The following is a 72,089-nucleotide window of genomic DNA, read 5'->3' as shown; positions in this document are numbered from 1 at the left end:
TGCATTGTTGAATGTGGGGATGGGACTGGGGTAGGGAGTGATGGATAGTAGGTTAGAGTAGATTAAGGCTAGCCCACCCCCTTTTCTATTTAAGTGGTCATGTCTCAGGGATTGGAATCCAGGAGGGAGGATTTCAGAGTCACAAATATGGGGTTTTAACCAGGTTTCACAGATGGCTACAATGTCAGGTAGGTTATGGTTAAGCCAGGCATGAAAGTGGGTTACTTTGTTTCTTAGACTTTGGGCATTCATGGTGAAGAATTTGAGGTATTTGTGGTTGGTTTTATTGCTTGTAACAGGGGGATTGGGACTAGATGAAGTATTTGGTCCGGGATTTGGATGTATGTCCTCTGCTAAACAGAGGTAGTTGAAGAAGGGTAGTGACATTTTTGATTTGGTCTTTAATAATTGTGGACAGTAAGGAATTAGTTTAGGTTTGTAGTATGTAGTTGGGATGGGGACGAGCTTTAATTTGAAGTAGTGGAAGAGGTTGGGTTGAACTAGGGAGGCGGATATGTTGTGGAAATGATTTATAGTTTGGTGAGGAAGAGGGTTTGGATTTTGTATTAAAAGTTCTATGTTTTTACTACAGTCTGGTGGCCCGTGAACTTTTTTTCACAGTTATTGAAGCAGAGGAGCTTGTAAAGGATAGTGTCAGGGATTAAAATGGCTTAGACTAGAGCAGGTAATATTTTGGTCTTCGATAGGGTGACATGCAGTACTCAAGTTTGCATGTGAAACTTGTAAATTAACATTATGTAGGAAGATTTCTAACTTCCTCATGCTTTGGGATTTGCTAAACTAGTGTGCAATATAATTTAGTACTAATGGTAAAGTATGGTAGACATTTTTGGTGTATCTGGTAACTAGTACCGATGTAGCTGGTGAGTGTTCATTTTGGATTAGAAGCTTCAGACTGCTTTGTTTACATGCTATTTTGGTGAGTCAGTGGCCAGTCCATTAACCTGAGGATTTACAAAGTGTGATGTGCTCAAAGTAGAGAGAGAATGAAATGCAGACTTTGAAACCTATTTGTATGTGTTACTAGGAGCATCATTATTTATGTTGATGGTGAGATTTAAGTTGGTGAAACAGTTGGTGATGCCATATTCTGAGTTAAAGATTTAGATACGTTGCCACTGAGACTGTCAGGATGCTATATGATTAGCTAGCTCATCTGTGTAAAGAAGATAATTTTCAGTGAGCGTGCTGTTGACAGTATCCAAGTATAAAATAATTTATGTTCTAGACAGAGGCCATGGTGATGCATATATTTTAAACAGATTACTACTTTTTCATAGTAGTAATGCACTTCCTTCACAAGAACAAGTGGTGATGTTAGATGATTTGGATTTTCTTCAGATGAATTCTGCTTTCGGCTTTTTCCCAGTTAGGGGTCGCCACAGTGGAACTCCGGTACGCTAATGATTAGCAGTAGATTTTTACGGTGCCAAGGTGCCAGCTCGATGCCCAACTTTCAACGAAGGCACGCCCATTCTACACATGTCTTTTGAACGCCACTCGACCACGGGGTGGACATGCAGACTCCACACAGAAGGCGCTCCAGCCGAGAATCGAACGGGAGAACCTCTTGCTGTGAGGTGACAACGCTACTGCTGCACCACCACGGCTACATTTTCTTCAGATGAGAACTGTGCAAATTAAAACATAGGCAAGTAAAAATCTAATCATGCCAGAAGTTCAGCAATATCTTATGGGAGGTTTTCCAGATTAAAAAAAAAAACATGTACTCACATCCTTGATATCCATTGGAATCTGTGTACAAATTGGTTGTATCTGGCAAGGAGCCAAAATCATAATCCCACCATAAATTAGACGAATGATAGTTTCTCAGTTATGTGCCATATCCTGGTATCCGTTATAAGAAAGATGTAAGAAGCTGCATGTGATGACCAAATATAGATTTTGAGACTGAGGAGGCAGTGACCAGCTACCCATCATGTCACCTACACAGGAAATTTCCCGTCACTGCAACATTAATATGTAGAGATACCATTATAAAGACTACTCACACATCACTCCAAGCTTGTCTAACCTTTAGCCCACAGACTGCAGTCCAACACACCAGAAGCTTCCCTATGCTCTACCAAGCTCTTAAAAAAATAATGTGCAATAAATAAAATTAAATCTTGGTGAAACCAACAGACAACTTATGCCCACTGTTGTGAAGGAATTTTGATTGCAGAATGACTGAAATACAATTCAAAATGTTGCTGATAGTTTTATAATGATATTACTTTTGAAATTATTCTTGTTGGTGTGCTTGGTAAATGTAAGCCACAGTGCTTCTAGAAATTGTGCCATCACATGGGTTATCTTGTTGACATGGTATGGGAACAGGTAGTGTTTTCTTCTTAAATTTACACCACTTTAACTACACAACATCTGTACTCAGCCTGAAAGCAGTAGTAGCAATTCTTGAAATGGAAGGGAGTAGTATTGTTACCCTGCAGGTAGACATGGGGAACTTTCAGGTATATTTTTTGCTGGTGTAATTCCTTGCAGGCCACTAGATATTATTTGTGGGCAGTTACATCATTATAAACAACTTACAGCATCATTTTATTCATGTTTTCTTTAATTTATTATAGTGAACATAGTGGTGGTAATGAAGGTGGGGAGTGGCATCAAGCTGAAATACAATTACTGTGGCCATTTTGTTTACTTTCCTGGTAATCTACCATCAGAGGAGTACAAAGAAATTCACTGCCTTTTTGGAGGTGGTGGGGAGGCAGTCCGTGTAAAAAATGCAGGGCAGTTTCAAAATGACTGCTGAAATATTGAATTCGTTCTTTCACTTTCCTTGCAATCAAACTTCAGAAGTGTTCACTGATGGGGCCATATTTTGGTTACTTGCTCCTTTTTTGATCAGCAGCACCACAGACATTCAAGTGATACTAAATCCAGCTCCTGGTGCAAAAAGGTTGGATGTGCCATCAAGTCTATTGCTTGTGAAGAGCATCTGGTAATTGTTGATACAAACTGGGTGGATACATACCCTGGAGCACGACTGACTTTTGGTGTAATTATTGAAGATTTATGTTTCTGTACTCACAAAACATTATTAATAGCAATTCTGGACAATGCATCATATTTTATTTTTTTATAAGTGAAAACTCTTCATTGTTCAAAAGGAAGAATGGAATTATTAAGCAATAATCCATAACTGTGTGTGGGTATATCAGGATTTCCCCACGGTCAGTGTGGTTTGATCACAAGAGTGAAGCCCGAGTGATTAAACAAAGCTAACATTGGGTAAATCCTGATATACTCACAAACAGGAGTGGATTATTTCTGTTATATAATCACTTTATTTAAGAATTTATTATTACTACTTTTTAACATGTCAAGCAGAGCGCCTCTTTGGCCCTCTTCAAAAGGAACCTTGATGATTGGATGGGAGATAGGAAATTCAGCCCGGGGATCACATCAGTCGCCCTGCTAGACAGGGGTCCAGGGAAGTAAATATTGTGGGAAGAAACAGCCAGGGGATTGTTATGGCTAGGCTTGTATAGGCCCTAGGGTCGATAGCCTAGTACCAACCTATGAACCTATGAAGAAATTACTTAATCTTTCTAAAATAATGTGATTGTATAACAGCACTTCTGTCTTCTTCTGCATTGTCTTTGCTATACTGATGCACTGTGTATGCATATGTGATGTTCCCACACTTGTGCAGTACATTAGTGCAAGAGACGTGAGGGAGAAAACAGAATCTCCATTGCTGTTTATTTATTCTTTAAAGTGTTACAAAAAAAGACACAGGAAGAGTACAAAAATATGAGGAAAATCAGGTACATTTCTGTTTCGGTTTTGCAGAAAGTACATGATTTTTCTCATATTTTGGTGGGTTGTCAGTAGCATATGACAATATAAAAGTCTGGCCACTCAATGGTACTGCAGCAGACGGACTTTTTGCCTACTGGCATATGCTTGATTTACAACTGGCACTTTGGTTAGGCTGCCCAATCTGCTTGCTCACTTTTGAATGGCAATGATCTGTTACTGTATAATTTACAGCAATTCGGCTCCATAACATTTGTTATTGAATTGATTAATAGAACAAGCACCTGTAGAAAATCAAAATAACTTTTACCTTTTGACAGACATTTGGTGAGACTATTCCTGGATTACTACTTACTGTTCTATAAATCACCTTCAGAAAACACACACTGACATAATTAAGGCAGTGCATATAGGACAACAAAAGGATACAGGAGCTGTAGAAAAAATACTTAAAGAGTTACAAAAAGAACAGTGCATACACATTGATCTAAAGGGTTAGGGAAGTAGGAAGCATTGCTGACACACACAAGTATCTAAGGAAAATAAAAATCCAAGGGAACAGCACCCTTCACAGGTAATGGAAAAAATCAATGCATACAGGAAACAGAAGGATGGCAACTCACAGATGACATTGAGAAGTATTTTTTATTTCACAGAAAGTAATGTAAACGGATAGTCACATGAGGAAGCAAAAACAGTCATGAAAATTATGATTGGATTATGTAGACAAAAGGCAGTCCTAATAGAATGTAGGAAGAAATAAGGTGCCAAATGGCAAAGAACTGAAGCTTGCCCATTAGAATCACTGATTTACTTACAACTTGTATGTTTAAATCTTACTGTAAATCCAAGAGGCAAAATGACTAGTTCTTTCTGCATTAATAAACTTGATCAGTAGATGGTAGCAGTGTTCTGTTTAAGTAACCCAGATGCTCTTGTTTCTTCCTCCAGAAAAGTGGCTGCTGTTCAGCTTCAACAGAATGGTTAAAAATGCAGATGGTTTATTTGGAGAGATGATAAAGATTGTGATACTTTATCTTAGCAATGTGCAAAATCCAGATTTTTCTTCATGGTGGCAATATTTTCCAATACAATCTGGACAATATCCAGATTTTTACCTCATGTTTTTTGTCTGATCCTCATAAAATTTTTGATTTTCTGGAAAATCATCGAGGATTGAAGTTACTAAACAATGACAGAAATTTGAGTTTCAGACTTCACATACTTTAGAAAATGCATATTAACACAAATCCCGTTATTCTAGCAACTTTTCAAGTTCATAAGAGTAATATTTAAAATCTGTTCCTGTTTTGGGGCCTTTGTCCCTAATAATTTTAGGTTTTGTCCAGATTTCTTGAACCAAGAGGTTGAGAGTTATGTATGGGAGTCCTTTGGGTCTCGGTTCTATGAAGGCAGCACTAAAGAAGTAACAACACTTCCATCCAGCCAGTATTCCTCGTGAGATGGTATTACTTTGCAGAACAGCATGTCAAATACGAAATACTGAAATTAGTAAATCAGTTTATGATGACAACAGAGACTCAGCAGGCACACTGCTAAGTCCATGCAGTCAGACTTTTAACAGAATTTACATTTTGCAGAAACCCACCCTTTTAGCAGCTCTGATATCATAAATGATCAATAGACTTTATACGTAACCCAATAAGAACACATCACTGAAAAGGGAATGATGTCATCGCTCAAACTGGTGCCCTTTGGGTCTAGTAATACAGTCCTAACCCAGGACTGACACTGGGACAGGTGGTGCCTCTTGAGGGCATATGAAGTCACCTTGAGTGGAGGAGATACTGACTTCCTTATTACAGGTGCTCATTGTATGATGGCATTAAAGCACATGAATGCAATGTCAGACATGGACTGGCATATCTACGTCATTCAGACCTCTGACACTGCATTTGTGCCGCAGGATGAAAGAAAGAAACTGATATGACACAGATGTGTACGAGGAGTCACTAATTGTGGGTAAGTATAAACAAGTCACACCCTTACCTCTTAAACTGTAAATGAATTTTCAGCCCCCCATTTTGCCTAGAGTTCTACTTTGCCTTTCCTAAAGTTTGTGATTTGCAGCCAGTAACTGACAAACTGTCAAAACAGATACAGTTTTCTCATTTCACTAAAATCTGATATTGAAATATTTTATTCTACAAATATTCTAAGTGAACAATACTGGTGGGTGTGCAGAACACTCCAGTTTTGAACTTGTTAGTCATTTGAACTGCCAAGAATGGAAATATTGTGTATGTATGGGAGAGTATGATGGAAGTCCAAACCCTCTAATACTCTACAAAAAACAGATTTTATCATGGAGGGATAACAATACCCAAACCGAGATGTCTGTTTTAGGTGGCTCTATTATCCCTTTGACAGATCCATATCAAACTCTGTAAATGACTGTAAGAATCTAGGCTTCTTTCATACAACTACTAGCAAAAATGACTAACACTAAAATAGCCAATGTACTGTAGTGGTTAGGGATTACGTACCCATATCAGGGATAACATCACATCCTCTGAGTAATGATTCCTCAATTTTTTACTAATGGCCATTTTGCAATGTCATCCGTGCTAACCTGACACTGTAAACGTTAGAAGCTTAAAATACTCTTCTTCTGAAGACGTAAAACATATTACAAATGACACACCAAATCTTCCCAAAAGATCAGAAGATTTGGTGTGTCGTTTGGTATTTGTTTTATGCTTTTATGTTTGGAGTGTGCATGTGTTTCTTCTCTTGAAGGCACCTGGCTCTGAACTTAACAAGGCATTTTGGTACTCATTAATATACATTCCTAAGCTACATATGCAATGAAATACCTCAACAATGTATTTTTGAGAAGGCTTACCCACTGTGCCTCACAAATACAAACTCAAATGATATCAAAATTCCTCATCTTGAATGAAGGCCTCAAAGTATTTATTTGTTTATTTTATTTATTATTTGTTAACCAGGTAAGTGAACTGGACTGAAGATGCATTTCAGCCACAAAACTGACCATGAGGGCAAGGACAATTACATATAGCGACAAAATTACAATTACAAAGAACAGTGCTTGAGGGAGAAGCAAATACTTGATAAGACTTTATAGAGTAATTCAAAATATTTTACAGTCAAGGATGAGAACGTGTATCAGAGCAGAAAAGATATAAGCACATTTAGTAGTGAAAATTTTTGTAGTGTAGGTAGGTCAAAAAATGAAAGACAGGAACAGAACAGCAGTCTATAAACTGAACATCAATTGAACAATGCCTCAAAGGATAGCTAGGGACAAGAGACAACCTAGTATATAGAGAATTTGATGCAAAAAGCCTTAAGAACTAACTTAATGGATCTCTGGCAATAAATGCAAGAGTCTGTGAACAGGTTAACAGAGGTGTATTAAAATACATCCGTGTAAACCATTGTGATCTACAAGGCACCTAACAGTTGTAAGAGCAGTACGTAATGCTGCCTCCTGCCATTGGAGACAGACTTTCAGTTGCAGTTAGTTTGTTGTGATCTTCATAGACATAATGTCATGGCCCCTCATTATTAAGGCACTACAGAAAAAGTAGAAAGTGTAGAATATTGATGCAAGAGAATTAAAACACAAAGCATGGAAATGTTATTAGCAGAGTGTGAAATACATGACTTACACAGATCAGAAGCCTTAGGAAGAAATTTGGGGAAGGGGGGTGGTTAAAAAAGGAACATCTCACTTTCAGAGGTTTACACTATCAGAACTGAAGAAACTATGGAAATGTATTAAAACCTTGTTTATCAGCAATGATGGAGTGCTTATAAATGCTTCATGCAATGTAGTTGTATATAAGCAGCCCAGAAATGTAATGCCCTCTTTCCAACCGTTTCAGCAGGATTTTTATGAGACTGCTGTCCCCTTACCTTTCACAATCTCTGGAGCAACTAACTACCCCTTTAGGTTTGTTTATTTCAGCATTTTTGAGTAAAACATGGGCAAACTGCATCTTATAGCAACAAACCTGAACAGACACTAATAAACTAAGTCTTATTAAATGAAAGGCATTAGGTATATTGAAGGACAGTATCATCCTGTCTAGTCCCTATGCCGATATCAACGATACAGAATGATCTGCTAATTCATCTAGCCAATCTCTCAGAGAAAGTCGTTCATCTTTAGGTAACCAGATACCACCAACAGCAATATATTCTGTTAGCCACCTAACACTGATTCAGTTACGACCACTAAGATTTTATCAACTCTACTGAATCAGGACGTAGCTGAATGGACAAAGGAGGCAGATAAAGAAGACCCACATTCTTAGACCTTCTTAAGATATTTCCCACAGTACACTACAGATTACTCCATTTCAATGGAAAAGGCTTGGGGCAGAATGTATTACCTGATTCACAAACTACCTAAGAAGTAGGGAAGAAACAGTGTGCTGTTTATCTGACAGCAATGACTGTCAGAGTCCCCCAAGGCTGTATCTGTGGACTTCGATACTGGCTTTGTTAATAAACAGAATTTCATGGCACAACAGAGAAACATACATTTCATCCTGCTGTCTTACTGGGACTTCCTAAACTCTGTGCAGACAGACAGCAGAGAAGCTTTGATTTCATAGAGATTAGGCAAACAGACAACAGACTTGCCCTGAACCCTGACACTTCTAAGGCAGCAAAGTATGTCACTGACAGAGCAAAGGTCCAATCCATTATGTATGACAGTTAGTTTAGTCAAAATCACTGGACATGGCGTAGCAACTTAAGAACCTAGGCTGTGTGTTAGCACAATTACTGATCATCAGTCCACTAACTACCTCTCTCACAAGAAGGGGCGTTACTAACCTGGCGAATTGTACAGGTTCACAAGCTACATTTCAAGTGAGACTGAAATCCAAGTACCAAATGCTATGTTACTCCAAAATATACCTTACAAATGATATCAAGATCTGCTCAAATGTTTTGGAGAAGCTGACCACTCTACAGAACAGAGTGGCTAGACTTACAGCCGATTCCTTACCTACTGTCCTCCACTGCTAGTGCAAGATACTAAGGCACATGTATCTCTATCTTGTCTTTCAGAAGTCATAAAATTAGTGCAAATGATGTCTGAATTCTGAGTTATATAACAAAATCAGTGAATGCACCTTATTAACTTTCTCTCATTGTTTAACCAAAAAAATCCACAATAGCCCTCAGACTCCTCCTTCCAGCCCCCTAAATATTTAGCAAAGGTGTTGATAAAACATTCAGCAACAATGTATCGCATTTATGGAATTTACCAGTAGCAATAAGACATCATAATGCCTCAGGCAGTTCCAAAATAATCCTCAAGGCACAACTATCATGTACAACACTCTACCTTTAACTACTTCAGCGCTTGTAAGTCTCATATGTCTGTGGTAAGAGCATACAGATTCCAAAGACAAACCCGTAATTAGTAATTAAAGGATTTATTCTTGTAAATACTTCATATAAAATTTTAATAATTTTAGTCTGTATGCATTGTATACACTACATCTTATTAACACATCCAAACTGGTTATCACAATATCTTGGAAATAATATCTTGCTAATGACAGACTAAGTATGCATAGTCTCATAACACATATAGTCAGGCTTGTTATATTATGAACAAATGATGCGCTTGCCCATGGAAAAATACTTTCTTATGTGTCATTTGCTTTTAATATGGCAAGCTTTAATACATGCATTACATAAATACACACACACACACACACATATATATATATATATATATATATATATATATATATATGTATTTATATACACACACACACACACACACACACACACACACACACACACACACACACACACACACACACACACACACACACACACACACACACACACATATACATACAGTGGATATAAAAAGTTTACAAACTCTGTTAAAATGCCAGGTTTTTATGATATAAAAAATGAGACCACAATGAATCATCTCAAAACTTTTCCCACCTTTAATGTAACCTATGACCTGTACAATTCAATTGAAAAACAAGCAAATCTGTTAAGGGAAAAAATATAAAAAAATAAAAAACATACAATACGCTGGTTGCTTAAGTATGCATGCCCTTACACTAATACTTTGTTGTGTGTGCACACCCTTAAACTAATACTTTGTTGAAGCACATTTTGATTTAATTACAACATTCAGTCTTCTTGGGTACACACCTGCCATCAATTAAAGAGACTCTGATTAACCCCAAATAAAGTTCAGCTGTCCTAGTAGGATTTTCCTGGCATTTACTCAGTTGCCTGCTACAGCAAAAGCCATGGTTCACTGAGAACTTACAAAGCATCAAAGGGATCTCATTGTTGAAAGGTATCAGTCAGGAGAAGGGTACAAAAAATATCCACAGCATTGGATATACCATGGAACACAGTGAAGACGGTCTTCAAAAAGTGGAGAAAATATGCGACAACAGTAATGCTGCAAAGAACTGGACATCCCTCAAAATTTGATGAAAAGACAAGCCGAAACCTGGTCAGGGAGGCTGCAGCAACACTGAAGGAGCTGCAGGAATTTCTGGCAAGTGCTGGCTGTGTACTACATGTGACAACAATCTCCTGTATTCTCCATATGTCTGGACTATGGGGTAGGGTTGCAAGACCGAAGCCTTTTCCTAGTGAGAAAAACATCTAGGCCCAGTTAACATTTGCAAAACAATACATCAAGTCTCCCAAAAACATGTAGAAAAATTTGTTATGGTCTGATGAGACCAAGGTTGAACATTATGGCCACAATTCCAAAATGTACGTTTGGTGCAAAAACAACACTTCGCATCACCAAAAGAACACCACCCCATGGTGAAGCATGGTGGTGGCAGTATCATGCTTTTGGGTTGCTTTTCTTCAGCTGGAACTGGGGCTTTAATCAAGGTGGAGGGAATTATGAACAGTTCCAAATACCAGTCACTTTTGGCCCAGAATCTTCCCTTCAGGCATCTGCTACAAAGCTGAAGATGAAGAGGAATTTCACCTTTCAACATGACAATGACCCCAAGCATATATCCAAATCAACAAAATAATGGCTTCACTAGAAGAAAATTAAAGTTTTGGAATGGCCCAGCCAGAGCCCAGACCTAAATCCAATAGAAAATCTGTGGAGTGACCTGCAGAGGGCTGTGCACAAGAGATACCCTCGCAATCTGAAAGATTTGGAGTGCTTTTGCAAGGAAGATTGGGGAAATATTGCCAAGCCAAGATGTGCCATGCTGATAGACTCCTACCCAAGAAGACAGAATGTTGTAATTAAATCAAAAGGTGCTTCAAGAAAGTATTAGTTTAAGAGTTTGCACACTTATGCAATCAGTGTATTGTATGTTTTTTATTTTTTATTCCCCAAACAGATGTTTTTCAATTATTTGTACAGATTATAGGTCACATTAAAGGTGGGAAAAGTTTATGATTTATTGTGGTCCCATTTTTTTATATCACAAAAACCTGGCATTTTAACAGGGGTGTGTAAACATTTTATATCCACTGTATATATATATATACACACACACACACACACACACACACACACACACACACACACACACACACACACACACACACACACTCACACTCAGCTCTCATTAATGACATATTGTTGCTGAGTTATTATGATGAGGGGAGATGTCTTGATAAGATGTAGTGTGGATCCATACAATACATGTAGACTAAATTATCAAAAAATTATCAAAAATTATTAAAATTTCATGACCTGAACACTTTATGAAATGTCATAAAAATTTGGCTGAAAGTGTGGTGGAATAGAGGGTCACCTGAGTTACTCTAGTGGGTCTGGTGCTTGTTGCTGTTGGCAAGGAGGACAGGTGACCCTGTCTTGGAGGGGAATGGGTTTACAGGCAGATGAGAATGTGCTTTGGTGCAGATTGGAGCTTGTTTTCCTGAGTGTGTTGCAGGCTACATCAATAGTTGACCAAGCTGAATGGGGGGGGGGGGTGGAATGCTTGCATGGTGCACTCATATAGGGATTATTATTCCATAAAAATTCCTAAGGCTGCTCAGATGATGGCCACTTGTCACCTCTCATCAATAGGGGGAGGAGTGGCAGACTTAGAGGTTGTGGGCCATGAGGCAATTCTTACACACCTGGGAGAAAAAATGATGTGAAACCTGCACTACTTCTCTGAAAATATTATTCTCGAGCAGTTATTACCTGAGCTTGGGTAATCCAAACAAATGACTGAGCTACATTATATTTACTGTTTTTTTTCTTTTTAATGTGATTGATTAGCATGCTACAGAAAATGCACTTTTGTACTGCTGTCATTTCAGTATGTCTCTCCTTGTACTATAGCTCATATGCTGTATCTTGAACAAAGCTAATCTTATACTATTAGAGAACAGTAGACAATACTCAAGTGGGCATTCTTGCATCTAGAGCACTCTGTGTATTTATACTATGTTTACAGTGCAAACAACATCTATTGTCTTTGGGTCCCCTCCATGACCAAACTAGCAAAATGGAAATGCAACTTATGAAATCTGTGGACTAGTAGAAGACATAGTTAGGATCAGAATGTAAGAATATGAAAAGGAACACAATTTGGCAAAAATGTTGCAGACAAAGGCTAAAACAGATATGATATTTTATTATTCTACATTTGATATGTTACTTGGGTAACTGAAATAGTCTGGAAACCTTTTCAGCAATACTATGGATCAAAGGCACAGAAATGCATGAACACAACAGTATTACAAGTAGAGATATAGACATGCATAAAAGTGACAGTATTATGAACAACAAAGGTAAGACAAACTTATACATCTGTTTTTGGCAGCAGAATAAATAAGAGTTGTAGAAGACTTCAAGACTTGCAGAAATAATTTTTAAGTGAGGTCCTTGCAAACAAATATGAAGCGAATGTGGCAGCAGTAACCCTATAATCAGAACAGAAGCATTATGCCTTCAGACTCGGTATGAGAAAGCAAAGTACAATTAATCAATGACATTAAACACTGAGGTAGATGGGATTGGGTGTTCTCAACAAGGAAGAAGACATCTAGAAACAGAAGTAGATGCCACTACTTCAGATTATAATTACATAATCAGAGGGGCATTGTAAGGTGACGTTTATTCACACAATTGGTGGCAAGTCTAAGAACAGACAACTGGTTAGAAGAGTGGTGGATAAAACAGTTGTAGGGATTAAATAGGCATGACAACCTCATTTGTAATGGAATATTAAGTGAAGGATGGCTGCAGTGAGACCAACATGTTAAAAAAATAAAAAATAAAATAAAATGAAAAAGTCTCAGGCAGACTTCTTGTCTCTGAAATAACATGTGTGACTGCTGGTTTTCTACGATCCTACAGCTTCAGCAGATGTGGAAGCATCCTGCACATGAGCGGCATGTGTGCAAGTGGAAATACAGATCATAAAAAACATTCAGACCATATGTGGATACCATCCCTAGTGGAAAAGTACTTGAAATACTCAGTATATGGTGGATTTACTGAAAGAACCTTACTTATAGGAATAGAAGAAAAGGTTCATGAGGGCAAGCTATATTGCATAAATCAGGAAACATTCTTCAGTTATGTGGTACAGATACAGATACAGAAGGCACAAAGTACCAGATGGTGTATTTCCTTTGCCTGATTTTCAGCAAGATCTTCTGTTTTGTTCCATAATGCAATTCTACATAAGACAAAAGATTACTTTAAATCACACCACACCCACCTTATCCCCCCCAAAAAAAGCTTAATATATCATGTCTGTGGTTACAGAACTTTGAAGCAAGATACATTTTGTTAATGGAAATTTCAAGAAAATCAGTGTCATGTTTTGGATTCTGGATTCTCTGACACTGTACAGTCTCAGATGGCAACTACAAAAGAGTATGGTATGCATTTTTATGGAACACACACAAAAGCTGAACGAAAGAGAAGGATGTGGTACAATTGGGGCTTGAACCCAGGCCTTTGGAAACATAATTCTGGTTACGCCAACTGCACTAAACACTTAAGGCCAAAAGGTCTGAGTTGTTTTTATGGTACATCTAACAGCATAACTGAAGTGATATTCCAGTAGGCCTCGGTTCAAGCTTCAACAGAAATTCTTACGCATGTGTGTTTATATATGTTTCACAAGTATACATGTCACAGTCTTGTGAGGTTATTATGAGTCATTATTTGAATGCAAAAGCAGAAGGTGATACACAAGTAAACTGTTCCAGTAAATTAGCAGGTCTCACCTGTTTTAGTAGTATATTTTGTAACACAACTGGAGGTGTATTCTTGTTTTTCTTAAACAAGAAGCATCTTCATTAAATTATCACTTATGACACAGGCAATCACACATTTATATAAATGAAAACAAACCATAATGACATATTTTCAGTTGCAAACATTATACAACACTTATAATCTACATAGTCATTGTCACTCAAGCATTATATACCTCAGTAAAATCAAGCCTTCTTTTAAACTTCATTTCTCCTCCAAAACATTATTCTGCATGTATTGCTCACATAATTCTCATTTTTTTCTATGTAATTTTTTTCTTACCCTTTTCTAAAGATCCTGTTTCCAGTTTTTTAATCTCTATTATTATATTCACTACTTCTAGTACAGTTGGTTTATTCTTTCAGTTCCATTTGCTAATAATTTCTTTTTTGGCAGCCACCATAACTAGACTCAGCAAGGCCTTACTATGTCTAAGCAATTCCGATTCTGTATCATAACTCAAGAAATCATTTCCTTAGTTATATCAAATTGCTCACCCAGTATTTTTGATAGAGTAGTCTGTTGGGAATTTTTAAAGTTTGAGGAAAATGTCAAAGGCAAGAAACAAACCAAATAAATGAAAAAAACTGGCAGGAAGGGACCCAAGGAACACCAAACACAAAAATGTTGAATAACAGCAAACTTTAATGCTGAATAAATCCAATAAATCAATGTATAAATCCAGTAAAATTGATGTATGTGAGCGCTTTCGTTAAAATAATGTTAACTTCATCAGACAAGAGTCAATGCGCACAGCCAATGTTTAAATATGTTTTAAAACTTCTAAGACATTCTGATTGGACACAGAAAACCAGCTGAACCATGAGTAAAATGAGTAGATGTAGTTAACCATTGCTAACTGTTATAACAACACTTCACTTTAAAAAATATGTATATACACTAAAAATAATTTTTATTAATGGAGCTTACACCACTGGGCATGCTGATTCACACAGTTAAACCAGTGAACAGACTGATTTCAATATTACCCCTCAATGTTTAGCTTCAGGGCTAACTTTGGAGGCAGAGTCAGCGCAGGGAAACAAAACCCATTTGCGAGCACCGGAAATGACATAAATTGAAAGCAGGAGTTTTCAAACAGCAGCAGGACTGAACGGTCAGGATCATGCACTCAGTAGGAGCATTTTCCAGCTTCATACAGCACAAATTGAAGGCAGGAGCCTTCAAACACCAACAGAAACGAACGGACAAGATTGAGAACTAAATAGAAGCATTTTTCAGCTTCACATGGCACAAACTGAAAGCAGGAGCTTTCAAACGTCAACAGGACCAAATGGTCAGGATGGAGGATCAACCAAAACTATTCCCCAGCTCCAGGACTGGTTGCAGGCAGGAATATCTTTCCAAAATAACACCACAGAGCAAAATGTTCCTTCTTTAGAAGGTAAGCTTACTGACTTTGATTCTAAGCTTTCACTTTGTAAAAAGCTTCAATTAGAGAATGCCTACCTGAGGGAATGCACAAGATGAAAAGTGGTTTCCAAAGGTTTGAGGGTATGGCGTTTCTCCACAGGGCTACAACATGACTCAGCCCTGTACAGTGACTTAATGAAATTGTTTGATAGATGTGGCTTAGAGCTATTAGACCTTTTGATAAAGTATAACAACAATGAATTAGCCCTTTTGTTTGATGAACTTGCTACACTTGACAGAAGTATTCGTGATGACAAAGAATATGACAGTATGAAATTTGAGCACTATAGAATTTTTACAAGTATTGATCAACATGTTGCAAAATTAAAGGTTGGAAAATTGTCTAAATTGGATAGGGATGTCAGTGATTATGTGAACAGTGCTGCCTATCCAAAACCTCCTGGTTCTTACAGGAAATCTAAGAGTCCACCAGAGGCAGGTAGAAACCCACCTCTTCCCCCTCTTGAGTCAATGAACAACAATAAACTGAGGTTCGAAAGGTCTGATGAAGTAGTTTTAAACTACGAGAGTGAATACCCTGAACTAAGGAGGAGTGAGAGGATAAGAAACAAAGGCTATTATAACAACAGGCAACAGCCTCAGGCGGGGTTTCACCCTTCGGGGTTTCAAGGAGCCAGACTGAAAAAACAGAACTGGAGGACTTAGATTTGCCCTCAGTTAATGATACCAGTACTGAACTTTCAGTTACTGGACTTTTAGAATTGAATGATCATTCAAAGCAGTCCACTAATGTATGTACAGTTGTAAATAACAACCACAAAGACTTTGCAGTGTATAATTATTCTAAGCTAATTATTAATGAGGTCACGGCCGACCTCCTCTCAAAGGGAATGACTTTTGTATCTTGTAAAAAGTTCAATGTTGTAGACACATTAATAGATTCAAAAATGTATTTAAAGAAACTGAATTTGTGTTTAATGCAGGACACCATTTTGCAGACTAACACTAACACTAACACCAGTAGCATTTTTAGAATTAGCTCCACCTTTAACCTCCCTCTACATCCTAAATTGGCAATATAGGAGAAATTATGTGAACTTGACCTATACAATTTAGATTCTTTAAATAAGAACAAACATAGGCAAGCACGTAATTTTGTCAACATGACTCAGAATGAATGCGACAGGTAATGAAACCTGACAAGGGGGAGTGGCATGGTAATCATGGACGCTTCTATGTACACAGCAAAAATGTTATCTATTCTGGACACAGCGAATTACATAGAGGTATCCCTAAACGAATTGAACACTGCATATAAGAAAATTTATGGTCAATTAACTGACATATTCCTTGAGAGAAGGATAGATCTTTCCCTATACAATTACCTGAACATTATTAGCCCAAGGGTCCCAGTGTTTTTTGGAATCCCTAAGACCCACAAAAGTCTTTTAGATCCACCTATGAGACCCTTAGTGGACGGTAAGGATTCCATCACTACGGCCTGTGCCCAATATTTAGACCACAAGCTCAAGAAAATATTACAAAAGAATATCAGATATGCTAAGATTCCTGGACCTTTTTAGAGCAGATCAACAGAGTTGAGTACAATGAGAGTGACTTACTGGTCACAATAGATGTCAAGGATTTGTATACTGTCATTCCACACAGCATCAGCCTCAATTGGGTTGACGATTTATTATTAGAACATAAAGTAAACCAGGAGAAAATTAATTTAATTTTAGAACAACTTGAACTAGTTTTAAAAAATAATTACTTCTCTTTCAATAACAGATACGTTTTGCAGACTACTGGAGTGGCCATGGGATCAGCCTGTGGAGGGGCATTTGCGAATATGGTCATGGCACACTGGGAGAGGAATTTTGTTTTTAAATCCCGATTTTATTCTAGTGTCAAGTTGTATTTCAGGTTTCAGAATGACATAAGTTTAATTTGGGAAGGGGCCCTCTTCCGAGCTTGATGAGTTTTTACAGTACCTCAATGCTACAACCACATTTTTGCGGTTCACTTGTGTAATTGATGTTATCAATATGAACTACTTGGATGTACACTTGTTCAAAGATACACTTACTGGAAGGTACGCTACAAGGATTCACAGAAAAGAAACCTACTCTAATTCTTTTCTGCATTACACCAGTTCCTACTCCAACCACCAGAAGAGGTCAGTGGTAAAAGGGCAACTTGTCCAAGCCACCCGTATGATCTCTGGGGAAGAGGATTTTATAGTTGAGTGTAGCAACTTGAAATCTATGTTTGAAAGGAGGGCCTATCCAGCAGAACTGGTCAACGAGCTCATTGATGAGGTCACACAGAAAAGAAAGATAGGCCATTTCAAGCCTATAGTTGGTGTTCATACCCTTGACAACAGTCCACCTGCTATAGGGATGAATAGACCAGAGGAGAATATAAGCCCCTTCCTTAGATCTTTAACAGTCACCTTTAATTCTGATTCTTACAACTTGAAGTTAATTTTTAGTAAAAACTGGGATATTTTAATGGAAGATAGAGACATCATAACTCACTTGGGAGGTAAACCATTAATAACATACAGAAGAGGTCCAAATTTAAAAGACCTCCTTAGAAAGGGACACAACACAATATCAAGCCGGTATGACATGTAAATGGTGTCATAAGGTTAAAACTGGCAATAGGTTTTCTATTAACAACATGGTCTTTAAAGTAAAACTGAGGTACTATTGCTCTTCCAAAGCAGTTGTTTATGTGGTGACATGTGACCAGTGCTCAGCGTTTTTCGTAGGTAAAACGGAGAGAAAATTCAAGGCAAGGTTCTATGAACATGACTATGCCATCAGGAAAAACAACATGAATAATGCACTGGCTAGGCACATTCACGACAACAATAGCCACAGCTTCAGTTTTATGGCTATTGACCATGTTACTATTGGTGACAAGTTACCCTAGGGGCTCCGACTGGAGTTAAAAGAATTGAGATGGCAGATCCTTTTGCATGCAGACAAATGGCCTAGCATTAATGACAGGACATCAGTTACCCGTGTCTTAAAACTAAAAGCCTTGGAAAGGAAGAAAACAGTACAAACTTAGCCATCCTGCACAAGCACCTTATGAGAAAAAGTTTAATGTTTTTACCTAAATTGTAAAATATGTTTAAAGTTTGACTATTATGATACTGACACCAACTTTTTAATAGTTCAACTTGGTTTGCTAATTCAGTTTTTTACAAACATTCAACTTTTAGAATTATTTTTAGTGTATATACATATTTTTTAAAGTGAAGTCTGTTCGTTTCTGTTGGTGTTTGAAGGCTCCTGCCTGTAATTTGTGCTGTATGAAGCTGGAAAGTGCTTGTATTGAGTGCACGATCCTGACCGTTCAGTCCTGCTGCTATTTGAAAGCTCCTGCTTTCAATTTGCATAATTTCCAGTGCTCGCAAATGGGTATCGTTTCCCTGCGCAGACTCTGCCTCAAAAGTTACCTCTGAAGCTAAACATTGAGGGGTAATATTGAAATCAGTCTGTTCGCTGGTTTCTCTGTGTGAATCAGCATGCCCAGTGGTGTAAGCTCCATTAATAAGAATTATTTTTAGTGTATATACATATTTTTTAAAGTGAAGTGTTGTTATAACAGTTAGCAAAGGGTTAACCACATCTATTCATTTTACTCATGGTTCAGCTGTTTTTCTGTGTCCAATCAGAATGTGTTAGAAGGTTTTAAAATATATTTAAACATTGGCTGTGCACATTGACTCTTGTCTGATGAAGTTAACATTATTTTAACGAAAGTGCTTACATACATCGATTTTACTGGATTTATACATCGATTTTATTGAATTTACTGGATTTATTCAGCATTAAAGTTTGTTTTTATTCAACATTTTTGTGTTTGGTGTTCCTGGGACCCTTCCTGCCAGTTTTTTTCATTTATTTAATTTTTAAAGTCTGCCAGCTCATTACACTCAAAGAAAATATGTTCACAATTATCTCTTTCTTCCCCATCATACCTCTAATATTTGCTATCTACCTGAGGAAAAATGCTTTGCAGTCTACATGAGGTATAAAAAATACCTGTGTAAACACTTGCAAGCACAGATCCTAAATATTCTAGACTTTGTTGCATACTTGGGAGACATCCATATATGGACGTGTATTCTTTAAGGTTTAGGTTAAAGACTCATCTGAGCGACTAACTCCTTTCTTTCTTGTGCTTGACATGCATTTTAACCCTTAATAGCAATGAGACAGGGAGGCACTGTAATAATTCAAGTTCAGTTGAATCCAGCAGCAGTTCAAGTTCAGATAATATGAGTGAGGGGCCATGACTGTGAAGGGTTAGCACACCTTTATCTAATGCTGCTTCATAAAGGACAGAAAATCTGAAAAAAAGTGTTCAAAATTAAACAAAGCCCTGGACCTTTTTTGTTGCCCCTGTGGCTTGTTTTGCCACTGTTGTCTGTCGTGGAGAAGGTGGTGCCACTGACAGAAAACACCAAGTTATTATTCATCTGTGTATATAGCTGGTGAGTCACTACTGCTGTACCTTGTTTAGCTCTGCAGGCCCAACCTTTAGAAAAATGCACATCAAATGACAACAGTTTAGTACAAAACAACAAAAATTAAGTTAAAAATTAAAAATAGTCAATGTACTTGAAGGGAATAAAGAAAGTCTAAAAAAAAAAATTCATCTGCTTTTACTGTACTTGTGTTTCTACCTACTTTATTTTACTTTTGCATCATCTTAAAAGTACTCAATTGTATTTATTACTGCTTGGCGTAACTCATTCTAAGCCTTTTGGTTTAAACACTTGGGCTTCGGACCAGTTGTTTTGCACTGAGAGGGTTTGTGGTCTGCACTGTAGTGGCAGAACAGGTAGCTTACATCCTTCTAGGTTGGGAACTGCTGATTGAGGGCTCAGTGTCTGTTATTCTAAAAGTGTATTAATTCTGGTTTAAGCACTTGGGCTTTCAGGCCAGTTATTTTACATTAAGAGGGTTCGTGGTCTGCACTCTTGTGGGAGGAGAGGCTGCACTCTGCCCTTCTGAGCTGAGAATTTCTGGTTAAAGGCTTATAGTGCATGCATATCTGAACTGCTTCTAACTGAAGTTGAATTGCCTTGTTTGCTGTGGCATAGACTGGATTCGGGCCTGCTGGATCTAGCTTTGTTTGTGTAACTTGAGCACTAATCCAGGCATTCTCTAAAGTATTCAATTGTATTTATTACTGCTTGGTAGTAACTTGATTAAAGTGTAGCTATCATTCTAAGTCTTTTGGATTAAGTACTTGGGCTTCAGACCAGTTGTTTTACATTAGGAAGGTTTGTGGCATGCACTGTGGTGGCAGGACAGGTAGCTTTCATCCTTCTAAGTTGGAAACTGCTGATTGAGAGCCCAGTGTCTGTTATTCTTAAAGTGTATTAGTTCTGGTTTAAGCACTTGGGCTTCAGGCCAGTTATTTTACATTAAGAAGGTTCGTGGTCTGCACTCTTGTGGGAGAAGAGGCTGGACTCTGCCCTTCTGAGCTGGGAATTTCTGGTTAAAGGTTTATAGTGCCTGAATATTTGAACTGTATCTTACTGAAATTGGTACACCTTGTTTGCTGTAGCATAGACTAGATCCAGGCCTGCTGAATCTAGCTTTGTTTATATGCTTGTTTGCTTGTTATTTCCCTGGAACGCTAATTCCACCTAATACGCGACTTCTCAGTGCTTCTGTGGATCACTAGTGATATCTGCATTGCTTACTGTACTTATTTCCTTGTTTCACTTGAAAGAAAGTTACTGTTTGTTGTTTTTGCATTTAAGTTACCTGTAACACATTGCACTTAAGTTACCTGGCACTTGCTCACTAAAGCAATTATATAGGTCAGCACTAAAAATTAAAGCACTACACCCTCACTCCCCACTGGCCCTTGTTTTCAATTATTAAGGAATCCTAATATTATTCTAGCATGTCCAAAGGTCAGTTGTCAATCTCCTCTCGGTCCAGCTGGTGAATCTGGGAATCTTGAGGCAATGTTACAACTGCCTCATGTACACAGACAACCCTCTCCTCCTCCCAACAAATTCCAACACATGTGAGAGATGCAACCATATAGCCAAACTGGAGGCTAAGCTCTCTCAACTCAGTACTGGCATAACCAGTCAGGAGGAGAAGGAAACCACACTCACTACAATTCCAGTCTCACATAGACCTACCGACAGCAAACCAAACACATAATCACACAAAAACATACTCGGAGGCTCTAAATAAAGATCTGCCTAAGCAGCAGAGACCTCCAAAGCAGACACCCAAGCAACCGCTACCCCAAAACAAAACACGTGCAACACATATCTCACAAAGTCAGTGTGCTGAACAGTCACAGCCCTTAAGACTAAACAACACACCTGATACACTTGTAATAGGTGACTCTATCGTCAGGCACACTGACGTCCCGCTCACCAGGCTGAACAATGAGAGGGTCACGGTGAGCAGCCCGTCGGGCGCTAGGATCCACCACATAACACAAGCACTCAGGTCACTCCAAAGCAAGTACAAATATGACTCAGTCATTGTCCATGCTGGTGTGAATGACCTGAGATGTACCTCCCTGGACTACATGAAAAGAGACATAAAGGAGCTCTCTGAGCATGTAGCCCAGGCCGGTATGACCCTGACCTTGAGTAGCATCTTACCCTCACCAAGAATGATGCCACAATATGAAGACAAGATGATCAATTTCAACAATTGGCTTAAGTACTGGTGTCATTCAAAGGGGATCCAATGCCTGTCAGCTTGGGATGATATGCTCGACAAGCCATGATGCTTCGCTAGGGACGGCTTGCACCTGTCACCCTGGACTTTTGGATATTGGCAAAGGCTCTTGCTACCCCCATAGTGCCTTTTTTAGGCAAAGCTCAAAAGACAAACCCACCTCCATAGGTATCACAAGGGATAAGAAACTAAGAGTAATGCTACTCAACACCAGAAGTCTAAACCTCAAGATGCACGCACTCGAAACTCTCCTTAGCATGGAGAACATCGATATCTGTGCAGTAACAGAAACCTGGTTCAGGGCTCCCGAGAGCACCCCCAGCACTACCAGGTTATAGCTCATACCATGCTTTTCGGCCCCAAAACTTGGACTGAACCACAAAAGGAGGGGGAGTATCGATATTCATCAAAGATACCCACAACTCCAGGTTGGTGGCAAAGCACGAAGCATCAGAGACTATCCATGTGCAACTAACAGTGGGTAAAACTGCCTTCCAGTTTATAGCCTGCTACAGACCACCCTCCCAAACCCAGGAACCCCACTTGGCCTTCCTGAGAACACTGGAAAATATGAAGGTCTCTCCAAACACCATTATATTGGGTGACTTCAACTACCCAAACATAGACTGGGAGCATTACTCTAGCTCCAACACCCTAGCCCAAAGGTTCCTAGAATTTATAAACTCAAATGCTATGGAACAACTTGTTACCACTCCCACAAGAGGGGAAAACATACTGGACCTGATCATCACCAACATGGGGACTCTATGCTCCAGACCAGAAGTGTATCCCTCACTGGTAAGATCAGACCATAAACTAATCTCACTGGATATTCACATCCCGACCCCACCCCTGCCCAGAAAACCACAGTGAAAAACTTCTCTAAAGCAAATTTCACACTCCTCAAAACCGAGGTGGAATCCTTCAAAGCCCTCAGACCTGTGGAAAATACAGCCCAGACAGCAGAATCCTTTATAAACGCATTCTATGAACACCTTCAGGAATGCATGGATCATGCGATCCCAAATAAAACCAAGACCCAATCCTCCAAAGGCAGACGTCCTGTCTGGTGGACCCCAGCCATAAACAAATTATACAATAGAAGGAGGAAGCTACTAAATGATAGAGCAAAATCCCAAAAAGGGAAGGCATCACTGATCAGTATTAGCAAAAAACTACGGGCACTCAGAAAATTGTCTAAGGCCAGCTTCGAGAGAAAAATTGCACAGGACACTAAGGATAATCACAGGGCTTTCTTTAGTTATGTTAGGAACCTGGGTGGTAATTCCCAGATATGCTCAGAATTAGTCCAAAATGACAAAAATACACTGAACCCACAGACATTGCCAACATCCTAGCTGACAGGTTCAGCGCAAACTTCTCCCCTCCTCACCAAAGGGCAAATATCTATCCCAGCAGAGTGCTGCCCCCTGACATCTCAGATGCTCAAGTAAGAGCCGCCCTCTCCAAAGCAAAAAGCACAGCATCAATGGGACCAGACGGTGTCCCAGGCTGCGTCCTACATGAACTCCAAGAAGAGCTAAACCCAAACATAAAACTACTGTTCAGTCTCAGCCTTACTACAGGATATGTGCCCAAAGAGTGGCGTACAGCAACAGTGGTCCCTCTCTATAAAGGTGGTGCCTCAACGGATCCTGGAAACTATCGCCCCATAAGCCTGACTAGCTTGGTCTGCAAAGCTATGGAAAGCATCATCATGGACCTCATAAATAAAGATATTGGGGACCTACAGACACTGGATCCTACCCAGTTCGGCTTTGTTAAGGGCAGATCCTGCCTCTTAAACCTGGTTGATTTCTTTGAAACAGTCACCAAGGCCATTGTGAGGGAAGGTGGTCCACACAGCCTACCTGGACCTCGCAAAAGCCTTCGATACAATACCCACTGGCATTATAGATAAGCTCACCAGCTTAAATATAAACCCCTGTGTCACTAGATGGATTGCAAACTGGCTCAAGGACAGAACCCACATGGTTAGAATTGCTGGAGCCATGTTAGACTCCAAACCAGTTACAAGTGGTGTTCCACAAGGCTCAGTCCTGGGACCTCTCTTGTTCGGTATATATTTCTCGGAGGTACAGGCCAACACGGAAGGACTGTGGCTGACCAAGTTCGCAGATGACTGCAAACGGGGCGCCATAATCGACTCTCCAGCCGACACAAGCATCCTCCAAAAGGGCCACATAGAAACAAACAACTGGTGCCAGAGCCATGGCCTCAAGCTAAATGCCAAAAAGTGTATAGTCATCCCCTTTGGCAAAAACAAAGTGCCCACAAATTACCACATAGGTGATAATCCATTAAGTACAGAAGAAGTAATTAGGGACCTGGGGACCTAAGTTGATAGCAATCTCTCATTTGACAACCACGTGGCCAAAGTGGTTAGAAAAACATTTTATATAGCCCACCTAATCATGAAGGGATTCACATCTAGATCAGGGGAGGTCATCGTGCCTCTTTACTCATCCCTAATCAGGCCCATAATTGAGTATAATGCCCCTTTTGGGATGTACCTTACCAGACACCTGCAGCAACTGGAAAGACCCCAAAAGTACCTCACCAAGAGGATCAAAGGGCTCAAACAGATGCCATATGCTGTCCGGTTAAAGAAACTCCAGCTCTACTCAGTGGCATACCACCTGTTCAGAGGTGATCTGTGCCTGACATATAAAGCCATGTCCAACCCGGAATTAATGGACATGCTGCACCTCAGAAAATCCAAATCCCATCGAGCTACGCGCTCGAGAGACTTGAACCTCAGCACTGAAATAAATAGGACATGCTGGAGGGACAGATTCATAACCCAGAGGCTCCCTTCACTCTGGAATAAAATCCCAGTCCAGGTTAGGCAGAGTCCCTCATTGACTCTCTTCAAGAGGAATCATGATGAGTGGATGGGAGATCGTAGGTTTACCCCGGGTATCACTTCTGTGTCACTGTTAGACAGAGGCACAGTATACTAACCTCGAAAAAGGGCATAGCAAAATAAATTTAAAATGGGTGGCGAAAGCCAAACACATTCTGGCTAGGCTTATAAATGCACTAGGGCAGATAGCCTACTATGAACCTATGAACCTATGAACCTATAACAGGAAATTATCAGGACAAATGTTAAAGGGGCATCGTGGTGGCTTAGTGGTAAAATGTCTATCTCATAGCTTAAGCCTAGGGTTCAGTCTTGACCCCTGGTCACTGTCTATGCAGAGTTTTTGTGTCTGGTAGTTATAGGAGATGTTAATGTGATGCTTCCTGCAGTCCAAGGTTTGATTCCCTCAACCTCTACTTGCCTATTATGTTATTTTGAGCTAGCCTCTTAGCCAGAAAGAGCAATGGGGCAGTTCGGAAATTGTGGCCTGTATACTGAATAACTACCTATGAACCTATAAAGATAGAAGGAGAGTATATGTGCACCTTTTAGGGGTAAAATAATGAAATATGTTTTAGTCAAAGATGCTAATACAGGCATGGTACATACTTGTAGTGACAAGATGAGTCAAAAAGCCCTTTTCTATCATCAGTATCTTCACTTCATTCATACCTCTCAATTGTCCAGACTTTAAATCATATTGTGGGTCTGTTCCTCATAAAAGTTGTGGTTCTCCGGTAAATAATTGAGAGTTGAATTCACTAAATAACGATAAATGTTTGAATTTCAGACTTTATATCATTCAGAAAATGCATGCCAATTCAAAACCTGTTAGTCTAGCAACTTTCTAAGTTTACAGTAATAATTAACATCTGTTCGAATATTGACCTTTGTCCCCCCATTATTTTTAGCTTTATCCAGATTTCTTGCACTATTAGGTTGAGAGGTATCTTCATTTCAGACACAGCCTTAAACTAAAAGCAAGGCTGATTACTGCATGTTGTTTTACTTCCTCATCATTGTACAGGTCTGCAATTAATGTCTGCTTATGTGGCCTCAAAATCCACTAGGATCATGCACAGAATAAGATCAGCAGATTTCTCATTTATCACTTCTCACTGTAAACCTTATCTCTGTATGGATAACTTATGAACTGAAGCCTAAAGCAATGTGTATCTGCTTATACTTTTCAGTATTACAATTTGTATCATTGAAAAAAAAAATGCTTGCAAAACTCACAGAGACCTGTAAATCTTCTGTCTGTCATGCTTGTGAGTATAGCCTCAAGTTCCAAGCTAATTAACCTCTTACTTTGAAATACCAAGAAGTAATAATGCATTGGGCAAGGAGCATTTCTATAAACAGTTTCATGACACTGGAATGTCATTTCATGAGAAAAGGGAGTGGCAAAAGGTATCATACCTTCAAGTCTGTGCTACTCACTCACCTGCTCCCCTCTTATTTTGCAGTTGCTCCCAGCTGCCTATTTGGTCTCTCTACACACATCAACAAACAACTTGAGGCTCCACTTCATAATACGTATTATAGGTTGGTGATGGTTTCTTAGACATTTAATCAATCATTTTTTTTCTAGCTGTAACTATCTTTTTGTTCTGAATCTAATACACTGTTGCAGTAACACTACATTGCTTCTTAGTGTGTTTCAGTACTGCAGTAATTCCAGTTTTCTGTTTACATATTCTTGTCATAAAATATCTCATGGTGACTGTACATTAATCTTTTTTTGCATTTGATTTATCATTTTTTAACAAATGGGTGATGCCTGAAAATGGGCAGCCAGTGCCTAATGTGCTTACCTATACCAACAACAATGGATAAATAAATTCCAGCTAACAGGACACTGCTTATTCTATATTGAATAACATGCATTTCACAAGTTTCATCCCCCAAAAAGTCATTTGTTTAGAAGACAGCCATCACAAGGGGACCCTATTTGCACATTTTCTACTACAAAGGACATCAACACATTGAAATGAAATAGGATACCTGTTTCTAGTTAGCATATGCCAGACATTCTTTTTCTAAAGACTGCATGTCATCAGATACCTGTCTTCAAGCAAGGATAACTTCTTTAGAAAATATTTTTTCTAAGAATAAAAATAACCATCTTTTAAATAAACCTCCATCTGGCTCCAAATAGTTATGTTTTCGACAAGTGAAGTGTCTTTAATTTTTCTCTTGATAGTTCAGAGTTCATATTTGGTCAGAGGATGAGGGTGGGTGGGGCGTTACTGAAGTTTTGTGAAGCCAGAAGTGATCTCCTAGCATTAATGAGGATATCAACCCTCAATAAAATGGTCAGTTCTAAGAGGAGACATTGTTTTAATGAAAACGTAATATTAATTCTGTAAGACTGTGTCATGCAGCACTATTTGTAAACTTAAGAAAATGGACAGTGTAATAAACCTTTAATGTGTAGCTCATTGGCTCAGTTGAATCATGTAGAAGTATAAAAGCCTCTTCACTATGCATTATTGTACCATATAGGCCCTACTTGGATAATCCAGATCTAAGGTCAAGAAGGATGGATTAAGTAGAGCAATTTCCCACTCAGGGAAAATCGGGTTACGAACAATACTCTTGACAGGGTGCCAGGACTGAGGAAGAATTGTACTGTGGTAGCCATAGAAATCATTAGGATGTTTGTATCTAAAATAAATGCCAACAGAGCAAGTTTGCACTCTTTCAGTAAGTGAAAAGTGCTTCATAAAATTATCAGAAGACAGAGGCAAAAAATGGGAGGCAGAGAACTCTGGATGAGGAACAGGATAATTAAGCAAAGGTGTATAGCTGTAACCAAACAAGCAGGAGCAGTGGGCATTACTATTTCATCAGTATCAAGAGCCTATAAGATGGCAGACAAATCATAAGGATTAGTTCTGTGGCACAGAAGGCATTATGCCTAAATGTCAACAAAGAAGCACAATAAAAAAACAGAAGAATAAAGGTCCACAGGAGGTAGCCAGCCAAAAATATATCCGTTATTTAGCGCTTTCATCTAGAATACAAGACTTCACCAGAATACTGAACCATTACCCACACTGCCTTATATATCCTATGAAACTAATGAAAAAAATTACAAGCATATTTTTAAAGCTCTAGAGTCCCATTCTTACCACTTATTTTTGCATATAATCAACGCCTATGCAGACACTGTTAAAACCCAACCATAGCTTACATAAAATGCATTTTTGAAACAGCAATATTATATTAAAATAAAAATGATATACCCCAAATTGTAACATATTATAAAAACATACATACAGCATATACTTGTGTAGATACCAAATTGCACACAATAATTCCACAGTTACAGGCAGTCATATTTTTTTATAAAATTAAATTAGCTCTCAGTTTTAAAAACTAACTAATGGATACACTATCATTGAACCCAGGGAACTGAGTAGCATTAAAACATACTGTAATTACCACTGTAGCTCTCTTAGCTCAAGATGTTCATCCATCACTCCCCCTCTCGGTCATTGTTCTACATGGTCAATAACTACAAACTTAAAAAAAATGATCACAATAAGTAGAAATATGGGCAGCCAAAGAATTTTTTTTGTTCTTTTTTGCCTATGTCATAGCAATGTTGATAAATTCTATGCCTAATTGCATTCTTGGTCTTGCCTACATAAAATCTTGTACACAATTGGCACAGGGCTACATAAATTACAAACTTGGTGTTACAATTATATCTTCTCCTTAACCTAATAGTACCATAATTTGAAATTTTAACTTCACTTGCCTCCATTATATGTTTGCATTGTGAACAGGATCCACACCTACTCATTTTTCCTGTACCCCTCTTCTGTACGTCTCTCTCTATCTCTCTAACATATTTTTAAAAATGGGAAGCATTCAGCTGCCTCAAAGGTGTTAACAATATACAGGAGAGTTGCATACTTAAAATAACTACACCAAAGCAGCATGATGTAAAGCCATGACGAATTACGTCTGAATGAAAAAAAAAAACATGATGAATATTTTACATCTTGCCAGTCAAGGTCCTAGATACATTTTTTATGAACTTACTTTTTTTTTTCCTAAATGCTTGCATTACTTAATATTGTGACAAGAACGGACCCTATTCATAAGTCAGGGCATAATTACATTTCTTGAAATCTGTTTTGTTTCAGTCTTTGATGCTTACAAAGAATTTTCTTCCACAATGTATCCAGACTTGCCTTCTAATATAGTTTACATAGAGATACCTATATTGATAGTAAAGGGTTTGAATGGAGAGATGATAAAATCAGCAAGCAAAGGAGAGTAGTACTGCTGAAATTGAATTCATCCTCAAGTCTTGGTGAGTACCTTCATGAAGTGGACCCTATTTTTGCAAAATCTCACCAACATAACACTGATATATAGACTGCATTTTGTATAGCATATATCATGGACAGAAGTAGGTTAAAAATAAAAAGACAGCTGGGTGCACAAGTCCCAGGATAAAAAGTGCCCAATCCTGGTAGGTGTACTGATGCCAGGACTGGAATAAATGACAGTGCAGAAACCTCAAGACAGACCAGACAAGAGCCATAAAGATAATAGAGTAGACTATTCAGGATAAGAAAGAAATTATGTATTGTTAGTACTATGCAAGAAGCCCAGAATTTCCAGATATACAATATTCAAAAAGACTGAGAGAAATCAGAGGAAAGGAAAATACTTGCAAAAGAAACATTATCAAAATCTTTAAATGTAAATTTATGTCAGTTAATACAATAGATCCATGAAAAACATTATAGAGAATAAGAAACAACTGAAGAAATGCAAAAATATAAATAACAAAACCTAGATATTTTAGAAAGAAATAAAAAAGAAAGATGGACATGGAAAGAAAGAGGGATCCAATATGGTGCAATATTTATACAAAGGAAAAAGCCACACCAATCAATACAAAAAAGCAGCTTGAAAGATATTCGAATAGAAATGAAGGCAAAGGTTCCCAGACATGCAAAATTGCACAATACAAAAAAGATCACAAAGGGGAACACAGAACAGAAGATTAGTAAAATAGACGTTAAGCAGATATAAGCTGAAGTTACAGAATACCTGTAAAGTGAAGGATTTAGTGCAGAACTTGTAGCACAGGTTATATCACAGCATGATGTAATAATGAGTCTCCAAAGTAAGGAGAAACATCTGGAGAAGGAAATATCTGAAGAAGAAATATGGACATGGGAAAGAAAAAGAGATTTAGTATGCTGTAATATCTATGCAAAGGAGAAAGCAAAATTAATAAATATAAAAAGCAGCATCAAAGATATGTGAAGAGAAATACAAGCAAATACATCCAGATGTGTAAAATTTCACAGTTAAAAAAAAACAAGAAAACAAATGGGAAAAGTAGAAAAGAGGATTAGTAATGGAGAAGTTAAAGAAATAGAAATTGAAATTATTTATTACCTGCGAAGTGAAGGATTTAGTACAGAAACTCCAACTCTGATAATGTCACAACATGATGGAACAATGAGTCACCAAATTAAGAAGAAACAGGTGGAATAGGAAGCATCTGATCACTTGACACATGGAAATACTCTGGCGCCTTCAGTAGGAAACCAGTATAAAAGTTCAATTTGAGTCGCACAGCAAGGGAAGGCGCAGGAAACACTGGCAACTCTGATGTGGTTAATGTTGTAGAGTGATAGGCCAGTGAGTTCCCATATGAAAAAGCAACATATGATGCAGGATGCAGATGAAGAACATATACCACAGGAAGATGTTCCGGAAGTTTCTGTAGAATGCCCACAGCAAATGTTGAACAAAGATTTTGCCCTCAGTTTAGCAGAATATGATCTAAGGGAAGAGTTGCTTGATTCAATAGTTACTGACAGGCATATTAAGATCAATGAAAGAAATTGATTACAGAAAGTCAGTAAGACCCAAAATGTTAGAAGTCTGATAAAACAAATGAACAGAGTAATCAAGACTATTAACAGAAATGTGTGTGCTATAACAGAAGTAAATAGGATATATTACTGTGGAGCTAAATGAATAACAGATAAAGTCTTACCACAAAAACAAAGGACAATAAGGGAAAGGAAGTGAAGAAATCAAATGCCGTCATGGAAGTACTGAATAGAGAAAACTATAAAGCAATTAAATTAATAAGTGTCACTGTTAGAAGAATATAGAAGAGGGAACAGATCGACAAAAATACTTTGGAAAATAAACTTGATAAAAGTAGCACACAGTATTAGAACACATCAGGATCCATTGTATACTATTGCAAATAATAAACTAAAGATATCAGCATGTGCAAAAAACTTGGAAGATATTCAGACAAATATAAAGGAAATGTACAAAATAATCAATCCATTGATGATCCAAAAAGTTTTATAGAGAGTTAGGAAACAAAGCAAAAGAAATAGAAACACCACCAAAAAAGTAGTAGTAGACACATTTTGGAGAAATATATGTAAAGACCCAGTGGAAAATAAGATGCTGAATGAATAGAAGTAACAGTTAGAATTTCAAATGTACAAGATATGAAATCGGATGAGGTAACAGCCAGAGGAAATTAAACAAAATTAGGAAAAGCTTCTAAATAGAAAATCCCAGGCCCATATGCAGTACCTAACTTCCTGCTAAAAGTATTAACATCTTTACTCAAAGATTTAGCCCTGAGTAAGAATGACTTACATGCACATCCCCAAAAGACACCAACCTGGTTAACAACAGGAAAACAATACTCTTCCTCAAGAGTGAACCTGCAAGCTAGCCTAAAAATTGTAGCCAATAACTCTGATGATGTATAAACTATATACTGGAATTGTTGCCAACAAAGTTTATAGTCATTTAGAAGAAAACTCAATCATGTTAACAGAACAAAGGGGTAACAAAAAAGAGTCACGGGAAGCAAAGGATCATTTGTTGTTAAATAAAGTCATAATGGAGGACTGTGAAAAGGGAAAGAATCTAAGAATGGCATGGATAGACTACAAAAAGCATTTGAGAACATTCCACATTCAGGGATAAAAGCTTACAGATGTATAAAATATACCTTATTTACATTACAGTGACCATGAAGCAGTGGCAAACCATTTTGCAGTTAAGCCATGATAAAGGACAACTTTTATCCCAGTGATAAAAATTCAAAGGAGGATATTCCAGTATGAGACTGTCACTACCACTCTTTTGTTTTGCCCTTAACCCATTAAGTTGTCTACTTAATGGATTAGGTAATGGATACAATTTGGCTCCCAGAAAACAACAAAGTGTAAAGACTTCTCATCTTTTTGTGGATGATTTAAAACAGTATAGTTCATCAGATGAGGAGCCGAAAGCACAACTACAAGTGGCCAAAACTTTCTCAGATGATATAAGAATGTCAATATGTCTTGATAAATGTGCAAAAGCAACATTTAAAGCAGGAATGCAAATATCAGTCTGGGACAGTAATGTGATATAAAGGAAACTGGGCAGGAGGGAGTGTATAAATATTTTGGAATTCATGAAAGATTGAGAATAAAACATGAACAAATATGAACAAAACTCAGTAAGGAATATTATAGAAGATTAAAATTAATACTGAAAATAACCCTGACATATAGGAACCAAGTCCAATCTATAAAACAATTTGCTCATCCTCTGGCCCCAAAATGTATTAAATCAGTTGTACAAGAAAACAAGAACAATGCGTCATGCTTATAAAATGATATACAAAAATTAGTGTATGCCAAGTTATTATATTCCTTGTTCTGAAGGAGGTATGGGCCTCCTCAAAATTGATTACATGTATAGAACTGCAATTGTAGGACTCCATACATATCTTCTGACCTCATCAGATCCAAACATAGTGACAGTTTTAAAGCTTGAGGAGAACAAATCTTAGATGACTTCCTTGCTTAGTTTAGCAGAAGCATATCAGTGTCAAGCAGGAATGGAAACAGACCTCCCAACCGTCCCGAATTACTCAGTTTTTACCGAGCTTTGGGGTCCCAATAATTTGGTGCCATGATTCCTAAGTGGCACCCCTTCCTTTCTGATTTTTTACATCTATTTTTTTAATTTTTGCACTTTTGGAGCTGACGTCATCATGTGTGCGATGATGTCAGCCTGTTGGAATTAAGCTCAAGGAACGTGCGTGCATCTGTTTGAATACTGGGCTTGCAGTTTGTGCCATTATGGATTTAGCCATTTCACACAGTTGGTTTTATAACTGCTGAGTGAGCCTGTCCAGGAAGAATGTGGATTCTCTGAATGACGATATCTGGAGGCTTTGCTTTCTTTTGTGTGTCTGTGTGTGTAAATGCCCCCATTGAATGGAGGTGGTGGCTAGAAAGTCTCAAACCCTGTCCCTTGGGTACAAGGTAAAAAGACCTTAAAGTCCCTAGCCACCGCCACTTGTGAATTTATTCCTCATATTTTCGTTCTGTTCCTCATTAAATCTGTGGTTTTAAGGATTTTTGTTTCAAAGCACTGAATGATTGATTGAATTCACTAAATAATGAGAGACATTTGAATTTCAGACTTCATATTCTTCAGAAAATAAATGGTAACACAAAATCTTTTATTCTAGCAGTTTTCTAAGTTTATAAGATCAGTTAAGTATTTGAAATTTATCCCTATTTTGGGGCTGTATTCCCCCATTATTTGACTTTGTCTGGGTTTTTTTTGTGCTAAGAGGTTGAGAGCTATGGTGATAACCGAATTCACCAAATGAAAGCCATTTAAGTTTCAGTCTAGCTATCTTTCAAGAAGCTGATGATTTGCCATAGGGGTATGATGTTCTGACTGTAGTGCACAGGGTGCTGGGTTCAAGACTTGGCAGTGAAATGCATGGTAGTAACATGTTTTATTCTAGCAATTTTCCAAAATTATACAAGCAATGATTAAAATGTGTCTCTGGTTTTTGCCCTTTTGTCCCCCCCCCACCAAAAAAAAAAACTGAAATTGAAAACAAGTGCAAGAAGCTGTGGAAGATGGCTATGGCTTACACTACTCTTATTCTATTTATATATTTACACTTTTATAATGGAATTGTTCTTAACTGGGCAGTTTTTGTCATTATTGGTTAATGCATTTTGTTTCATTGATTGCTGGAAAAATGTTCAAACAATACATTTAAAATGCAATTGTATGTGTGGAAGTAGACTTTTATGATGGAAATGTTCTGAAATGGGCAGTTTTGTTATTATTGGTTCATGCATTTTGTTTCATTGCCTACTAGAAAAATGTTCAAACTATAAATTTAAAATGCGCTCTAACTTAAGTCTAACAAGTGTGCTGTATTATACAAGGAATATAATTTAATAAAGTCAGGAAGGTGCATCAAAGAATGCATGTATGTTTCTTGTTTTGTGTGCAAGGGGCCGATGATTTGAAAACAGCCCAAAGGTAATCTTTATCTACCACTGGCCAGATGCATTTTTTTGTGGATGTGATGTGGGTTTCAATGCTGTTTCAATGAATGTAAGTTTCAAGGGCAGAGAAGTTTTAATGCCATTGCCAAGTCTATTTTCATTGTGAGACAGTATTGCTTTGTTTATCAGATACCTATTCATGTTTGTGCATTGTGCTATAAAATGTAAAAATAAAATCCAAATAATCATTGTAGAAGTAAAGCAGTATGCACACATTAATGTTTATGGTAAATGGGGTGAAATAGCCAGGTAATGGGACATTGGAATGGCTGCATGGGGACTCTGGTGCCATATTTTGGTTGCCTGTTCTTCAGTTTGCTTTTGAAAGTTGTTTTCCCACAATTTCATTGGAGTGGGTGGGGTTATGTAATTATGTATGCAAATTTTACGTTAATCAATGTACGGATTTGTACCTATTTTTCATGGGCCTTGTCCTGATTTTTGATGATTCCAGGTTGATAGGTATGAATGGAAATGAAACCAGAAGTAGACAAAAATCAGGTAGCAACTGAATGTGCAAGAAAACAAAAGAAAGAATATAAGGAGAAGGACCAGATGAGATGGCAAGAAATGTGGAAAAGGCATAAATATAGTTGCAAGTACAGAAAACTCCTGGAAAAACTTCATGTCAATCAGGAGAAGCAAATTTAAACCAAAAGATGAAAGGTTAATATTAGTGGCCCAGGAGAGTGGACTACATACATGCTGGTTTACAAAGTCTACTGGACATCTTGGAGAAACAGACAAATGCAGGATCTGTAAAACAAAACTGGAAACAGCTGCACATTTTGTTGCTGGGTGTGATACACTAATGGCAGAGGACCTGTATACCAAAAGGCATAATAATGTGGCAAGACTGTTGCAGTGGGGAGAATGCAAACATTATGATATGAGGTAGCTGATAAGTATTGAAAACATGAACCACAAAGCATCTTAGACAATGGTGAAGTTTATGTCGCATGGGGTTACCCATTACCAACAGTTCAAAAATAGATGCGAGAAAACCAGATGTGGTAGTCCATGAAAAGAAGACAAAAGCAGCATTGATCAATGAAATTGCTACACCCAGTGATTACAGTATTTTATGTATAGAGAGACACAGTCATAAAATACCAGGATTTGCAGGCAGAAACGAGGGTAATATGGAAGAAGTATACCCAGACAATTCCAATAGTAGTAGCAGCAATGGGTCTCAAAAAAGAGAATTTACAGTCTTATTTAGATATGCTACTGATACATGTAACTCCATATGAATTGAAGAAGGAGTCACTTCTGGGTACATTGCGTATGCTGCAAAGAGCACTTTTAGCTAACATCAAAGACTGAAACAATACTAATTTCACAAACTTTAATCATACTTTGACTTAGCAATAGGACCCATTCCTGTCATAGTATTAGAAAGACAAACGACTTGGAGAAATTAAAAAAGGAGTGATCCGTACTTGACCAGACAGTGAGTTACTCCTTTCAAAAGGTCAGCGGCCCCTTCACTAATCATTATGATTAGTGCTCTGTTTTGTGCCTCCATCCTGATCGGCATATGAATCCAGATCTTTTTAAATTATGTTGAATTCTTTTAGTTTAGGATGCATATATACTACAAGCTTCTATACTGACCTTAACTCAGATTGCTGAAAAAATCCTACACTTGGGAAGAATGCACCACTCACAGTTATCAGTGGGCAAATAAAGCTTTTCTGAGTTTACATTAAACCATTGTGGCTTTGTTTAATGTATCTCTCTCACACACACACACACACACACACGCACGCACGCACACACACACACACACACACACACACACACACACACACACACACACACACACACACACGCACACACTGAGAGAATTTCCTATCCAAACTGCAAGACTGAAGACTTTAAAAAAATAACTACTGACTACACTTTAAACAAAAAATGCAGCTTGTTAATCATTTCAAGAAATTTTGCATTCCTTGTATCAGTTCAGTCAAGGGAACTCCTATATCCCCTGATACAGCAGTCTTGGGTTTCGTATGTGCATGTGTAAGTATCTCAAAAAAGTCAAAAATTCAAGATACTGCAACTTCTGTCTAAATATAATCCCCCTGATTCACAGTTGTGGGTTTGCCATTCTGACACTGAGGCTAGCAGTCACAGTTCTTGGACTTTCAATGTACATACACATGCCTCATACCTCTCAACTGTACAGATTTTTGCCTTATATGTTTGGTTCGTTTTTCATAAAATTGTGGCTGTCTGGCAAATTAGTGACAGATCATTAAAGACTGAAGTTAGAAAATAATGACAGACATTTAAGTTTTAGACTTCATATCCTTCAGAAAGTTCATGCTAATGCAAAACCTGTTATTCTATCAACTTTCTAAATTTGCATGATCAATATTTCAAAATTGTCCCTATTTGTACCACTTTTTTATGGCTTTGTCCAGATTCCTTACTCTAAGAGGTTGAGAAGTATGTGTTGTGCACATACATACACACACACACACACACATATATATATATATATACATATATATATATATATATATATATATATATATATATATACGTACATATGTGTGTGTTTATGTGTTCCTTACTATTGTAAACAACACAGTCATGCTGTCTCCACATTGTCCAAATCTATATCCCCCAGCTTAAAATGCCTGTTTTACCATGCTTCTGTATTATTTACAATGCTGATCTCATTACAACATGTTCCTTGTTCAATCCGTCAAACATGGAAGTACTGTTAAGTGCTGAAGAAACTGGAAGTAGTTAGCAATGAATGTGACTTAATAGTACAGTTTAATGTAATACATATACAATTGTGTCTGCCTGTGTGCTGTTTAGAAAATTTAGAAAGGCAGAATAAAGTGTACGCAGATGTGGTTTACATTGACAGAACTGATTTGTCTCTTATTATGAAATTTGTTAGAGTTAATAAGGCCGGAACTGGTACTTGATCTAGCCTGTTTTGAAATGTCCAGTCTTAATGCTTTGATAGAAGTTTAGCATTACTTTAACATTTCCAGCCCTCGGGACATGCAAGCTAAGCATGTGGTATTGTAAGCAGTACAGTATTTGTTATTTGTTATACTGAGCTTCTAATAATTTTACCCTTATTTTCTTAAAATAAGAAAACATACTTCACAGTTCTTGAACTCATAGAAGAAAAAGGTTTATCAGAATCAGGAACAGATGTTATTGATTGCTGGTATTATATTTGAAGTCTAACTGAATATGAAAAGTAATCTAAAATTACTTTGTTGGGAGAAAATAGATCTACAACATTCATGTCTAAAAGAGGGAAACACAAATTTTTCATTTAAAGTGTGATGGAGTATGGAAAACAAAGGAATTTTTTGAGAGAAGGATACAAGATGAAAGGAGGGGGGAGGACAGGTAGGAAGGTATAATGGTAATGTATGAGAGAAACAATGAGAGATTAAGAAGGGAAAAGCAATAAAATTCAGCAAAATAAGATTTATGTTTAGCTACTTAAATAACACTGCATCAGATTTATCCTATGTCCTTTGCCATCCATAAACCATGTTGTATTATCTTCCTGCATAATTTTGGGTACACTTAAAAAAAGTCAACATGAAAGATGCAAGCATGTTATACTCATTTATATTGTAACAAAACTAGACAAATAAGTGAGTCTGTAAGCTCTTATCCACTTTTTTATTTTAATATATGTTTTACAGTATCTATTTTGTATGCCTTTAAAGTTGTTTATCACACCATGTATCACAATCTCTGTCCTTTGTGTACACAAGTTTTATTTTCACAACAGATTTATCATACCCATAATGCATTCTTAATAAAAGCAACATATTCTGTATTGTATATCCTTTAAAGTAAAGGAGCATTTCTCAATACTAGTACCATTCAAAACAAGGAATACATATAATCTTGGTATACACTGATCTTTATAAATCATTTGATAAGTGTGAAGGACTCTTTTTTTCCTGTCCAACTGTTCCAATACCCTGTGAGGCCAGTCAGTCACTCCAAAACTGTAAGTTAGAACAGGAAGAACAAATTGGTTTATAGCTTAGACTTTGTGCCTAGATTTCAGGGCTGTTTTCAGTATTCATTTTAGTCTTCTAAAATATTCCTTACTGAGCTTTGTTTGCATTTGTTCATGTATTAGTGTTGTTCCTTCATCAATTTCCAAATATTTATGTGCAAAGTCCTACTCAAGTTCCTTTATATCACATTCCTGTCCCAGACTGATATTTTCTTGGTGCTGCAGCTTTCCAGCTTTAAATGTTGCTTTTGCACATTTATCAAGACCAAATGACATTCCTATATCATCTGAGAAAGTTTTGACCACTTCTAGTTGTGCTTTTAGCTCCACATCTGATGAACTATACAGTTTTAAATCATCCACAAAAAGGAGATAAATCTTTATACTTTGTTGTTATCTGGAACCAAATTGTACCCATGACCTATGTGAAAAACTGAAAGGCTGCCAGCCCAGCCAGATAGAATCTTGCAAATAAATCTATGTGATTTGCATATATTAATATAATCCACAGGCTGGTTTTACAAATGTAAAAGAGAACTGTATATTATGATTAAACTATATGTTGTATTGAGCTTCAAAAATGTAACCACAGTGCACTCTGCTCGAAGAAAGCTGATAAGTCAAGCATTGTATGACTGATCTCAAACTTGGAGCTGTGATGTCTGGACCAGCGAATTCTTTCTATTGTTTTGAGACCAGAGTTAATTACTAGATTTTATATATATAATTTATTTTGTTGCTGTGGCTTCCTGCAGGTGCACATTACAAAAAGAAATGTAAATATTGAGTTTATGTTAGCCTGGGAAGCTAAATCACAACTGTTAAGAATTATGTAATCTAAAATGAGTCAGCAGTGATGTATTATCAATTTAAGACTTTCTCAGAGAGACAGAATCAGAGCATTTTGGATTATGTCTGAACCTGAACACATCTACTTACCAGTACTTTGCTTTGCTTGTAAGTTGTTGTTGTTGTTGTGTCTTTCGGCTTATCCCGGTTAGGGGTCGCCACAGCAGAACTCCGGTCCGCTAATGTTTGGTAGTGGATTTTTACGTGCCGAGTTACCAGCCCTAATGCACAACCTTCAATGAAGGCACGTCCATTCACGTATGCCTCCACACAGAAGACGCTCTAGCTGAGAATCAAACGGGAAAACGTCTTGCTGTGAGGCGACAATGCTACCGCAGCACCACTACTGCAAGTAAGATATTTATTTAGAACAGTGACTTCTCTTAGAGATAGCTAGAAATAGCCAATTTAGTCTAGCTGTTTACTATATTTATGTAAGACTATTCTACAGTATTATTTTAAGCATTTTCCTGTGTCGGAACTCTTGACTAGCACTGTGTTGAATTGTTTTGTGTTTTTAGTATTTATTATTAAAAATTTTTAAAGCTTTCAACTGTGCCTGTTTCGTGTAGAGATAATTTAAACTCTAGAGTACATTGCATGTATATAGTGATACTGTCCAAGCCACTCCAATAAGCCTTGTTGTTCACCATACTTACTAATAGGATAATAATATTGCACAGTACAATTGGACACCCTTTGGTAAGGGCCTTATTATTAGCTGATATTAGTGGTTGATGGCAGTGATTTCTACCTTATAGCCTGGGCAGAGAAGGGGGCATAGCTGACGAACCCATGCCAAAGTGTGTATGTGTGTCAGCTACTTGTGCAGAGAAACAAAGCACTGGTTGGACAGAGAGGGTGCTGGAGGTTTTAGCTTGACCACTAGGCTGAGACCTGTTCCCTATAGCTGTGCCAGTGGGGAGTCATATTGAGGATCTGGAAAGAAAGGGAGAAACCAGCTCTGGACTGACTGATCTCTGTATGCTCTTAAGGGAAATAGTACTGTGTGTGTACTTGTTATCCTTCCCAATGTGGACACCTCTTACTGGTGTTAATGGTGAGGACTGAGGCTCTTGATTACTGAGCCAGTGCACAGGCGTCACAACCTAATCAGTTAAGTAGACAGCTTAATGGGTTAAGGGCAAGACAAAAGTAACAACAGTAACAAAGAGTCACCCTGGCGTATCCCCTTTGAATTTTTATTCCTAGGATAATAATTTTTCCTTTATCATGACTTCAAATCCTATAGGGAGGGGGTTGGTATAATGGTTAAGGTGTTCACCTTATAGACACAAGGTGCAGGGTTCAAGTCTCATATAGGGTAATTGGCTAGGCTTAAAAAATGGCCCACAGGGGCAGTTAGCCTAGTACTAGTCTATGAATCTAGTACATATGAACGTTTTACTGTTTATTTTACTTCTTCCATCAATTTAACATCGTTGTTATCTTCCACAGGGTCTTCATAGATATTTCTCTAAAATGTGTCTGATTTTTCTGTTTTGGTGGTGTTTCTATTCCTTTTGTTTTGTTTACCAGTTCTCTGTAAAACATTTTTGCTCATTAATTGCTTATTTTATACTTTTCCTTTAAATTTAGCTGCATATCTTCTAAGTTTTTCTGCCTGTGCTAATATCTTTAGTTTATTATTTGCAATAGTGTACAATAGATTCTGGTCTAGTATAACAATTTACTTTGCTTTTATCATGTCAGTCTTTCTAAGAATTTTTGTTGATCTGCTCCCTGTTCAAACAGTGACACTTCTTGTCTTAATTGGTTTATAGTTTTCTCTATTCGATACTTTCATGATGTAATTTGATTTCTTCCCTTCCTTTCCCTTATTGTCCTGTATTTTGTGGTAAGATTTTAGCTGTTATTAATTTAGCTGCACAGTAATATATCCTATTTACTTCTGTTATATCATATGAATTTCTGTTAATAGTCTTGATTACTGTGTTAATTTGTTTTATCAGACTACTAAGATTTTTACTTTTATTTTTGTTTTGTAATCTATTTCTTTCATCAGTCTTAATATGTCTATCCATCTTTATTAAATCAAGCAACTCTTCCCTTAGATCTTTTTCTTCTAACCTGAGGGCACATTCTTTATTCTCAGTTTCTTGCAGGCATTCTACAGAAAGTTCCAGAACATCTTCCTTGACATATTCTCTTCAGCTGCATCCATCATCTGTTGCTCTTTTCATATAAGAACTCACTGGCCTATCACTCTACAACATTGACTGCATCAGATTTGCCATTGTTTCCTGGTCCTTCCCTTACTGTGCAACTCCAAATGAACTTTTGTACTTGTTTAATACTGAAAGGTCCATATGGTAACTGATTAGATGCTTCCAGTTCCACCTGTTTCTCCTTAATTTACTGACCAATTATTCTATCATGCTGTTACATTATCAAAGTTGAATTTTCTATGCTAAATCCCTCCTTCACAGGTAATCCATAATGTCAGTTTCTATTTCTTTACATTTTCCATTACTAAGCCTCTTTTCTACTTTCCCCCTTTGTTTTCTTATTTTTTTGTAGCGTACAATTTTCAATATCTGGATGCCTTTGCCTCTATTTCTCTTCAAATATTTTTTGTGCTGCTTTTTTGCATTAATTAGTTTTGCATTCTCCTTTGCATAAATATTACACCATATTAAATCTCTTTCTTTCCCATGTCCATAATTATTCTTTAGATGTCCCCAGCTCCTGTTGTTTGTCCTTACTTTGGGGACTCATCCCATCATGCTGTGACATAACCTGTGCAAGACTTTCTACACTAAATCCTTCACATCACAGGTATTCCATAACTTTAGCTTCTGTTTGTTTAACTTCTACTTTACTAATCTTCTGTTCTGTATCCCCCCTTTGTGATCTTATTTTTTGTATTGTGAAATTTTACATATCTGGTTGCTTTTGACTGTCTTTCTCTTTGAATATCTTTGGAGCTGCTTTTTATTTATCAGTTTGGCTTTCTCCTTTACATAAATATTGCACAATGTCAGTGTTTTTATACCTTTTAATTTAACCTTTTTATTTTTATACCTTTCAAAAATCTCTAGAGTTTTTCTTTATATTTCTGTACTTCCTCAGTTGCTTCTTTTTTCAAATGGTCCAGGTTTCTTGGTCTATATAATGTTTTTCATGAATTTGTTGTATTAATGAACACAGTTTTGCATTTGACGCTTTTGAAAATTTTTCTTGTGCAAGTATTTTTCTATCCTCAAATTTCTCTTAATCTTTTTGTATATCTGGTGCCCTGAAATTCTGGGCTTCTTGCATAATAACAACAATACATAATTTTGTTATTAGCCTCAGTAGTCCACTACATTATCTTTATGTCTCTTTTTTTATCCTGTCAGTTTTGGTGGCTTTTGTGGACAACTACTTCATTCTACAACAGTGGCTGGTGGTGGGGTGCATCTTCCCCCTGAGCCTGGCCTAACCTCATTGTAGGAATGTTTTTGTGTGTTGAGGATTCAACACTATCATTTTCTTCCAGTTCTGCCACCAGTGTGCCTACCAGGATTAGGCCCTTTTTTATCCTGGGACTTCTGCACTTAGCTGTCTTTTTAATTTTTTGACTTACTTCTCTATATGATATATAATATATTATATATATATATATATATATATATATATATATGTGTGTGTGTGTGTGTGTGTGTGTGTGTGTGTGTGTGTGCAAAAAAAGAGGGACCACCTTGTGAAGGTACTCACCAAGACTTGAGGACGAATTCAATTCCAGCAATACTACTCTCCTTTGCTTGCTGATTTTATCATCTCTCCATTCAGACCCTGGATCACTGGTGAGTGTTGTTCAATGATGGTAAGAGTTAACAGGCCAATGAGAAGGAAGAACACTTCTTCCAGTCCAGTTAGAAATGTGTAATTAATGGCAATACAATTTAAGCATAAAAAGTGGAGGGGAAAAGAAAGAAATGGATTTGTGAAGGATAGGGTGAGTTGAAAGATTTGTATAGGAGGTAAATACTTGAGGGAAGGAGAATTGGAACTGTTGCACCATAGGCGTACATGGAGAGCTCAGAGGTCTAAGTTCAGGGGGACAATGGAGGGGGTCTCCCACATGGGGCTCATAGTACTGATATAAATAATGTTCTGTGACTGGAGGTTACCTGGCCCCAGTTCTGTATTCTAAATGGGATTGCCTAGGGAGAAGTGGAAAACTCTAGTGTGGAATCAAGCTGACCCTCAAGGTAGAACTTAGTTAAACCCATTAACTGTAGTCCTGAAGAAGGGTATCTCCCATAACAATGGTCAAGTTGACAATAGTGTTTTTTGTGGGGAGCTAATTACTTGATCAAAGGAAGGGGTTGACTGTCTCATAGGATATAGGTTCATAGGTTAGTACTAGGCTAACTGCCTTTCTGGATAATTTTAAGTCTCAGGTAGAGAAGAATGAACTCAAGTGGGGAATGAGTCAAACCAAAGCAAAACTGCCACCTTGTGATGGGCTGCATGATACAGGGAAGAATGTGAGTCACCCCCATGGCCAGGGGGGTTTAAAACTTATCCCAAATATTTTATTTGTCCTTTGATAACTAGGAAAGCCCAACCTAGCCAATGGCTGATTTACAGTGGAGGCACAGCAAGTAAAACTCCACAACAGATTCAAAGACATTTAAGCAGTAATTATATACAGCAGGAGGAAAGCCCCACAACAGATTAAATATTTCACAATGAGTTGGGGAGAAAGGCTCCACAAAACACAAATAAAAACATTTTATAGTAGCTGATATGTAATTATATATAAGGGGAGAAAATCCCCACAACATACAAATACAAGCAGATTGAAATAATTTTACAGAAATATCACTAAGAAAAATTGTGATCAAGATTGCACTGCAAGTAGCAAAATACACTGCGGAAGTGCATAACATCTGTCAAGCAAACTAATATATAGTTATTCAAAATATAGCCTATATTTCTAATAATATAAGGAGGTGAGAAATAATAGAATATTCGGCTGCCAAAATAGACAGTGGAATTTAATGAAATGAGGAGTAATGAGCTGGAGATTGAGCTAATTTCTATCTCTTTAATCTTTCTGATATAAAAAAGGCATTTGCTCAGTTTAGCGCGCCGGGCAGCGCCGGTTAGCTAGGGTTAAACTATTCCCGGTTCCACAAGATCTGCTCTTTAGTTTTTCCCTTGGAACTAGACAAACCTTCAACTTTAGCACTCAAACCATTCATTTTACAGCCCAGCACTTGCTTAAAACTCATAACAAGCACTAACTACCCCTAGCACTAGCCCTCTTATACTGTCCAGAAGGACAAGGCTCTCTAATCATCCCCACCAGTCAATCAGGAAAACAGATCACTCTACCTATTTAGGCATGTTCAAAGGGCAGTTTCCGGTGTACTCTCCAGTCCAACTGGTGAATCTGGGCATTTTGAGGCAATGTTACAACTGCCTCATGTACACAGACAACCCTCTCCTCCTACCACCAAACACTAATATATGTGAGAGATGCAATTATACAGCCAGACTGGAGGCAAACCACTCTCAACCCAAGACTGGAACTGACAGTCAAGAGGAGAAGGGTAATACTTGCAACACACCACCAGTCTCACATAGACCTAACAAACCAGCCCAGGCAAATAACACACATAAATACATGAAAACATACTTGGAGGCCCAAAATAAAAATCTGCAAAAGCAACAGTGACCTCCAAAGCAGACACCCAAGCACCTCCACAACCCACCACCAACCATGAAACACATACTTCACATAATCAGTGTGTCACGCAATCGCAGCCCTTAAGGCAAAATAACATACCCAACACACTAGCAGCTCTATAGTCAGGCACACTGATTTCCCACTAACTAGGCTGGACAAGGAGAAGGTTACAGTTAGCTGCCTGTTGAGCGCCACGATCCGCCACATAACACAAGCACTCAGGTCACTCCAGAACAAGTACAAATATGACTCTGTCATTGTACATGTTGGTGTGAATGACCTGAGCCGTACCACCCTGGACTACATGAAAAGAGACATGGAAGAGCTCTCTGATCATGTAGCCCAGACAGGTATGACCCTGACCCTAAGTAGCATCCTGGCCTCACCACGAATGATGCCACAGTACAAAGAAAAAAATGATAAATTTCAACAACTGGCTACGTTTTTGTTTTTATTCAGAGGGGATCCAGTATCTGTCTGCCTGGGATGACATGCTCGACAAGCCATGTTGCTTCACAAGAGATGGCTTCCACTTGCCACCCTTAGGCTTTCAAATACTGGCAAAGGCTACTGCTGCCCCCATAATGCCTTTTTTAAGCAAAGCTCAAAAGACAAACCCACCACCGTAAATAGCACAAGAAACCAAAAACTGAGGGTAATGCTACTCAACGTCAGAAGTCTAAACCTCAAAATGCACACACCTGAGGCACTCCTCAGTATGGAGAACATCGATATCTGTGCAGTAACAGAAACCTGGTTTAAGGCTCCAGAGAGCACCCCAGCACTACCAGGCTATAACTCATACCATACCTTTCGGCCACAGAACCCAGACTGAAACACAAAAGGTGGGGGTGTATCCATTTTCATCAAGGATACTCACACCTCCAGGTTTGTGGTGCAGCACGATGCATCAGAGATCATCCAAGTGCAACTAATAAAGGGAAAACTGCAATCCAAATTGTAGCTTGCTACAGATCTCCCACCTTGACCCAGGACCCCCATTCTGCATTTCTGGAGACACTGGGAAATATGAAGGTCCTACCAAACACCCTAATACTGGGAGAGTTCAACTACCAAAACATTAACCGGGAGAACTAATCAAGTACTAACTCCCTTGCCCAATTCTTCCTAGAATTTATAAACTCGAACACTCTGGATCAACTGGTCAACACCCCCACCAGAGGGGACAACATATTGGACCTGGTCATCACCAACATGGGCGACCGGTGTTCCACACCTGATGTCAACCCCTCGCTGGTTAGATTAGACCATAGACTAATCACTCTGGATATCCACATTCTGCCCCCAACCCCATTCAACAAAACCACCGTGAAAAACTATTCAAAAGCAAACTTCAAGTTACTTAAGACCAAGATGGAAAGGTTCACAGCCCCCATGCCAATGGACAATGCTGTTCAAGCTGCTGAAACCTATACAAAGGCACTCTATGACCATCTTCAGGAATGCATGGATCATGCTATCCCAAGTAAAACCAAGACTCACTCCTCCAAGAAAAGTAAACCAGTCTGGTGGACTCCTGCTATAAACAGGCTCTAATAGAAGGAGGAAACTAGTACAGACAAGAGCAAAATCCCTAGAAGGAAAGACATCCCTAATCAGTATCAGCAAGAAACTACGATCCCTTATTAAATCATCCAAGGCTAGCTTTGAAAGAAAAATTGCCAAGGACTCTGAAGTTAACCACAAAGCATTCTTTAGTTATGTCAAGAACCTAAGTGGAAACTCTCAGATCTGCTCTAAGATGGTGCAGAATGGCACAAAATACATTAAACCGACTGATACTGCCAACATTTTGGCAGACAGGTTTAGTGCAAACTTTACACCCCTCTCACCCCCTAAAGAGCCCATAACCATACCAGAAAAATGTAAGGACCCGGCAATCACTGGCACACAGGTTAAAACAGCCCTATCCAAAGCCAAAAACACAGCCTCAATGGGACCGGACGGTGTCCCAGGCTGCATCCTACAAGAGCTCCAAAATGAACTAACCCCCCACCTAAACACACTATTCAAACTCAGCCTCTCTACAGGCTACATACCCACAGAGTGGCACACAGCAACAATTATCCCACTCCACAAAGGTGGCACCACAACGGACCCCGGGAACTATCGCCCTATAAGCCTGACTAGCCTGGTCTCCAAGGCTATGGAACACATCATCATGGAACTCATTAACAGAGATATTAAGAACCTCCAAACTTTGGACCCCACCCAGTTTGGCTTTGTTAGGGGCAGATCATGCCTCCTAAACCTGGTGGACTTCTTTGAGACAGTTACCAAGGCATTATACGAGGGTAAGGAGGTCCACTCAGCCTACCTAGACCTTGCAAAGGTTTTCAACACCATTTCCCATTCTGGTATTATAGACAAGCTCACCAACCTGAACATTAACCCCTACATCATGAGATGGGTTGCAAATTGGCTCACGGACAGAACCCACACGGTGAGAGTTGCAGACTCTAGGTCCGACTCTAAACCTGTTACAAGTGGCGTCCCCCAGGGCTCAGTCCTAGGACCCCTCCTGTTCGGTATATACTTCTCAGAGGTACTGGCAAGCACAGGAGGACTATGGCTGACCAAGTTCACAGATGACCGCAAACTAGGGGCCATAATTGATTCTCCAGCTGATACAGACACCCTCCAGAAGGGTCTCACTGAGATGGATACGTGGTGTCAAAATCATGGCCTCAAGCCGAATGCCAAAAAGTGCATAGTCATCCCCTTTGGAAAAAACAAAGTACCCGCAAACTACCACATAGGTGGTAGTCCCCTAAATACAGAAAAAGTAATAAGGGATCTGGGGACCCAAGTAGATAGTAATCTCTCCTTTGATAATCATATTGCCAAGGTGGTTAGAAAATCCTTCTATGTGGCCCACCTAATCTCAAAAGGGTTCGCATCCAGATCAAAGGAGGTTATTGTGCCTCTCTACTCAACACTTATTAGACCCATTATAGAATACAATGGCCCTTTTGGGATGTACCTTACAAGACACCTGCAACAGCTGGAAAGACCACAGAAGTATCTCACCAAGAGGATTACTGGTCTCAAACAGATGACCTATGCAGCCCGACTAAAGAGACTCCAGCTGTACTTGGTTGCATACCGCTTACTCAGAGTTGATCTATGCCTGACATACAAGGCCATGTCCAACCCAGAATTGATGGATATACTCCACCTAAAAAAAACCAATCCCTGAGAGCCACATGCTCTAGGGATATAAACCTTACCACAATGTTAAATAGGATGTGCTGGAGGGATAGATTCCTGACCTAGAGACTCCCCATCCCTTGGAACAAAATTCCAATATACATCAGGCAGAGCCCCTCACTATCACTCTTCAAGAGAAGCCTTGACGGGAGAATAGGGTCACTGCAGTGGATCTGCTGGACAGAGCCACAGGGAACTAATGGCTCTGCTGATCAGAGTCACAGGGAACTAATCTAAAGGGGTGGCGAAAGCTAACACACTCTGGCTAAGCTTATAAATGCCCTTGGGCAGATAGCCTAGTACTTACCCATGAACCTATGCGATAATATTTAGGACATGGAGAGAGAGAGTTGATTATTATTAGAAATATGTGAATGTTATAGAAGGACACAAGGGCAGAAAATAAATAACAATAAATGTTGGCTGAAGCAGTAGAACAGCATGCATTAGTAAAATGATATAATTAAATGACAGCTTCTTTGGATGTTAGGCCATTACTAACTGCTAAGATATGGAGGTGTTAGTGAATTTAGAGTGAGAAAGGCATAGTTATAGTGAGTAGGTGGTCTTGCATCTGTTTTGAGGGTTGTGCATGTACAGTTCCATATGTCAGATAGATATTTTTTAGACTGGTCTTGAAATTGGAAAGGTTGCTAGTATGTTTAAGGGATAAGGGGATAGAGTTACAGGAATGGGCTACATAGGTGGAATAGAGAGATGTTCCTCCTGACTGCTATGCTTTCTATGTAGGAGCATTTTGTTTTCAGATCGAAGTGGCCTACCAGGGGTGTATGTGTGCAATGAGCCTAGTAGGGTTTTGCTTTGTTCTGGTTTGTATGTTAATCTGTGGACTTGGAGTAGTTACGTACAAGTGAGTTGCTTGGGGAATTCAAGCCAATCAAGCTGTTTTAGGGTTAAGCAATGATGAGTTCTGTTTGATGAGTTAGCGGGAGATTTTGCTATTTTGTTGTAGCAATGGTTTACTCTATTTGGACAGAAGCTTGAAAGTTAAGTGGTGAGTTTAGGGTATGCAATATTTTAAAGGAGATCATCTTTAGATGATGAAAATTAGAGAAAAAAAATTATAGTAGTGAGATTTAAGAGGATGTTATTGGTTGGTTAGGTTTTGCTGGAGGAAGTAGTTGTGGACTGGTAGTGTACTTTTATAGGTGGGTCAAGGTATTTGTCAATTATAGTAATTTAGTGATAGGGAGTCCTTTACAGCTCTATGGGGCAGTAGGGAGTTTGTAGTGAACTGATTCCAGGGTGGAAACAGTGGTCAAACAGCTTCTGTGCTATCTGATTGCCTCAAGGTGTGGCTTTGGAAGGGTCTTTTATCTTGTTGGTATAAAAATATTACTTTTGTGTGAATTTCTGCTTATCATGCTAGAAGCTCCATTGCACCTGACTGGAGAGTGTTTCTTAAACAATCTGGAATTACAGAGCTGACATAAGTATATTTTTTCACTTTATCTAACTGTTCAGTGTTTCTTAACAGTACTGCACTGTTTTTATTTATTTGCTTGACTGAATTATTTACTTTTCTGTGTTTGAATTTATATATTTGCTAAACTCTGGATGAATTTTTTCTCTGACCCTCCTGCAAAACTGCTGTTGTGTTTTTCAAGCTTTTGCAATTGCCCGCCCCTACTGTAATTTTGATCTGGGACACTCCTCGCAGTCCCAACTCATTAGCTCATTCTAACTAATAAAGAGATAATTTGGGAATGCCAAACCCCGTAGTTCCTTAACCTTGAATTATCTTCTGTTCTTTCTCTCTCCCTTTCCACTTTACTAACGAACAAAACAAACAAAAAAATACTGCTTGTTTATAGCCTGTTTAAATTGTAAGTCTTAGTCGAAGCCTCTTAGTTTTGGTTTAAGCACTTGGGCTTTAGGCCAACCCCTTAGCTCTCCCTGGCCTTTCTTCCTCAGATTCTGACAAATATGGATGGACAATTTCCTACAGTTTCTCCTGCCAGTCTGGTTGATATGGGCATCCTGAGACAGTGTAGCAACTGCATCATGTACACAGACAACCATCTACTATTACTACCACCTAGAAACACAATTTGAAAGAGATGCAATTACATTAGTAACCTAGAGTCTATGTTCTCTCCCTCAGAAGCCAGTATATCTAGCACTGAGAAGGCTGTCAACACAATCACTACACCTCTAACAACACCCACACCTACACAACACACACCCATATATAAGGTGATCCTCAACAAAAACATACCCAAACAAAGGAGACCTCTGATGCAAAAACAATCGCGATCTCCACAGCCCTCCACAACACATACTATGCATAGTCCACACACTTGTGTATCACAACCACTAAGGCTTAACCATAAACCCAATATATTAGTCATAGGAGACTCCATTGTGAGACACAGATGTGCCTCTCAGGAGGCTGGATAAGGAGAAAGTCACGGTTAGTTGTCTGTCAGGGGACAGAATCTGCCATATCACATATGCATTGAAGTCTCTCAACAACAGGTACTGTTATGACTCTGTCATAGTCCATGTTGGCATGAATGACTTGAGACATAGTTCGTTGGACTATATGAAGAGAGACATGATTGAACTTGCTGAATATGTATCCCAGCCAGGTATGTCCCTAGCCTTAAGTAGCATTCTGCCATCACCCAGAATGATCCCTCAATGTTGTGTCTTTTGGCTTTTCCCGGTTAGGGGTCGCTAAAGCGGAACTCTGGTCCACTAATGATTGGCAGTAGATTTTTACGTGCTGAGTTGCCAGCCCTGACGCACAACCTTCAATGAAGGTACGCCCATTCACGCATGTCTTCACACAGAAGATGCTCTAGCTGAGAATCAAACAAGACAACGTCTTACTGTGAGGCGACAACGCTACCACAGCACCATCACCGCAGTATTCACAAACAGAAAATGACTGACTTTAACAATTGGCTTAGTTTCTGGTGTCATTCCAGGGGGATCCAGTACCTGACAGCCTGGTAAGATATGATCAACAGACCACGATGCTTTGCCAGAGATGGCCTGCATCTGTCTCACTTGGGCTTTAGGCTTCGACCAAAGGCTGTTGCCTCCCCCATAGTGCCTTTTTAGGAAAAGTAATGAGGTTCAAACAATGAACATAAAAATTTCAGCAAAATGCAAATTAAAGGTCATGCTGATAAACACTAGCAGTCTATACATGAAAATGCACTCATTGCAAGCATTTTTAACCCTGGAAAATGCTGACATTTGTGCAGTCACAGAAACCTGGCTCAAAGCTGCGGAGAGTACCCAAGCCTTACCTGGTTACTCATCCTATCATACATTTAGATCCCAAGCTATGGGCAGTAAAGCCAAAGGAGGTGGAGTTTCAATATATATTAAAGACAAACACACCTCTTGGCTGGTCAAACAGTATGACGCACAGGAGATACTCCAGGTGCAGTTAACCATTGACAAGACCCCTATAAAAATCATAGCTAGCTACTGGCCCCCAAATCTGACTCAAGATGCCCAATCTGCCTATCTGGACCTTTTTGAATCTATCAAGACTCAACCCTTACCCTGATCCTGGGTGACTTTAACTCCCCAAACATAGAGTGGAATAAGTACTTATGCCAGAACACAAATTCCCAGAGATTCCTCAAATTTGTCAGTGCAAATGCCTTGGTACAGCTAGTCGATACCCACACAAGAAGTGAAATCTTGGACTTGGTATTAACCAACATGAGTAACCACTGTAGCATCCCTGCAGTATCATCCTCCTTGGTAAGATCTGACCACAAAGCGGTCACTTTCAAAGTCACCATTTCCCTCAACCCCCCTCTAGCTAGGGTCAAACAAAAAACTTCTCCAACGATGATTACAGCCTCATGATGGATGGTATAAACAGCTTCACATCCCCCTCCCCCTCTAGGGATTGGCACAAGTATCCAAAACTACACCAAAGCACTATATGAGCATTTATATATATATATATATATATATATATATATATATATATATATATATATATAATCAGGAATACCAAACAAGACTAAATCATCCTCTGCAAGGAAGGGTAAACCTGTCTGGTAGACATCTGCAATAAATAAACGCTATAACAAAAGGAAAAAATTGCTGTCCAGGACCAAGGAGCAGCAGGTGCCCAGTTGGAAGCAATCTCTCAGCTTAAATAAGCAAATAAGAGTACTAGTGAAATCCTCCAAAGCAAACTTCAAGTCCAAATTGGTCACATCTGCTAGAGATAATTATAAGGCCTTCTTCACATATGTCCACAATCTCAAAGGAAGCACCCAGATCTGTTTAGAAATGGTGGTCAAGGACACCACATATACAAATGCTGTAGATATAGTAAACTTGCTGGCTGACAGATTCTGTGAAAACTTCGCCCCTCTGTCCCCCCACCATCAGTAAATCAGGACATTCCCAGTATCTCGCTCCCTTCCCCTTATATCTAGGTAACAGGTCATGACTGGTCTCCCAAAGGCAAAAAATACAGCCTCCATGGGACCTCCCAGGCTGCATCCTACATGAACTGTTTCTGGAACGGTTTCTGGATACTGGCTAAGGCTCTTACCACCCCTATTGTGCCTTTTGAGGTGGTGTTCCAAAGACCAAATTACCACCATAACAGATATAAATAATTGCAATCTGAGGGTCATGCTCCTCAACGCTAGAAGTCTAAATCTCAAGATGCACTTGCCTGAAGCATTCCTCAAAATGGAGAACATTGACATTTGTGCTGTAACAGAGACCTGGTTTAAAGCAGCAGAAAACATCCCTGCGCTACCAGGCTATAACTCATTCCACACCTTTCGGCCCCAGAACATGGACTGAAGCTCCAAAGGCAGTGGCATCTCCATATTCATAAAGGATATGCACACCTCCAGATTAGTAGCCCAGCATAATGCATCGGAGATACTTCAGGGACAACTAGCAGTGCATAAGATGGCGATTCAGGTCGTAGCCTGCTATAGGTACCCAACCATGTCCCAAGACTCTCACTCCATGTTTCTAAGCACCCTGGGTCCAACACAATTCTCTTATACTGGGTGACTTCAACTACCCCTCCATTAACTGGGAAAACTACTCATGCACCAATAGACATGCCCAACACTTCCTGGAATTCATTAATTCCAATGCACTGGACCAGCACATTCTTACCTCCACTAGAGGAAGCAACATCCTTGACCTGGTTATTACTAACATGGGCAACCATTGCTCAACACCAATAGTCAATTCCTCCCTGGTTAGATCCAACCACAAACTAATTACCATGGAAATCCACATCTCACCCACACCACCAGCAAAGATAACCACCATGAAATACTTCTCCAAAGCTAACTTTGGGCTCCTAAAAACAGAGGCGGCTAACTTCACGACACCCATGCAAATGGAAAATAGGTGCATGACCGCCGAATCATACACCAATGCACTGTACAAACATGTACATAAATGCATGGAACTAGCCATACCCAACAGAACTAAGATGCTCTCCTCCAAAAAAAAGGAAGCCAATCTGGTGGTCCCCTGCAATTAACAAACTCTACAACAGAAGGAAGAAACTGTTGCAGAAAAAGGTGAAGTCCCAGGACTGGAAAAACTCCCTTATTAGCCTCAACAAAAAGTTGAGATCCCTCATCAAAACTTCTAAAGCTAGCTATGAAGGCAGAATTGTGGCAGACACAAAAAACAACTACAAAGCCTTCTACAGTTATATCAAGACTCTCCATGGCAATACCCAGATTTGCTCTGAGTTACTGTACAATGGTACGTCCTATACTGAGCCAACAGATATTGCCAACATACTGGCCGACAGATTCATTGCCAACTTTACCCCCCCAAAGGACCAATCACAATACTGGAAGAATGCCAGGCACCCAGCATTACTGCAGCACAGGTTAAAGCTGCATTTTCCAAGGCCAAGAATACAGCTTCCATGGGACCCAACAATATCCCTGGCTGTGTTCTACATGAACTACAAAGTAAACTGGCACCACACCTGTGTGCCCTGTTCAATCACAGCCTCACCTTAGGCTTTGTCCCCACAGAATGGTGCACTGCTACAGTCATCCCTCTTCATAAAGGGGGAGTGACTACAGACCCTATGAATTATTGCCCCATTAGACTGATGAGTCTGATATATAAGGCTATGGAGTGCATCATCATGGACCTAATTAACAAGGATATAGGGAATCTCCAAACTCTGGATCCCACTCAATTTGGTTTTGTGAAAGGTAGATCATGCCTGCTTAACCTGGTTGACTTCTTTGAGTCAGTCTCCAGAGCTGTGTATGAGGGCAAGGCAGTTCATACAGCCTACCTCGATCTGGCCAAGGCCTTTGATACCATTCCTCACTCGGGAATTATTGATAAACTCACTAAACTAGGCATCAGCCCCTATATCACTAGGTGGGTTGCAAACTGGCTCACAGACAGAACCCACAGTGTGAAAGTAGCAGAATCCAAGTCAGACTGCCAACCAGTCACGAGTGGACTCCCACAGAGATTGGTCCTAAGTCCTCTCCTGTTTGGCATCTACTTCTCAGAAGTCCAGGCCAACAGAGAGGGACTCTGGCTGACCAAGTTTGCAGATGACTGCAAGCTGGGAGCCATTATTAACTCCCCAAGTGATGCAGACATCCTACAGAAAGGCCTCACTGAGACCAACGACTGGTGTCAAAACCATGGCCTTAAGCTTAATGTCAAAAAATGCGTCGTCATTCCCTTTGGGAAAAACACAGTTCCCACTAATTACCACATTGATGGTAGCCTACTGAACACTGAAGGCGTTATAAGAGATTTGGGGACACAGGTTGACAGCAACCTCTCCTTCGACCACCACATTCCCACTGTGGTCAGAAAGCCCTTCTATGTGGCACATCTCATTACCAAGGGTTTGCATCCAGGAAGAAAGAGGTCATCATCTCTCTCTACTCTTCCCTCATTAGACCAATCATTGAGTATAATGCCCCATTTGGCATGTACCTCACTAAACACTTGCAACAGCTGGAAAGGCCAAAAAAGTATCTCATGAAGAGGATTGTAATCCTTAAACACATGCCCTACATGGACAGACTCAAAAAACTCCAGCTTTTCTCTGTCTCATATCGTCTATTAAGAGGCAATCTCTGCTTGACTTACAAAGCCATGTCTGACCCAGCCCTCTTAGAAATGTTACACCTAAAGAAATCCAAATCCCTCCACACCACACACTTCAGGGACCTCAAGCCTCATTACCACAATCAACAGAACATGCTGAAGGGAGAGGTTCATAACCCAGAGACTGCCCATGCTCTGGAACAGACTTCCCATACATGTCAAGCAGAGCACCTCACTGGCCCTTTTCAAGAGAAATCTTGATTAGTGGATGGAAAATAGAAAGTTCACACTGGGGATCACTCCAGTGGCTCTACTTGATAGAGACACCTGGGAACTAATGGCGGCATGATGCCAGGACACTTATATGGGCTAGGCTTGTAAAGGCTCCAGGGCCATTGGCTTAGTACACACTTATGAACCTATGAACTCAGGCATGAACTTGCAGCACCATTAGGTGCCCTATTCAACCAAAACCTGAGTACCATCTTTGTCCCAGCTAAGTGATGGACAACCACTGTCATCCCTTTGCACAAAGGTGGAGTGTCCACCAATCTGGGAAATTATAGACCCATCAGCCTAACTAGCCTGATCTGGAAGGCCATGGAATGAATTATCATGGACCTCTGGCAACCTCCAAAAACTCGATCTCACACAGTTTGGCTTCATCAAGGAGAGATAATGTCTGTTAAATTTTGTCGGCTTCTTTGAGACAGTCACCAAAGCCATGACGGTGCACACCTCCTACCTTGACCTGGCCAAAGCCTTTGACACTCTTCCCCAGTCAGGTATAATAGATAAACTCACTCAACTAGGCATCGATCTGTATGTTACCAGATCTCACTGATAGAACCCACCAAGTCAAAATAGAAGAAGTCACTTCAAGCATTAGACCTGTAATGAGAGGGGTACCCCAGGGTTCAGTCTTGGGGCCTCCGTTATTTGGGATATACTTTACTGAGGTGCAGGCCAAAGCCAGTGGGCTATGGCTGACCAAGTTGGCAGATGACTGCAAACTGGGTGTTGTCATCAATTCCCCTAGTGATGTGGGCATCCTCCAAGAGGGTCTTACCCAAACGAATGACTGGTGCCAGAAAGTTGGCCTCAAGCTGAATACCAAAAAATTCATCATCATCCCCTTTGGGGAGAGTAATGGCCCCACAAATTATCACATTAATAACAATGTCCTAAGCACGCAACCAGTTGTGAGGGATTTGGGCACCCAGGTCAATAGCAAGCATATGCAGCAGCTGGAGAGACCACAGAGGCTCCTCACCAGTAGAATCCAAGGCCTCAGAAATCTAGAAGCCCTATCCCTCTACTCAGTTTCATACATACTCCTCAGAGGTGACCACCGTCTGGCATACAAGGCGATCTCGAACCCCACCTTAATGGTCTGCTGCATATCCTCAAGTCAAGCTCCACTCGAGTAACCCACACGAGTAGCCTCAACCTGGTCTGTGACATCAATAGGACTTGTTGGTGGGACAGATTTGTGTCCCAGAGACTCCCCATCTGTGGAATAGACTCCCTCTCCACAGCAAGGAGATTACATCTTTACCCCTTTTTAAGTGCACCCTGGATAACTCGATGGAAAACAGAAAATACATCCCTGGGATTCCACCCATGTCCCTGCTGGACAGGGGCATCGGGTGCTGAGTTGTCTAAATATGGGCTAAACTCTTGGCTAGGCTTATAAGGGCTTCAGAGCCAATAGCCTAGTAACTTCCTACGATCCTATGTAAGAGGTTGTTATTGGTTAGGTAGGTTTTGGTGGGAGGAAGTTGTTATGGATTTGTAGCATGCTTATGATGGTGGGGTTAAGTTGAGAAAGAAACTTAGATGAGGTGGGGGTGGGTGGAATATGGGGGGAGGGTATAGAAGTGGAGTAGATTACAACTTGTTTAGTAATATATCCTCCACAGGCCACCACTGCGTGGTTGCATTGGAGGGCCATATTTGTTTTTATGAGGCCTGGGGATCATGAAGGAACAGAACAATGTGAAATTCTTGTTTGTTTGGGAGCATGTCTCTTTTGATGAGTTTGCCTGATATTTGAATAAGCATATAAGACATCTTCTCTGGTGGTCCTCATGCAGAATTTTTGATCACTGATTAGTGCAAAAACATCAATAAACAAAACATACAAATCGTCTCTACAGCATCCAAACCCAAAACTCATTGCATAAAATGCTTCTTTTACCAAATTTAGACAACTGGTGCTGTATTACAACATTAATGCTGTTTTGCCACATACATTTCCAAGTCCTTTGAGTTTAAGGATGCAGTTAAATGTTGAAGACGCCGGAAGCAGTGCCTGTGATATAGGAGTACACAGTGGTGTTATATTTTGTCTGCCACTAGAAGCAAACATCTGACAGTGCCAGACTCTGACTTACATTTGTACTAAAGTGCAACTGTGCAGAAATGATAGCAGAGAAATGAAAACAAGAATGCATGTAATGTTGTTATCATGGTGATATGTAAGACAAATAAGTTTTTATGCTTTATAGAGAGCTGCAAGACACAAGTGTCACATTAGTATGTTAAAAACAATCCATCCCTCCATCTACATCCTCTTTTTCCCATTTTTTGCACATGAAGTCATGTTGTCACATCAACAATCATCTAGAGCTAATGTTCACATCACTGGGTGGCTAGCCCTGCTGTAGTTGTTCTCCCATACCACACAGATGCATGCACACTCATACCTACAAATTATTTTAAGGTTCAACATAGACAGAAAATAGCTGCTCAGAGATGCAGACAAATTTATATGGGGAGAAAGCTTCTTACCAGATAGAAATAAGAGGTATCCTGTATCTGTACCAGTTCATGTTCCATACATATTATAAACTGAAGTAAACATGTCAGTGGAAAGAAAAGTGTAAAAATGTGAGAAACAGATTCTTTCTTGTCAGGAGCAATGGTCCTAGATGAGTAGATCTCATTAATGAGGTAAGAGGAAAGGTATAGTAGACTGAAATATTGTGACATGCTTAGGGAACTTAATAGACACTATTTCCAAATATTAAAATCCATATCAACCTGGGGTGTAGATGTGGCAAATTTAGGCCATGTATGGCACATAAATGTTTATTTCTATCATAAAAAATACATGTCTAAATGTAGTAAGTGTTTTATACAGAAAAAATCAAAATTATTTATACAATGTGAAACAATAATGGTTGCATCATTCTGCCATCTTTGTGAGGCAAATAAAATAAAAGTGTTTTTAAGTAAATGCACCTTCTTGTTTTACGAATACCTCATGTCTGAAGGTACAGCTTTCCATCTTTAGAAGTGCAAGGGAGAATAAACAGAGTTAATGAATTAAGATGCCTGCATTTGTAATATTAAAAAATCTTCAGTAAGCACAAAGCACACAGCCTTTCTAGCAGTGCTATAATTTCATTTCTAGGATTATGTTCTGCAATTAAGTTCCAGAAGAACAGTGACACATGGCAGCTATAATACATTGCAGATCTTATGTACAAGTTCTTACATGCAAACACAAAGGTATGAATCTGTGCATTAATGAGACTACAATAGTTCTGTTAGTAAAGTACAAGCTTTTGAATAACATGTGAAAACATCCTGAACAGAAGGCATCATTTTACATTTGTCTTACAGTATGCTTTTTGCTCCATGCCTGCTAACAATCCTGCCATATCAGACTCCATCTCATGTTTCTGAGCTTTTTTGGGGGAGGGAGTTAATCATTAAGGCATGAGGGTCTTTGTGCCCCTGATTTTAACACAGATTTGATATACTCCAGTGGTGCTACACACCTTTGTCCCTTACCCAGGTAAATCCATCTTACCCCCCTCCAAGACCAGGCCCTATGGCAACCATTCATGCTTGTCCCTGAGTACATGCCCCCAGAAGCTTTGCATCATTTAGGATGTGACCTATGATGGCGGTTTTCTGCATTGCTATAACCCTGCCTCTGGTGGTGATAACCATACCTGCATTACAGCAGGGGCTATGAATGCCCCTTCTTCTTCACTTGCACACTCCTTTACATGCTCAGATAGCAGCTACCATCACCTGCTTGGGTAGCTTCAGTGCATGTGTTTTCCAAAACTGGTACCTGCTTTTTGTTCATTTGGTCTCCACCTAAAGCACTGGTGTAGCAGGAAAGTCATCCGGGAACCACCAAACCACCTTCCTCATAAAAGTTGAACTGTAGCCGTCATTTCCCATCCACCCCTCTTCTGCTCTTACAGCACCCAAGACACTAATTGAATGTGAGTTTTCTGGGTTGCAGTTAGGGTTTTGCACTTCTGCACCACAGAGCTGGAGCGTAACTCTTCATTTTACATAAGATTATGTAACATCATGTTACATTCTTCACTTTAGATTCAAGGTGACACTGAACCATTTTCTTGGATTTGGTTACTAGTCTTTTTTCTAGGATTTGGTTACTGCCTCTGAACCATAAATGATCCACTGAAACAAATACAGTGAGTCACTAAAATGTAAGAGTTTCAAGAACCTTAGTTAATAATGAAAAAAATTATTTCATTGTTGGAGCCATGCAAAAGAGGGATAAAGCCCTGATTCAACACAGATAACTTGACTTTGATTAGTGGCCTAAGCACTGGAGGAGCCAATGAGGAAGGGTAACAGTGAGTGTCCGACATAGAAAAACAGACACTTTGCACAGAAGGAGATGGCACAGAGGTAACTGGATTTCAGATGCAAGGTGACTTCTTCAACGTTCCAGAAGTAAGAATGGCTAGCACAATTAGGAAGCAAGAAGTCGTCAAGTTTAAGTGATACCTAGTGCGATGGACTAAGGAGCAGTGTTATATGCTACAGGCATCTGAGTAGATTAATAGTGGAAAGGGAAAATCTACTCTGCAGACAGGCTCCATCTTAGACCAGAAGCGATGGTCTTGCTAGAAAGTTGGATTAGGAAAGTATATTAACTCAGGAGTACAGTTGAAACTAAGGAGAGGAGGCAGGCTGGAAGAGCTGGACAGAGGAGACAAAAAATACATCAAAATGGGTAACAAATTGGTAAGGAAAAAACAGTTTATTGGACAGGACTTCTGTCTAATGCAAGAAGTCTAGGTAAGAAAAAGAACAAATTGTGGGTGTATTTTATTGCCCTCGTGCTTCTCTGCCAGCATGTCATTTTCACAAGGAGCTCTGGCACCGGCACCACTTTCAAAGTAAAATCAGTAGTTTAGAAGGAGTCTGACAGCCTTAATTAGCATTCAGTACTTGCTTAAGATGAGAGCTCAGTGGCTAAGCACCTATGTGAAGTTGCAGAATAAGGGAAGACCTGGGATAGCTTTGGGAGTCAGTTATTCCCGTACAAATGCATTGTGGTTTACTACCGTCCCATAGCAGGTGTATGAGATGGCAAGTTGTAAAAGATGAATCAGAAAAATCATTCTGAAAGTGAAAGTTCATGAATTATGCATGAAGTGATGTATTGTACTGTTCTCCATTGGTCCATAAGTAATTTTCTTTCCTTTGGGAATCTGAACTCCTTTTCAAAGGAAAATGTTTTTAAAAGATTAATAATTTTTTAACACTTTTTTGCTTTATTACTCTGCTGAGTCTGCCATTCTTTTTCTCCCCATGCCAAGGAGATGTGGAACAGGTGGCCTAGAAGTGGGACCATCGTCCTGTTAGTGGAATGGGGTTTTCTTTTTAAGACTTGTTGTCTCACTACACATGTACATCAGCACCCAAGAGGTTAGCATGTAATGGACTTTGCAATACATGACTAGGCCTCTTCATGCTATGTGGTCAGATGGCACTACCCTTCGTTTAGACAAGCACTTTTGCGTGATCCCTGGATATTCTACCATGGACAAGCACATGTCTTGTCTAGTGAAGACAGGCAAGCAGGCTGTGTCTCTTCAATACTTTTTCTCCTCCCATTCCAGTTCCACCATATTCCTGAATCACTAGTCAAACTCTGATTTTCCCCTCTGAGCAATGAAGCTGGCTTAAAAGATATTAGTCGATTTCAGGATGGTTTAGTGAGTGGTTGCATCTTTGTGTACTTGAAAGCTGTTTATCCATCTTTACTGACTCTCTCCTAATCTGTGTTTTCTATTTACTGAACCTTAGAATGCATATACTTCTGCATGATATTCCACTGCATGCTACACGGCCTTACATTATTTCATCTGCTCATGTTTTTGTTATATTTGCTTCTCTTTCCTTCCAGTTCTGCCAGTGATACCAATATCAGATCTGTGAAGGCAGGGAAGAGACATATCACTGCAGTTTTCTATCTTTAGTTTAGCAAGACAGATCCACACACATCAGAAGCTGAAGTGTTTTGTGTAACTTCCACATTCACAGATACCATATGGAGATTGCTAGTCTCAATCTCTAAGCATAAAAAATCTGGATAAAGTCAAAAATAATGGGGGGGAACAAAGGCCCAAAATTAGGAACATATTTTAATATTGCTCTTATAAACAGAGAAAGTTACCAAGATAAAAGGTTATGCATTATCATGCATTTTAAGGGATATGGAGTTTTAAACTCAAATATATATAATTGTTTAGTGACATTAGTCCTCAATGATTTACCAGAAAAATCACAAATTTTATGAAAAACAGACCAAAAATATGAGGCAAAAATCTAGACATTCTGTGAAAATCTGAACAGTTCAGAAGAATGGGCAAAGATAACAAAAAAAAGAGCAAATGAAAAATGGGGATGAGATACAGTACTTTTATGGTAGAAGCTGTACAAGAGAGACATGGAGGGCAGGTCTCCTGAGGAAATGGATTTTATGTAAAAGAGGGATGGTCATATGTGAGTTAATACATCACTGAATGCACCAGCAGTTAAGTTCAAATAGTGATAAAAGGGCATCTTGGTGGATAGGTACTATATACAGAGCACCAGAAAAAGGTGAAGAGGGTAATGTAAACCAAATGAGATACAGTAAAGCATGGAAAGGGTGATACTACTGAGAAATCTAAGCCTTCCAGAAGTGGACTGGAGCATTATAGAACCCAGGATAATTAAAATGAGTGACTGCAGTATTTGGTCTAAAGGGACTTGAGTAATATATCATGGAAAGCAGTAAGGAAATGGATAATAAATGTAGTATTAAGTATAAAAGTAAATCAAGTGTGCAGCGGTCATTGTACCATTAGCAACAGTGAGCATGCTACATTTTAGGGGAGGGGGGCCTGGGTCTGCATTTTCAAAACCAAAGTATGGGACTAGAGGAAAGCAGATTACAGGAATCTAGGAGACATGGCTGAAGAGGCTACTAAGAAATGGAAAGTAACAGGTGGTATGGATTAAGTCTCGATAAGTACTATACATAATATATGATAGCAAAGGTGAAAGATCCAAGAAAGAGAAGGGAAGGTGAGAAAGGAGTTAAGGAGGCTGATGAAGAAAGTAAGGGAGGCAATAAGAGAAAGAAAGGATGTACAAGTGATGGAAGTAAAGACAGAAGTAAATGACATGAGTATGAAGAAGCAACAAAAATGTTACAAGGGGGATCAGGAAAGCAAAGGCAAAGGTGGATAGGGAGTTTATTTATTTGTTTTTTTGTTTATTTATGCATGAATTTGTGGACTGGGCTAGAGCACTGATCCAAGTAGACCATGTTCATGGTCAGCCCAAGGTTTAGAATCAGTAAAAAGAAAATACACAATGTAACAAAAGAAGGTAGTCACACAGTAATTTATATTAAAAAACAGTAATACAATCAAAGATATGAAAATAGTTGTAAGATTAATTAGTGTAAGGTTGTTAATAAGTTGTTAAACTTATTATAGGAGGAGAACACAGACTAGTAAAGGCATTTATACTGCACAATTAATATGATGATAATGATATGAGGAAGACCCGAGCTTGGGTAGATCTGGGTGGATGGGGAGTGTGTGTGCATAAGAAGTTGTGGAAGACGAAGTTGGGTTGTATCTGTAATATGCTGGGCTGCATAGCAGCAGGTTCAGCATCTTAATGTAAGGAGAAATGAGGGCTAGTGCACCTGAAAGAACTGGTAGCAGTAAGAGTGCAGGGAGTGTTGACGAACTGTGGTGTCTAATAGACTAAGTGATGGTCCTTGCTCTAAATCAATTGCATTTTGATTGGAGTTTTCAGAGAGCTTTAAAAAGGGAGACAAGAGGTTGTTTGGCACATATCAGTTAGGTAAAAGTAAGGTCTTAACTGACTGAGTTAAAGCATAGGAGAGGTATAACAAAAGAAAGGTGGGGTTGTGAGGGAATTCTTCCTATCCACATTCACCTTAGAAAAGGAAGTCAGGATACTGGCTTGGGAGGGACCAAGAGCAAAAAGGAGCACATATAGTGAAACACTTAAACTCTGACAGCGGAAAGAGAACTGGCTAAGCTTACAAGTGAAAATACACTTCTGCCAGAAAGACACTAAATATCTGGCCACATTCAGAAAGATTATACCAATACACTAAAATATCTGGTCACAACCATTAGTGACTCACCTGACTGAATGTTTGGTAAACTACATGTCACTAGGGAAAGACCAGAAGGAGGTTCAAGAGTCTTTCATTTTTCTCCCTTCCTCTCCTGCATCCACTCAGCAACAGCCCAAGGGTGAGGTGTGCAATGGGGGTCCATGCTGTTCCACTCATCAGTTCATCAAGGAGGTGGTATCAAGAGAACTTTTCTCCACACGCGTAGAAGGCACAGTGTGGTTGTTTCTCTAATCTCCACCAGGGAAAGCAACTTTTGTGCGTGTGGTCCTAAGTATGCCCCTTTCCTCTCCCAGGATAGGCATATGCCAATCCTCCCTGTCTGCAGCATTAAACACCTGATCCACTACATGGACTCAGGCTGTCTTGTTTATGGTCAGGGCTTTATCCCCTCATTATGCCAGTGCAGACTAGGCAGCTTGGCTTTGAGGAATATAAGGGGATATAAGTGGTTGCCCTGGCATAGTCTGGGAATGTGGCCACTTATGGACTTTATCCAATGTAAAACTCTGCAAATATAGCTCAGAACATGATCACAAATAAACAAGCTCATTATAACATCACTACATGTCATAATTATATGGGGCAAAAATACTGAACTTAGCCTGGATGAAGGTTTTCCAAAGAAAAAATCAGTTCTGTAGTGAGAGGTAAGTGTTGTTACAGTATCTTCAATATGGAGAATGGAAAGCAGTACTTCTGAAAGACAGAAAATGAAGTGGGGTTGCTGATGTGGGTAAATAACTTCCCTAAAGAATGCATTGGTCAATGTGGATTTAGATAACTGAGCATGATAAGCCCTAGAGTGTGTGAGTCACTGAGCAAAATGATGGAAAAATATAAGCACATTATCAAAGAGAGAGTGCAAAATCTGTAGACTTTAATGAACTGTACTATAAAATTGTACACACAATGTTTATTTTTACTTGAAAAAGAGGTATGTAAGATGTGTTCCTACTTTCTCTGAATTATTGGTGCCAATGGTATGTGCCACTGGTATGTTGGTCACAGAAGTGTAGCTGGCTCTATCAGTGCCTTGTGCCAGTAATACAAACCAGCACCCCAACTCCTCAGCTGTTCAGTGAAGATAAAAAAAAATATGCCATTCCTTCTACTGGCACACTAGTCAGGTGGCCAGATGCATGATTCACATCCCCTTCCTGCTCCAACGATTCAGGTCCTGCTTCTGTGCCTGCCACTGATCCTCATTCTGCTTCGCACATTTAACTATATCCATAAAAAAATTACTTTAAACTGAAGCACTGCTTGCTACAAATGTAGCAAACAGTTGCTACAGTTTACTCCCTGCCTGCACAGAGCACTATGTCTTAGTTAAAAAAAAAAAAAAACTAATTAGCAGACAAGGGTAAGGTAGTTCACACAGCCTCTGTCATGACCTCGCCAAGACTTTCAGTGCCATCCCCCATTCTGGAATTATAGCTAAACTCATTAAACTAGGTATATATCCCTATGTCACAAGATGGGTTGCCAACTGGCTCAATGACAGAACCCACACTGTAAAAGTTGCAGACTCCAAATCTGACTCCAAACCAGTGACAAGTGGAGTACCACAGGTTTCAGTCCTGGGACCTCTCCTGTTTGGTATCTACTTCTCTAAAGTACAGGCTAACATAGAAGGCCTCTGGCTAACAAAGTTCACAGATGACTGCAAACTAGGATCCATAGTTGAGTCCCAAAATGAATTGGACATCCTACAGAAGGGCCTCACTGAGACAGACGCCTGGTGTCAGAGGCATGGCCTCAAGCTCAATGCCAAAAAGTGCATTGTCATCCCCTTGGGTAAAAACTCTGTACCCATGAACTACCACATAAACGGCAGTCTACTTAATGCTGAATGTGTTATAAGAGACCTTGGGACCCAGGTGGACAGTAGTTTCTCCTTTGATAATCACATCACCACAGTAGTCAGGAAATCCTTTTATGTGGCACACTTCATTACAAAAGGGTCCTCATCTAGGAAAAAAGAGGTCATTGTTCCCCTCTTCTCGGCACTCATTAGACCCATTACAGAGTACAACGGCCCATTTGGAATGTACCTCACAAGAAATCTGCAGTAGCTAGAAAGGCTATTGAAGTACCTCACAAAGAGGATTACTAGCGTCAAACAGATGCCCTACACTGACTGTCTCAAAAAACTCCAGCTTTACTCTGTAGCATATCGGCTACTCCGAGGAGATCTCTGCCTAACATATAAAGCTATCTTAAACCCAGAGCTGTTGGACATGCTACACCTAAAAAAATCCCAATCCCTCTGAGCTGTATGCTCTAGTGACCTAAACCTTGTCACCACAATAAACAGGACATGCTGGAGGGATAGATTCCTGTCCCAGAGACTTCCTATACTTTGGAACAAGCTACCCATCTATGTCAAGCAAGGTTCCTCATTAGCACTCTTCAAGAAAAATCTTGATGAGTGGATGGGAAATAGGAAATACACCCTGGGGATCACTTCTGTGGCTCTGCTCAACAGGGGTACAGGAAATTAACTTCTTGGGTGGAGTAAGCCAGGGAACCTTGTTGGCTAGGCTTACTTAGGCCCTTTGGCTGATAGCCTAGTACCTACCTATGAACCTATGAACTGTAGCAAACAGTTGCTACTTTTTAGACCAGACACAGAGTGTTGCAGCACTTAGGTTTCACTGCAAATGTTAAACTGGTTTTTAAAAGCTGGTATTGAATTAAAGTGAAAGATATCATACTAAAGGATGGCCCTCAGTGTCCCTCTACCCTTTTTGCCTGGTGCAACTGCCCCTCTTGCCCTGCCCTAGCTACACTTCTGGTTGGTCATGTAGTACAATTTTCTGTGTGCTAGACAGCTGCAAAAATCATGGGTGATTCTGAGATTCACCAAACCCTGTGACAGGGTAAGTCAAGAGAGAAAATAGGGACATATCAAAAATAGGTGCACAGTATGCAGGGGTAAATCAGGCTTGAAAATAGGAAAATTCTTCCAAAACAGGGACAGTTGAATGGTTTGACTGCTATAAGGAGGTCCTTTTTCTTCACACAGTTTATATCTAAAGGCATTGTATCCTGATCCTTTTGCTATGTATGTATCCAAATACTTGCCAAAATGTTAATGTCCGCAATGCTTTCTCACTAGAAAAAAAAAAATAAAATAAAAAGGGGGCCTAAATCACAGAAACTATGCATACCATTTCAAAGCCTGTCTCTCATCCAAGTATCATACAAACTACTGCGAGGTAGCCTTTGCCTTACATATATGGCTTCAGCAGACCCTGTTCTGTCAGACCTATTACACATTCAGAAGTCCAGTGGTATTATAAATATCCACTCAAGGGATTCCCAACCTCTTTTGCAAAATAAACAGAAGATCACAAAGGGACAGGTGTTTGTATCACAGATAATGTTGCTCATGTGGAATTGTTTTTCATTCCACATAAAACAAAGCAAAGTACTTCTCTTACTCTGTATAATTTGGATGAATGGATGGGTGTCTGCAAATTAATACCTGGTTAAGTACCCTTGTCCTTCATGAACTGGGCAAACATGTAAATGTCCCAACATATCCTTGTTTGTCCCATCTCTTGGGTTATTTGCAGGCAAAGTATAATGGCAAAAGACTACAATGGGATGCTGGGCTAGACTTCTTAAGATCCTCACAGATTAATAGCTTAAGTACCTATTTACCGAATGGGACATGCCACCTTTTCATAAAACTGTTTACTAAAGCACAGAAAATTAACTTACAGATATAAGCACACACACATATATCTATATCTAATATCTCTCTCTCTCTCTCTCTATATATATATATATGTATGGTTTACTATCAAAATGTTGATCGTCAATCGTCGATACCACTAACGCGAACTCCGAACAGCGACTGTTGGGATGTCGAACACCGATATTCCGAAATGCAAAATCTCACCCCCGTTGGACCCATGGTAGCACTTGTTTTGTGGTGTAGCGGTCGGAAATGTCGACGTTCGGTGTTTTAGTTCGATATCTTGAGGAATCAGCATTACAGCTTTCGCATAAAGGAGTCGACAGTCTGTACATTTGACGATGGGCGATCGACATTTTGATAGTAAACCTAGATATATGTGTATATATATATATATATATATATATATATATATATATATATATATATATACACACACATATATATATATATATATATATATATATATATATATACATATATATAGATATCTATATTGATATATATATATATATATATATATATATATATATATATATATATATACTGCAAGCCAACAATGGAGTCTAGTAAACAACCAAAACTTTCAAAGCTGTAGTCATGACAGTGAAGAAAAAGTACTCTTCTATTAGCTCATGTACATAAACACATACAAATTTTCTGTCTCTCTCTCTATCTATGCATATATATATATATATATATATATATATATATATATACATATATATATATATCTATATATATCTCTGTGTGTGTGTATACATATAGCAGCAATCATAGAACAGCTGTTATATTGACGTTGTTAACATCAACAAGCAAACACTGACATACTTCTGCAAATGTTCCAAGCCTAAGCCTCAGAACATGAAAGAAATAAAACAATGAGCTCCCTGATACTTATTTATTGTTACTATGAAATCTCACAATCCTTGGGAAAAGGGCATAAAATTCCTCAACCCCAGGACTTATTTATTCTCACACAACTAGTGACCATCTGTATTGTCGACAATACTGAGGTCAATTTTAGTTAAAATTGACCTCTAGTAGGTAAACTATATCTCGCACATACAAACATAAGATTCAAAGTCTTGTGAATGGAAAATGTATCATGAACACAAGCACAAGAAAAAAACAATCCGTGAATCTTGCACAGTGAAAAAGTAATCTGTTTATTAAACCATTTTATCACTTGAAAAATATTGACCTTTTGGGACATGCCACTCTTGACAAACTGTTTTAATAAAACACAGACTATAACTCACTTATCTATATCAAAAGCCAACAAAGATTTGCTACAGTTTTTTTAGAGTGTTCAGCTTTTGTTTTGTATGCACTGGAGTAGCAGTATTACTTATTATAATGTCAACTGTTATATGTGTTTTTGTTGGTGGAATTATCTGGCTCAGCATCTAGTGTTGTCACCTATGGTAAAAGGTTTTCTGGTTTGATTCTTGGCTGAGATGCCGCATGTCCTCACTGTGTTAGTGTGTGTTTCCTCTGGGTGGATTAGTTTCTTTCCACATCCAAAGGCATGCAGTAGGTGGACTGAACACTCTAAACTGGCTATAGGTATGAGCCTGTAAGGGTATGTGTGGGATTCCTATTGAAATGTCAGCACTTGAAATGCTGAGTGCTTACAAGCTCCACCCCCAAAAAAAGACTGAAAACATAGGAGAAGAGTGAATTTCAAAAATCGCTCGTCTTTAAAGTCCTTTTTGTATGTGTGGAGCAAGCCCCATTCCCCATACCCCCAAATTTATATCTATATCATCTGTCTATCTGCCTATATCATCTGTCTATCTGTATCTATATGTATGTGTATATATATATATATATATATATATATGTATAAACACACACACACACACACACACACACACACACACACACACACACACACACACACACACACACACACACACACACACACACACACAGACACAGGTCCCCTACAGATGATGGAAATCTTAAAACTTCGACTTTTATATGGCCGAGACCATATGATTGAAGTTTTAAAACTTTGAACGTTCTGAATGGAGATCTCCGTACAATGCGGAACGGGAAAATTTCCCTTTTCCTTGCTGTAGTCCGATCTCGGAGTTGGTATATTTAAATAGCAGGGGGGGTGGGGGGGTGGGGGGTGCAGGGGGGCAAAAACTTCCAGGAATTTTTTTTTGTTTTGTTTTATTTTTTTTTCAGGTGTTCAAACTTTTGAAATGTTGATTATATGGTCTCAGCTATATGAAAGTCGATGTTTTAAAAGTTCGATTATCTGTAGTAGACCCATACACACATATCTCCATATATCTATATCTGTATATATATATATATATATATATATATATATATATATATATATATCAACTCCATATATAAGATCTCCATACTTTAGAGAAAAGGGGATATTCTAAGAAATGGCATCTTCGACTTTATATATATATATATATATATATATATATATATATTTATAGGTTTACTATCACAATGCCGACGTGCAATTGCACGGCTATGAAGTATTCGAACAACAGATGTTCGAATACTTCATAGTTCGGCAGGTTATGTGAGCGAACGTTATCATTGCGAATGGACTGTGCATTCGCAATTATAACATTCGCTCATGTGAGGGGATTGCGGTACAGTGTGGTTAGGGAAATACATCCCATTCCTCACTGTAGTGCGATCTCGGAGTTGGAATATTAAGTTAGGGGGGGTGTGGGGGGCATAACTGTGAGTTTAGGCTAGTTAGGTAGGGAGTTACGGGACGGGTGGGAGTGCTGTTGATTGTCGGAAATGTCGCGAGCGACATTTTCGACAATACACAGCTGTTTTCGACATTAGGGACATATGGAAATGTTAATTTCCGATGTTTAAATTCGAACATTAAGACACTTTTTATTTTAAGTTTCGATTTTATGATAGTAAACCATATATATATATATATATATATATATATATATATATATATATATATATATATATACACACACACACATATATATATATATATATATATATATATATATATATATATATATATATATATATATATCCATTCATTTTTGCTTTTCGGGACTCGCTCTAGTGAGTCCTGACATTTCAAATGTTTACCTTATACGTGCTATGGGAGACCAGCCATGGCAGGACTAGCCACCCTGTGGTGTTAACATTGGCTCTAAATAATTTTCACTGCTGAAGTAAAAAATGAGATGTGTATGGATGAATTTATTTCCTAGCTGAAACTGTCAAGACAGAGCTTCCATTGACATTCTGAAACTTATTTTTCAGAAACTCTGCCCTCCAGCACAATGTCATATTAGGTTAGCAGTGCTGGAGCAGAGATGGAAATACTGAGCATAACAGGCTTTTTTCAGACTTGTTCTTATGTTTTTGGGGGGCTTCAAATGTGAAAGGATGAAAACAATTTAAATGCATTCATATTTAGTTTTCTAATCTATTCCACTAGGTGTTTTGCTGTTTTACATGGCAATACTTTTCAAGGAGTTATGGTTAGGTTTGTACTATGGTGAAACATGTTGTATTGTGTGTTGTACTGCTGGCAACCTCAGGCTTGTTGCAGTTCATTTTATAGAATGGCATGAAAGGTGTGTTTTATTTCTGTGGCAACACTTACTGATTTATGAATTGTTGTCAGGCATCTAAGCCAAGATACAACGTTAATTGTGCTGTGTATACTCAACTGTACATAATATTATAGAATGCCCTTGAATGGGTTTTGACACACACACAAACACCACCCACAACCTTAACACAGTACCATTGCATACTTCAGAGTTTATCTCTGTGATCTACTCCCAGCACTATCATCTTTCCACCCTCTCTCTATCACCCTCCAATTAGTTTCAGGAATAAGCCCTTGTTCCCTCATACATAACTATCCTGTACTTGCATACTTTATTTACTTACTTTCTTTTTTCATTATTGAAGAAAACGGTTTGTATTACATACAGAAGTAGTAAAACAATTTTCCAAATTTCACTCCTTTGCCTATGAACAACTGTGCATTTGTGTTTGTGTTAACAATGTGTGAGCATCATTACAGTGATCATTCCTAACGTCATATTCATAGCTAATTTTCATACAGATCCACCTCATTCATTAAATTCCTTCTCTTCATTCCAAACAAAAACGCTTTACCTGTACCTTTACTGCCACTCAAAAAATTAACAAAAGCAGCAGTGTGCTACTGTGAACCAACAGTGATAACAGGACGTGCAATCACAAAATTAAAGTAATGCAGTCAACAGTTTAGAAAACAAACACACACACACACACACACACACACACACACACACACACACACACACACACACACACACACACACACACTCCCCAGCTCTCAGAATTACTTCCAAGCACGAAATTGACAACTTTAGTGGAATGCCTTATATGACATCATAGGTCAGAGGGTATTTCACAGAGAATTACTGGGAGGTGGAGCATCACACAATGAGAAATAATAGAAAAAAGGCAAAAATGATTGTAAATCATGAAATGATTATGGTGAAACCACAGAAGGAGGTACTGTAACAATAAAACAACCATGAAGATA

Source organism: Protopterus annectens, chromosome 15.part0 (assembly GCF_019279795.1).
Source record: "Protopterus annectens isolate FY-2018-M chromosome 15.part0, PAN1.0, whole genome shotgun sequence".
NCBI lineage: Eukaryota > Metazoa > Chordata > Ceratodontiformes > Protopteridae > Protopterus > Protopterus annectens.
The sequence above is the reverse complement of the archived record's forward strand: the minus strand, read 5'-3'. Positions refer to the sequence as shown.